The following is a 72,089-nucleotide window of genomic DNA, read 5'->3' as shown; positions in this document are numbered from 1 at the left end:
GGAAAGGACGACCCAAAACCAATATAAACATCATTAAACATCATTCGTATATAAACATCATTAAAAGTAAATAATGACCTCGGCCAAAGTTCAAACGACATTTAATCTCTGCATGAGAGAATTCCACATAGCTATTTGGGCGGTGAATACGCTAACAGATCGCTGTCTCCATCGATCTTGCCAAGGCCGTAACAGCTATCGGCTCAAAATCCTTTTAACTGTTAATTTGGTAGTTTTTACAATGAAGGAAACATTAACAATGTTGTTAAAAGTTTATTTTGTGATTAATTGGAGTTATGTTGTTTCGAATGAAAAAAAGAGATATTGAGTTCAAGTGAATGACGACATGCTGTGATGGTTTCTACTTTCTGAACGTGAACTTCGCGGATCGCCAAATGCAGATTCGCCACGGTCCCACGATCGATGTTTCTATACGTGAACGTACCCGTTTGTTTGCGAACGGGTACGTTTTTGATGGAAGTCCTTCACGAACTTGCTGTCCATGTCTGACGTGCGACTGAAGGTGCTGCAGGAATGTGGAATTTATTGGTTTCATGCTTTAGCATTCGCCGTATCTGCATTGCATGTTTGCTTCTGGCCTCCCATCCGTGCATAGCACGGGTATCTCCCTAGTAAGTAGAAAATTCGTTTAGACCGGATGTCGTGTACGTGCGTGTAAGTGTCCCCTTGAGAGGGGTGGGGTTATGTTAATTGGTTAGGGATTATGGGTAATTAATCCCCTGTATGTAATGGCCTCTGTTGTTTTTCCTCTGTTCCTTATGATCAGCAGCACACACACAAGCTAAGAAATTGCGCATTAAAAACACGAAATAAAAGTGACCGGAACAAGACATTGAAGAATAACAATGGCGCTGCCAGCAGTCACATCACCACATCAAGCAGGCAGGCCCGTATCACCATGCCCCGAAGAGCAGCGATTGGTCAGGACACTAAGAGCGATGAGATGGCACAAACTGATCGGAGTGGGGACGCAGACTCCGTCGAATGACGTCAGAGCCTTGACAACAAACAACAACAACAACATGCATTTTAAGGCCATTTTCCCTGCGAGAGCGGGGGTTAGCCTTGCGGTCCCCATGACAATCTTCTCCATCTTGCCCTATTTTCTGCATCTCTCCTTGTTAACCCCCTTGCCCGCATTTCTTCTTCCACCATCTTTAGCCAAGTCTTTCTCGGTCTTCCCCGTCCTCTACTTCCTTCTACATTCATTTCCATCACTATTCTCAACCAGTCACTTTCATCCTTCCTCAACACATGACCAAACCATCTCAACCTGTTCCTCTTCACAGCATCAATCACAGGCTCTATTCCCATCATTTTTCGCAATTCATCATTTGTCTTCCTCTCTCTCAACGATACTCCGCACATCCATCGAACCATTCGCATTTCCACCCTTTCCAACCTTCGTTGCTGCTCTACGTTCATTACCCATGTCTCGCTCTAGTGCAGCAGATAAACACAAAAATTGTGCATTTTATGAGAAAAGCATGAAATTTTTAACATAGTGCATACCATAAGGTATATTTTCAGATGTGGAGGGAAGTCAGATTTGACCTCTGAGAACCGTGAGAGGTCAAATCCAAAATGGCCACCAGTCCACCGAGTCTAATGTTCAAACGCGCTTAATTTTGGAACCAAATAGTGTAGAAAAACATAGGTGTCATTTCCAACTAAATTGGGGGTGCCCAGAGGTGAATGATGCTTTCAATGAACTCCTAGGCATGCCAAGTGAGGTCAGTGAAGGCTCAATGTTACTGCTAGAGCGATTTGTGGTGCTGATGTATGATAGAACCAGTGAGAGCACGGAAGTGAATGATGCCAGGAAACAGCTCTTCACACAGAAGTGTAGAACTCGAGAGAACATTCCTCCAACCCAGGCAACACTCAAGCAGCACATCAAGCACACTTGCTACCAGGCCAACTGTTGTAACCAGGCATTGGTCATGGATCCAGAGATGCCAGACCCACCTGACTGGGGCTGGACAAAGGAGACAACTGGGTGGCAGCCTCTTTGGACCACTCTTCCTGAAGCATCAAAATCGTGCCATGAATTGATCGACTGTGGCTGCAAGAAAGGGTGCACTGGACGCTGCAAGTGTGCCAAAGCTGCATTCAAGTGCACTGCACTGTGCTTCTGTTCTGGAGACTGTTAGATTTAGATCATTACCAATTTTCATCGTTGCACTTGATTTAATGTAAGCTTTGGTGGACATACTTGGTTAACTACAGTTATTTGTTCAGAGGTTATTGCATCATTCCTTGCAGTGTAAACACTTTTTTTCCATCATTTCTGGTCTTTGGGTGCTCTGTACCTATCCCTATACCTGAAAAAATAAAGTTTGAAAAGGTCAAATGAACTTTTTCCAACAGCAGTTCCAACTGCAGTATCATAAAAATAGATATTTAACGTAATTTGACCTTGACCGTGACCTAAATGCATGTCCTTGAGTTCTGGCGATCTCAAAAGTATCACCAAATGAATGGGCATCCCCAATTTAGTTGGAAATGACACCTACAAGCGCGTTTGAACATTAGACCCGGTGGACTGGTGGCCATTTTGGATTTGACCTCTCACGGTCCTCAGAGGTCAAATCTGACTTCCCTCCATATCTGAAAATAAACCTTATGGTATATACTAACTATGCTAGAAATTTCATGCTTTTCTCAAAAAATGCACAATTTGTTAAAATATGAGAGCTTATCTGCTGTACTACTCCCATAAATCATCACACTTCTCACACATGCAGCATACACCTTTCCCTTCAGCTTCAACGACACTCCCCACCTCATCAGCACGCCACTCAGTTCCCAAAACTTCTTCCATGCACATCTCACTCGAGCAACCGTTGCCAAGCCTGATCCACCTTCTCCATTCAGCATGTCTCCGAGGTAGCAAAATGTTTTCACACCTTCCAGCTTCACGCCATTTCCAAGATCCAACTCAACATTTCCTCCATCTGCAGCTCCCTCTGTGCACACCTTACATTTGAATGTAGCTGCCACACTGGTTAATGACCCTTTCAGACCACTACATTTTTGATGAACCCACTCAGCGCACATTGTATGGAGTTCACTCCGACACCCTTCCTGCACAGAGCACAGGGCCACTTCCCAGTTCTTTTCACCTCACCACATGCTTTACCACTTGCCATCACCTTCGTCTTTCCGATATTCACCTTCAGACCTTTTGTCTCCATACATTCCTTCCACTTGTTCATCTTTTCCTTCAGTCCATCCATACTTTCCGCAATCAACACCAGATCATCTGCATACAACAACTCCCACGGTAAACCCTCCTTTACGTTCTGAGCCAGCATCTCCATCACAGCTACAAATAGTAGTGGACTTAGTACCGACCCCTGATGCACTCCCACCTTCACCTCAAACTCACCACTGTTCCCGTCCTTCGTCCTTGCAGCTGTGCGCACTCTTTTGTACATTGCCATCACTACTCTGATCAACCATTCCTCCACTCCTAACTTCCTCATTGCCCCTGTCAATACTTTGCATGGAACCCTATCGAATGTTTTCTGCAGATCAACAAACCCAAGAAACAACTTCTTCCTCTTCTCCATATACTTCTCCTGCAACTGCCTCACAATAAAAAGCACGTCTGTCGTTCCTCTTCCTGGCATAAATCCAAACTGCATTTTGTCGATCTTCACTTTCTTCCTTATCCTCCTCTCCAACACCCTTTCCAATACCTTCATTCCATTCTCCAATACCTTTATCGCTCGGTACGAGCCACACTCCAGAGGGTCACCTTTCCCCTTGTATAGAGGGACGAGGGTACTCAGTTCCCAATCCACTGGAATGCGGCCTTCTTTCACCGCCAGATTACAGATCTCTGTCATTCTCTATACAACGCACATTGTACATGGCTCAGGGCCTGGACGTCAGAGCCTTGAGTAAAAAGGAATTGGAGGGCCGACATTTTCTCTCTTTTTCTGGGTTTGGTGACGAACGGTCATGTTCCCAACATTTTGTCTCTTTGGTTCGATCGCTCTCTGTGGGCTCGCCTCCATAGCGAAGTCACATATGCGGTGCGCTGTTGAGCGAGGGACATTCATTGAGAACGGTCACGATTTTATATCTCTATCTGCTTTGGGATTTCACAACGAACGGTCGAAGTTCACGAGCGCTTGTGGCTTTCTTTCAGGCTTTCTCCGGGCTTGTGGACGAGAGGTGAACGATCGCCGATAAGCTCTTGTTTTGGAAAATTGGTGCCGTGCAGCCACAGTTCATAGCGCTCTTGCACTGGGAAATGTGTGTGCTGGTGAGGTGGATGACGAGGACAAGCGCGGCTGAGTGAACGAGGGCGCGCTGAGGCCTACTTCCTGCCCGGGCCTGTGCCGCGCCCGGATTGCGCGCTCAGGGCCTGGACGATTCCCGACGGGGTTCAAGAGCCGCTCGGAGCTAAGTGCCCACACACACACACAACTTTTACTTTTGTTCTTTTATATATTTTATATTTTTTCATTTTAGAGAGGAAGACAAATGATGAATTGCGAAAGATGATGGGAATAGAGCCTGTGATAGATGCTGTGAAGAGAAACAGTTTGAGATGGTTTGGTCATGTGTTGAGGAAGGATGAAAGTGACTAGTTGAGAAGAGTGATGGAAATGAATGTCGAAGGAAGTAGACGACAGGGAAGACCGAGAAAGACTTGGCAAAAGATGGTCGAAGAAGAAATGCGGGCAAGGGGGTTAACAAGGGGAGATGCAGAAAATAGGGCAAAATGGAGAATGTCATGGGGACCGCAAGGCTAACCCCCGCTCCAGCAGGGAAAATGGCCTTAAAATGCCTGTTGTTGTTTTTGTTGTTGTTCTTTCATATTTCCCCTTGTGTTGTATACGAGTCTGTGTCATTCTTCAACAGTCTTCAAAAGTCATTTCTTCCATAAAGCCGGTATTTTTGTACATTTTAATTCCGTGTTGGTTTGAGTTAATTATCACAGGTTCGAAGACGTCCGGTGGACCCGTGCAGGTAAGCGCCAACGGCCCTTCCCCCACTCCTTGCCCTCGCGTATAAAGAAGGTCCACCATTGGATTGAACGCCTCAGAGTTAAAGCTCGTTTGGTCATCTGTTGCCCTGTTCACTACAGGGTAGACACACGACAATATTATAGGTCATGAGTTAACGGGGTAATTTGGGTCAATTGTACTAAGCTAATAGTAATGCTCTAATAGGGTGATGTGGTCATGCGGTGGTAGCAGATGGTTTAGGATTTGGAATGAAAAGGGGGGGTTGGCAGGGAGTTTGAAGGACATATGAAGCGGGGGTTAGGAGGCAAAAGGACGAGGGGAGAGCTTTGAGATGGAGGACCGAACGGGTGGATTCAGGTGAGGGAAGTTCAATCCCTCTCTCTGGGTGAGAGAAGTTTCCCTTGGGAGTTACGGGGTTTGAGATGGAGGAACCAAAGGGTGGCTTCAGATGAGGAAAGTATCCCATGGGAGTTACGGGGTTTGAAAGGCAAAACGGGCAGGATCGTGAGGAGTTACTATTTGGAAGTGAAAGGGCGAGGGACCGACGATGGATGGGTAGCTGGAATTCAAGAAGTGTCAATAGATGGATTGAAAGATGGAGGGATTAAAGACGGATTGAATGATGGATTGTTCGACTAAAAGTTGGAAAGTCGGGCTCGGGGGACATTAATCAGGTCATGAAACACGAGAAACAACGCCATTTCCCTCCCCAATCATTCCAAACAATGGGCAAAACAATATTTTTAGAAAACAGAACAATGTTTTAGCAAAGCCGAACAATATTTCAGGAAAGCCGAACAATATTTTAGCAAAGTGAAACAATATTTCAGCAAAGCTGAACAATATTTTAGCAAAGCAAAACAATATTTTAGCAAAGCCGGACAATGTTTTAGCAAAGCAGAACAATCTTTTAGCAAAGCAAAACAATATTTTAGCAAAGCAAAACAATATTTTAGCAAAGCCGAACAATATTTTAGCAAAGCAAAACAATATTTTAGCAAAGCAGAACAATATTTTAGCAAAGCAGAACAATATTTTAGCATCTCCCACCTGCTCTGTCGCTCTGTCGTATTGTGATCATCGAGTGATCTCCCACCCATAGTTCGTTATTTCGACAGTTGGAGGTTCATCCTTGTCTGCAGCCTTCCAAAGCATCATTTGCAGATGTGCTCTATGGATATAGAGGGCTAGGTTTGTCTGTTGGCGGAAGGGACTTCAGAGCAGGAGGATTTTTTCGTTTTCGATAAGTCTCATAACGGGCAGCATTCATTGACTTGCTCTTCTTCTGCCCATATAGATGTAGGAAGAAGGTTTTCCCAGTTGCTATCAGGTCATTGTAGGTAGCATTGTTCTCTCCCAGAACAGTCTCGACCAGCAATATCAGTCTGGTTGAGCACATTCAAGGCAGACAGTTTACCTTTTCCATTAGGGTAAGATACCGTGTCACAGCCTGAAAGTGCATGCATTTCCAAGATTACCTTGCATTTCTCTCCGAGTTTGGCAACAGTGGAATTAATGTCAAGGCCTGATCCCTCCCATTTCTCCATCTGATCACGACAAGATACACTACTTTTCCAGCACCAATATACAGTCACGTGAAAAAGTAAGGACACCCCATGTAAAGTTTTGACTTTTTCAACATATTTCAACATACAGCTATTTGATCTTCATTTCAATAATATTGATAGATAAAGGTGATATAATATAACAAATATCATGAAACATTTACATTTTGTCGTACATTGTATAATTTAAATAAACATAAATGCAAATTTCGCATGTGGAAAAAGTAAGTACACCCTTGGCTCTAATAGGTGGTATTGTGGGGGATAAGGCTTTAAACGCCTCATACACCATGTGACTCAGGTCACCTGCTTGCTACGTATATGTGTATGTGGGGATCATGCATTTAATTGTGCTTTTCTTGACTCGTCCAATTAATGTTTGCTTTAACAGCTAAATTCATTTATGCTTTATGCTTCAGAAAATACTGATGATTACATTTGCAAAGTTCATGCTTTGGTCAAGCTGCCCTTGGAGATAACTTTCACAATCGCTGTCCTTGTAAGAGCCAGGGCCTGGTAAACATCTGCGAAGGGGAGATAAGAACTTAAAGAATGTTGCAATAACAGTATGTGTGTCTTCTCCTACACTTTTCCCTGGCACAGCACTCCAAAAGGATAGGACAAGGGTCGGGGCCACTGGTCAACTTTCCCCCTCTATTCCTTTGAAAATTGCTTGGTTTGCAGAATTAGCGGAGATTGCTATCTTGCTTTGGCAGTATATAAGACACACCTTTGCTGAGTTTCTTTAGTGTGGCACGGACTTGCACTGCTTTACGTGATAAAGCTCTGCATTTCGGTCACGCTCCACAATTGTTTGATTCTTATTAAACTACTGTTGCTTCAACTTGCCTCTTCTTTCCTATAAAGTGAAGACCGACAACTGGTGTCAGAAGTGGGATACATCCAGCCACAGGTTCGAGGAGGGCTCCTCGGGACGGGAAGGGGAGGCTGGCGCCAGCAACAATTGGCTGAAGTAAGAATATTTGCACACCTAAATTGAAAAGCCTCTTCCCCTCCCTTGGATGTGGCGGACCTCCGTCGACTGTGCCTGAGCGTGTATCCCGAACCAAATTTAAGCGAAGCACCAGTGGATTAACGAACCAAGCAAGAGAGGGCGCCCAGGGGGACAGGGGTAATAAGTTTCCGGAAGAAAGGGGTAGTGAGGATCGGGTGGCACCCTGATCCAAGAACTACCCAGGAGGGATCAGCCTAAGAAAGGAAGATGGGAAATAAACTAGGAAAAGAGGGAGAACCCCTAAAGAATACCCCGGCATATTATATGAAAAGGGAGCATGGATATGCTGCCGTGCAACCGGGGAAAGCATGGGCTGAGTTGACCAAGGATGTGAGTAATCCTTGGCCGGAAGAAGGGTCATTTGCATTCGAGAAGTTAGAAGCGCTATATGGGGCGTTAGACACCTTGGAAAAGAAAAAGAAAAGGCTTCCACCTGACTCATGGAAGGTATATGGGTGGTGGAAGGAAGAAGCCTTGAAACGACAGGCAGCCTCTAAGCAAGCGAGTTTGCGAGGGGAGTTGGGAAAATACCAGGATGAACGAAAGCAGGACAGACAAATGAAGGCGCTTATGGCGCAATCAAGTCAGAAGCTGATGGTAGCTCAGATGAACTCCGATGAGGAAGAGCAGGATGAGGGAGGTGAAGATCCAGATCCCCACCCCTCCCAAGGCCTTTGTCCAGTCCCAGGATCAAAGGCACGAGCATCCCGACACCAGGGCGCCACAGGGGGAACAAATAGGCAACACCCGAGGACCCGGGAACCCCGAACACCATCGGCTCCCCAGGTAGAGGACGAAGGAGATAGCGGCACAGACACCCTGGGCTTTCCGCCCCCGCTAGACCCAGGTTGGAAATTAGGATTATACCCCTCACTAGCGGAACATCAGGCAGTAAGCAAGGCAGAAACAAAAGGAGCGTTTCCCATGCGATGCGTAGGAATCGATGCGCAAGGCCCAGTGATGGCCCAGGTGCCATGGAAAGAAACGGATTTAACGGCAATGCAACATAGGGTTAAGGACTTGTTACTTGACCAACCCTCTGGGATAGTCCCGCTGATATCTCAGTGGATTATCCAAGGGAGAGCAGATTGGAGAGATATATGCCATTTGGGAGTGTCAGTGCTGCCACCTAAAATATCGGAACGGGCCAAAATTCGAGTGGCTTGGCCGGTCAACGATCCCCAGGGAGGGCCAAACCCAATCACTCCGGCTGCATGAACCCTCGCAAAGGCCATGTTATTGACAAGCATTGACCACGAGCTAGCGCCCTCGGGAGGACCAGACTGGGGAAAGATCGGCGCGGTAAAACAAAAGGCAGGAGAAACGGTTGGCGACTTTCGGGAGAGAATAGAGAAAGCTATAGCTCGATGGGGAGGACTAGGGCAAATCCAAATCACAGATCTACCCCCTCCCCTGGTGAACAATTACCTAGTGGAGGGGCTTCGGCCAGCACAAAGGAAACAAGTGCAGACCGTCCTTTTCGGCTGGAAGGGGATGGGAACCAATGAATTATGTGCAAAACTCGAACAATGCCCAGGTTCCTCTTCGGAGGAGAAAAAGGAAATTAAGGAGGAAATGCTGCAAATGTTGGTGCGAGATAAAATAGCGCAGCAACAGCTCGCGAGGTGGGACGACGGAGTGCGTGTATTCAATGCCGTGCACGGCATTGAACGCATTCGGGTGGCCGAGGCAGGCGAAAAGAGGATTATAATGAGCCAGGTACAATGATTAAAACGAGTGAGATATGGAAAGGAATGATGCAACTAGCCGCGTCGGGTGGTTGCACCTTTGTGAACAACTGAAGTTAAGGGCTCAGAATGAGGAAAAAATAACGCGCGGAGCTGCCGCGTAAGGATGCAGGCCGGCTGGCATGGAGACCGGCGTGATAGGCAGAAGATTGGGAGAGACCCAAATCCTGCGGACAGGTGCAGTCGAGATTGAAACGAACGAGTGTGGGAGAGCCGTCTGGAGAGAAAGGCGCATTATGGAACAGAAAGATGCGTGAGTACGGGGGAGAACCCTGCTATGAGGTTGCTTGGAGGATGTGTGCCCAAATGCATTGTGGGCCACTTCAACTTTCCTACACGTGAGTCGTTCGTGCCTTGCCAGCAAGGTGGTTCATGCAATGTGATTCCTGCCATGCAATGTCATGAGAAATACGTTGTTTATGATGGGATTATGACGAAAAGTTGAATAAACTGCGTAGTATATAAAATGATTAAGTGATAGGCAATTGTTGTGGCAAATGGAGTATTTCAAGAAAGTAATGAATTTCCGGTACCAACCGGAAACCCTATCTTACAGTAAATGATGTACAGTGTGAACGAGGTCTCTCGCTGTGCCGGGAATACGATTGAGCGCTGGTTTAGTGCTCAGGAGCGGATGAAATGATAATAACAATTGCAACCTCAAGGTACGAAAGTGATGCGGTGGCAGCTGGGAGACGCAAGATGCGTCGGTGCGCCTGTGTTGATTGATGCGCCTGACAACGGCCTTGCGGGCGAGCAATGGTGGTATGGTATAGTTATGAAAATGCATGTGGTTCTGAAGGCAGATAATGCAGGTCAAGTTGCCCCACAGGCGGAGAAGGGGAGAGTATTGGAAATTTGATAATTTGAGAAGAAATGTGGGGTGAACGCTCATCCGAGGGATAAAAATGGTCGGGTTTTCAACTGTCGGTATGTGATGTGGCTCACACCATGGGAATGATGAGTGGATGGGGTGCGTGATGCATCTCGGAGATGCGTCGGAGCGGAGACACGGGCGAACTCGAAGCATCTGGCTTGATGATATGCCTGCGTTGTGGACAATGTCGGAGGTTGAGGGTTTTGGTCGTGTGACATGTGGGGGGCCGAGTTGGAGTGACGTGTTGAGTGAGCACATGTACGTTGTGCGCTGAGTGGTGGCTGAGTGCCGCAGTGTGAAGTATGCCTCCAAGAAGGGTTGTGGGATGCCAGAGTTGGACAGCGTGTCATTCAGCATTCCGACGGAGATATAGGTCATTAGGTGATGGTGACTTATTTGGAAGTATGAACCTTGGTTTTCCGGTATCTCTGAAATGACGTTTTGATTGCTCATAGTGTGGGTGATCTGCCAAGAATGACATGTGGTGCTGGGAGTCATGACCTCACCACTGAGGAGGAATAGGGGTTATGGGTTCACCCCTGTGTCCGTCTGGGTGTGTCTGACTGCGTGTGCAGGTATGGATCAAGGAGGAGGAGCGGTGTCTGCGGTGTATGTTATGGTGTCGAATGTCATCCACTGTGTCTGCAGACGTGACCGAGTGTGACTATGATGGAGTGGTGTGTCCCTGCGGGCAGAATCGTGGCAGCCTACAGGTTGGATTGAATGGACCTCTGTGAGACCTTCCTGTTCGTACGTTGGGGGGTTCGTTTATCTGTCTGTCTGTGTGTTTATCGGGTCACCTGTTGGTCGAGCAGGTACCAGGTGGATGAGTTGTTGTGGTCCCCTGTTGTGGGACGCATTGGCTTGTAGTGCTGGCAAGGTCTGGATTTGGATCCGGCCTATTGGTGAGCGTGTGCCCTGTCATACTGCCCAACCCCCCGCCCCCCTCCAATTACTCCCGCCCCCCTTTTCCCTGGATGTGTTGACTGGAGTTGAATCAGTCGCGATAGTTCTGGCCGTTGGGTCATGGTGACCCTGTAGATGGGGCCGCGTGAAGGGGGATGAGAGAGTGATATGCGAGGAATGTTGACAATATATTAATTGATTGCCTTTATGGGAGGCAGTGGGTTTAATCCCCACCAAATGTGAAGTAGGGGTATGGTTTCACCTGTTAGTCTGTCTGCAAACAAGATGTCTCATAGGGTATGAAAATAATCGTTTCCTTAATATCGGTTGAGTAAGATGTGATCGGATGAGGTGGGACTGCTTTGCGGTCCGAGTGTTGGGTTTCATGTGATTATGGTTGGGGGGTGTACAGACAAAAGTGTGCTTCGGTTTGTATGACTGGAAAAGAAGAGACAAAATGGTTTGCTTTGGAAATGCTGGCCTGTTGAAGAGGGGCAAAGGTCACCTCTCTTTGATTGTGGTGGCTGGCTTACACTGGTTTGGGTGGGAGAAAAAAAGAAAGTACTGATGGCGCTTTGATCTCGCAGCCTGGTGCGGTTGGGGCTGTGGCTGGGTTGAAGGGGTAGAACCCAGTAGTTTACAATCCTGAGCAGAGTGGATTGCCATTGGGCATGTGAATGATTTTAACAGAATGGTGGCTCCTGAGCAGGGGAATGAGTTCTGGGGAAATGAATTCACTGTTTGAATGTTGTTGAATCTGTTTGTTTGAGAGCATTGCGATGCCGCCCAATGCCAAAAGGTAACGGGGGAAGTGAGATACTGATGTCTGCATGAGGATGGCAGAATTGGCCTTCGAGGGACAAATGATTTTGTTGACAAGCTAGTTGTTTGCATGTAGTTCGTGAAAGCGAGCGGACCAAGAGACTACACCACTCTAATAAAGTAATGTCCGTCGGATGGAAATTGAAGCCTTGTGTATGGCCTCGATTGTCTGTCTGTCTGTCTGTCTGTGACTGGAAACTCAGAGAATTGAACTGGACTTGGACAGAAGGCAGGTAGAGTGATACTGCTCTTGCCTCTTGCTTGGCAGAAGGTAGCGGTGGTTGTGGTTGAGGCCACCCAACCCCCTGTCTGCCTGTCGGATGTGTGTTCAAGAGGTCCATGGAGCGAGCTCATGGGCCAAAATTGAGCTCTCGGGGGCTGAAGTGTGAAAGATGGGGACGTCGTCTTGGGGACAATCCGTGAATGGCTAGACAGATGCGCCTGTAACGGGAAATGGTATCTACAACTCGTGTGGGCTGTGTTTGACGACATGGTTTTGGAGGAAGTGTGAATAATGTTTTGGGAAAGTGCGGAGATGACAAAGGAAAGTCGAATCAGATGGATTATTTGTCAATGACAGGTGACTTTGCAGGATTTGCTGAGAAAGTAGGGGAAAGGGTTGTAAAAAGTTGATGGTAAAGGCAGGGAATAAGGGAAAGTGGTTATGGAATGTTTGTTTTTGTGATAAAGTGATAAAAGTGGTTAGCTTGCACTGGGGGAGAGTGCGCCAACGAATGGAAAGTTGTGAATTTTATTTAACAAAATTGTGCTAGATTGCTACACGCAGGTGGACCCCAATTGAAGAGGTGGTTGGGTGCTGGTGCAGATCGGATCACGGCTCTGCAGACCAGGTGAACAGAACTCCACCAGGTACGTTGGGATCACATCAATTAAATTATTGCTCATAAGGGGAGGTGATAGGGCACTTCCCCTGGGAAAATGTGTAAGGAAATGTGTTACTTTGCATGGTTGACTCTGGGTTTATATTTATAGATACATCGAAAATGTAGTGGTTAGAGACGGTCATTAACCAGTATGGCAGCCACATTCAAGGGTAAGGTGTGCACAGAGGAAGCTTCAGATGGGGAAATGTGGTGAGTTTCTCCATTGACCGATTATGGTTGGGAGGATAATGCTTGGTAAATCATGTATTATTAGATGTAGGGAAGATGATTACAGGGAGGTATTTTTGGAAATTGGTGAAAGTAAATATGGCATTTGAATTTCCAGACACGACGCAGGGAATGCGGCTATAAATAGCCAACCATCTGAGAGATGAGGTAATGCCAATTGGCAACGATTGGGGGGAGGGGGGGCTAGGATTTTGATCAGTGAGTATCAGTAAAACTTGCAATGCAGGTACAGGTGAGCAGGTCATGGTGGGCCGAGAGCGGGAGGAAGATGAACGAGACATCCCCATGTGCAAAGAGCGACAAAAGGGAGGAACCCTTAGATTAACGGTGAATGACCAGGCCCAGCATAATGTAACGAGCTTAACGGTGTCCTGGGGAACACCAAACTCCACCCTTCCCAAAATTAGTAAATGTATGGCCTCGGCCCTTATAGCACCCCATGGAGTAATGTTTATCTGCGGTAACAAGGCATACCCATACCTGCCTGAAAATTGGGGAGGGACTTGTTATCTAGGGTCCATCTTTCCCAAGGTAAACTTGGGAGACCATTTTAACGAAACAGGGTATATCCACAGGAGGGGAAAACGGGCCCTCTCCCTTTGGAACCCAGATGGGACAGTAAGTGTGTTTCTTGCATGAGGGGTTTCTTGCATGCACAGCTCGTTTCAAATCCCCCCACAACATCTCGATGGGATTTAGATCCGGGCTTTGACTTGGCCATTCCAGAACCCTCCATTTCTTTCTTTTCAGCCATTCCTTGGTGGATTTACTGGTATGTTTAGGGTCATTGTCATGTTGCAAGGTCCACCTTCAGTTGAGCTTGAACTTTCCAACAGATGGCCTCACATTATCCTCAAGCAACCTCTGGTACAATGAATAATTCATAGTGGATTCTATGATGGTGAGCTGCCCAGGCCCTGATGCAGCAAAGCTGCCCCAAACCATAATATTTCCACCACCATGCTTTACAGTTGGTATCAGGTTCTTGTGGTCAAATGCTGTCTTTGGTTTTTGCCAAACATGTCTTCTGGTGCTGTGGCCAAATAGCTCTCCCTTTGACTCATCTGTCCAGAGCACATTGTTCCAGAAGTGCTGGTCTTTGCCTCGGTGTTCATTGGCAAACTTTAGTCTTGCCCTGATGTTCTTTCTGGACAGCAAAGGTTTCCTCCTGGCACACCTCCCATGTAGATCAAATTTGTGCAGCCTCTTTCCAATGGTAGACTCATGCACTTTGACATCAACAGTGGCAGGAGCTACCTGTAGGTCCCGTGATGACATTCTGGGGTTCTTAGAGACTTCTTTCAGCATCTTGCGATCTGCTCTCGGCTGAACTTGCTGGGGCGGCCTGGCCTGAACAAGTTGGCAGTTGTTTGCAATCTTCTCCACTTGTACATGATCTTCCGGACAGTCGAATGATTGATTTCAAATTGTTTGGAGATCTTTTTAAATCCCTTCCCAGACTCGTAGGCATCCATAACCTTCTTTCTGAAGGCCTCAGAGAGCTCTTTTGATCTCAGCATGGTGACGCCGCACACTTCAACAACAAAGAGCAAACCAAACTAAATGTCTGAGGTTTAAATAAGACAGGTTCCTCCAAGATCCTCTCTAACGATGTTCTAATCATTTGCACCTGAGCTGGTGCACCTGAGCTGGTGCACCTGATTCTAATTTTAGGTATTTGAAGTAGTGATAAATATAGGGGTGTACTTACTTTTTCCACATGCGAAATTTGCATTAATGTTTATTTAAATTATACAATGGACTACAAAATGTAAATGTTTCATGATATTTGTTATATTATTTCATCTTTATCTATCAATATTGTTGAAATGATCAAATAGCTGTATGCTGAAATATGTTGAAAAAGTCAAAACTTTACATGGGGTGTACTTACATTTTCACGTGACAGTACGAGTAGCAAGAATACATCAGTGTCACCACAAAGGATTTGCACAGTTGGAGCTCCTGCCGATAGTTTTCCAGTCTTTGCCTTTTCCAAAACAAGGTTCAAACAAGCAGTGCTTGGCCATTATTCAGGATCTGAAAAAGAGGAAATGGCACAATTAGTACAAATATAGGAGTTAGTTTAATACATGAGGTTAAAAATAAATGAAACACATGGGGTATCAATAAATGATATATATATATTATATATATGAATGATCGTTTTAAGGCCATTTTCCCCGCTGGAGCGGGGGTTAGCCTTGCGGGCCACATGACAATCATGGTTCCCTGTTTGAGGCAATGTTTTTATGGCCGCATGCCCTTCCTGACGCCAACCCTTAGTCGCCTCTTACGATGCGCAGGGATACGGTGTACCTATTCTAAATCGGGGTACACACCGGGATCATTCATCCCAGCAAGCTGGTACTCAATTTTCCGACCTCGGAAGGATGACAGGCTGAGTCAACCCCCCTGGCGTTAATTCAGCGATCGATCGGGATTCGAACTCAGGATCGTAGGATCCCAAGCCGGCACCCTAACCGCTAAGCCAACAACAGGCTTAGCCTATATATCCATCTTCGCCTATATGTATATATATCCAAATATATATATAATATATATACAGTATGCATATATATATATATATATATATATATATATATATATATATATGTATATATATATATATATATATATATATATATATATATATATATATATATATATATATATATATATATATATATATATATATACACAGACTTGGCATTTAATATGGAATGTTTTTTTTGTGGGGGTGAACTTACTTTTCAAGATGACTTAGAACGAAAAGTTCATTGGAATTATGTTGAAATTATTCTAGATTTTGTTAATGTGACCATTAAAAGAAACAAAAACCACATTTGACATTTTGAAGCAAATAAATTGATCCTTGAAAGTGATGTAAACTGATATCGAACTCAATTCACGGACAGTACTGTGTTAATCTTCTGTTCGTTTTCCAGAAGTATCTCTTTATTTTGCACATTAGTCAAACATTTTTTGAACGAAAACAAAAGTTAAATTACGACTGGGATTACGGACAGTAAAATTACAGTTCAGTCCTTCGTGTAACCCCCACGAGCATTCAGGAGAGTACGTACACGTTGAGGCATGCTGTTCATGAGATTTGCCAAGGTTTGGACAGGAATCGCTTGCCATGCAGTTGCAATAGCCTGCTGCAATTCACGCACAGAGGCAGGCTGCTGGTCCAAGTTGTCGATTTGATGCGTTAATTCTGCCCACAAGTTCTCTTTCGGATTCATATCCGGGGACATGGCAGGCCACTCCATATGCTCTACACCACGGTCAGCAAGAAAGTGTTGGATCATGCGAGCACGATGAGGCAGTGCATTGTCATCTTGGAAGACAAAGTTTCCTCGAAAGGCTGCACGAACAAATGTAAGCAATGTTTCTTCCAGAATGGCCCTGTGCTTGAACTGGTTCAGGTTTCCATTCAGAACAACCAGGTCAGTTTTGCCCCCTGCATGAAAAGCAGCCCAAACGGTCACCCCACCACCTCCAGCTTGGACTCTTGGCACTATACAATCTTCGTTGTAGGCTTCATGCACTTGTCTGCACACTCGGACGCGACCATCTTGACAATAGACCAGAAATCTAGACTCGTCACTGAAGATCACGTGATTCCAGTGTCCTGGCTGCCATTGACGGTGCTCTCTGGCCCACTGCAATCGGCGCTGGCGGTGTTGTCTGGTCAGACGTGGCTTTCTCAGGGGACGCCTGGCACGATAGCCTGCTTGAACCAGTCGTTGGTTGACTAGCCTTCTGGATACAGGCACATTTGTCAGTTGCTGCCACTCAGCCCTAAGCCGATTAGCTGACTTGGTACGGCCATTGCGAACTATCCGGTGCAGCTGGCGATCCTTGTGGTTCTGCGGGGACGTCCTGGCCTAGGTATTGGAGTCGGGACACCCCTCTGAGCATTTCGTTTCAGGATCTTTGACACCTGACCTTGAGTGATGCCATACTGCGAAGCAATAGCATGCTGTTTCATGCCAGAATTTCGTAAAGCCACCACTCCATGACAAATAGCATTGTCGAGTTGACGGACCATCTCCAGAGGAAGCGGGAATAACATTTGTAGACGTGCAGCAGTTGTTTTCCACTAATACAGAACGCAACAACCCTTATATACCCGATTGTGAAGCCAATCGTCAAATGTACCTGTCCGTACATTTTGTCACGCCACCTGTGATATAATCCTGTTATTGACTTCTTGCTGCGACAGACAATCAGTGACATGGTTCTTTTAACAAAGAAATCACCGAAGCATAAAAGAAACTCACCAGATTGATATACCGAGTTCAGAAAGTAAACCCAAGTCAAGAAAAAAAAATTCCATATTAAATGCCAAGTCTGTATGTCGACATATAGATATACAAATAGATATGTGAAATTTATGTTCTTTCAGGTAAACAGATGGGAGATAGGGGTTTTTAAATAGTGTTATATGAGTTCCTTGAGGTAAAAAACATGGGTGTGCTCATCAAAATGAAATCCGTATCTTTAACAATTTCTGAGTTTAGGTGATTTTAAGATTTATATTGTTATGCATGATGGCTATATTGCATTTTGGATAGTTGGAGGGATTTTAGGAGATTAAAACCGTGTTATTTGGATTCCTTGGGGTCGAAAACATAGGTCCAAAGTCTCCATGATGCTTATTTATCAAGATATTCCGTATTTAGTGATTTGACCTAATTAATATGCTAATTAGGGCAATTATGCAAAATGCTACACAGATGCAAAATAGCATCCGGACGTTTCTGAGTCCTCAAGACCCATAGATTACATTTCTACCATAAAACCTCATGGTACTCAACATTTCTAGGTTTACCAGGGTGGCTTGCAGACTATTAGGTATTCTGTCTCGCCAGATGATGCCAAGCACCTCATGAAGGCATCGCATATGGAATTGATGAATTGATCAAGGCGTTTGATATGGCGACAGTAGAGTATCCAAGAGGTTGCCATGAATTTTGCTCAAATCTGTTAACCTTATTATGGCAAGTAATTTCATGAAAGTCAGAAAGCATGGAAAGAAAATTTTTCCATTACTCAAAGAAGCATAAATTCAAATTTCCTTTGACATATCATACACCTCAAAGACATATATCATATCATACATACAAAGACATATCAAATTAAAAAAAGTTAAAATTTAAAATTGCCTGGACAGCCTACTGCTTCTCCTGAGGCGATGCCTCTATCTCTGCTGAACGTATAGCCGAAGTTATTGTTGCAGGAATGGAGGCTTGAATCCCCTTCTCTTTCGAGTCAATTTCTCCGACCAATTGATGGTTCAATAATTCCTGCTCTGCAGCCATTTTTGCAAAGGATGCGGCATATCGGAGATGGAAAAACTCTTCTTCCTCCGACTCACATTCAGCTTTCATATCTGCCAGAAATCATTGCAAACATGTAACTTGTGAGGCGAAACATTCCTTTATCCAAAAGAAATGTGACAACCTCTCATCTTTTTCCACTAGTAGATCTTTCTGGTCATAAGCTGAAAGTATCTCCAACAACTTCGGTTGCTCTGCCTTTCCTTTGGTTTTCCGTTCCGATGGTACTATCGCTGTCTATCCGACTGATAAAGCAACTCTTTTTGGTTCTCTTTTCTCATCTAATTTCGCAATGGATGACTTTTTAACATTCCATCTCCCTTTGAAGCACCCCTTGCCAATCCAATGCCACTCCCTGTAATCTCTTTTCATGCAGTCATAAAAGTATCCCTCTTTCTGGACACATGCAAGGCATACAAACAAGATGGCACTCCTCGTGTCTCGAAGGTGTGTGCCTCAGAACTTGCTCTTGTGCTTTCTCATTTTCCGTTTTAGTTGAAAAACCCAAACTTTTCCTCTTTCCTGGAAACATGCCTCAGTAAAATCTATCTTAAAGAAGGGTGATCGTTCAAACCCTCCCAACTACCATCCTACTGCTCTGACTTCTACTATTTCCAAAGTCTTTGAATGTCTTCTAAATTCCCATTTCCTCAACCATCTTGAATCTCAGTGTTCCATCTGACCATCAATTAGGGTTTCGCAAGGCAAGATCTACCGGTGATACCTTTCTTACATAACGAATGACTGGGCCTCTTTTCTGAGAGACTTTGGGGAATCCTTTATTGTCGGCCTTGATATCTCAAAAGTGTTTGACAGAGTTTGCAATTGAGGTCTGATATCCAAGCTTCCTTGTTTCGGGTTTCCTCCTTCACTCTGCTCTGTCGTATTGAGCTTTGTCTCCGACTGCTCGATCTCTGTAATGGTTGATGGTTCAACATCTCCCTCCTTCCTTATCAACAGCGGTGTCCCTCAGGGTTCCATCCTTTCTCCCACACTCTTCCTTATTTTTAGCAATGACTTTTTTCTTCTAGAAATAACCAAATGCACTTGTGTGCTGATGACTCGACATGACATTCCTCCATGTTTTTCCCCATCTGCCCCATCTTCCCTCACTCGATCTACATCTCGTTTCATCACAGCCACCTGTTTAAATTCGGATGTGGGCAAGATTTCCCAGTGGGGCACATGTAATCGAGTAAAGTTTAATGCTTCTAAAACTCAATTTCTTCCGATCCCCCTCTCTCTCTCAAACTCTTCTCAATTCTTCAATCTCCTTTGAAAGTTCTACAATTACACCATGTGATACAATAAACCTCTTCGATATTTACCCAAATATCAAATTTATCCTGGCCAACGACCCCATTTTCATAGCAACATTCATGAAGGTTTTTTTTAATGAATAAGTTGCACTTCATCATCACAACAACAAACCAGAATTGTCTACTCACCACAGACAGCCGGACACTTTGACTGTCATCGTCAATTTTTATTTCCTCCTGTTTTTCCAACTTTTGTTCACCATTTCCCTTCATTCTCTTTCTCTCTAGTTCTTCAGGTGAAGAACTCAAAGAAACATCCTCCTTATCTTCTTGAATCTCATCATCTAAACATCAAAATATGTCAGACGAGGACCCCTCAGAAATTAGGTTATCAACAGATTCCTTGAAAAAAAATAAAGGCAATGTCCCTGGGCTCACCTGGTAGAACCAGGAAACCATTGGCAAGTGTGAATGGCAGAACAATATTTTAGCAAAGCCGAATGATATTTTAGCAAAGCAGAACGATATTTAAGCAAATGAAAACAATATTTTAGCAAAGCAGAACAATATTTTAGCAAAGCCGGATGATATTTTAGCAAAGCAAAACAATATTTTAGCAAAGCAAAACAATATTTTAGCAAAGCCGAACAATATTTAAGCAAAGCTGAACAATATTTTAGCAAAGCAAAACAATATTTTAGCAAAGCCGAACAATATTTAAGCAAAGCTGAACAATATTTTAGCAAAGCAAAACAATATTTTGGCAAAGCCGAACAATATTTTAGCAAAGCAGAACAATATTTTAGCAAAGCCGAACAATGTTTTAGCAAAACAGAACAATATTTTAGCAAAGCCGAACAATATTTTAGCAAAGCAGAACAATATTTTAGCAAAGCCGAACAATATTGCAGGAAAGCCGAACAATATTTTAGCAAAGCCGAACAATATTTCAGGAAAGCCGAACAATATTTTTACAAAGCAAAACAATCTTTTTGCAAAGCAAAACAATATTTTAGCAAAGCCGAACAATATTTCAGGTAAGCCGGATGATATTTTATCAAAGCAAAACAATATTTTAGCAAATCAAAACAATATTTTAGCAAAGCAAAACAATATTTTGGCAAAGCAGAACAATATTTTAGCAAAGCCGAACAATATTTTAGCAAAGCAGAACAATAATTTAGCAACGCCAAACAATATTTTAGCAAAGCAGAACAATATTTTAGCAAAGCCGAACAATGTTTTCGCAAAGCAGAACAATATTTAAGCTAAGCTGAACAATATTTCAGGAAAGCAGAACAATATTTTAGCAATGCCGAACAATATTTCAGGAAAGCCGAACAATATCTTTGCAAAGCTGAAAAATACATTTGCAAAGCCTAACAATAATTTTAGCAAAGCCTAAATAATTTTAGCAAAGCCAAACAATAATTTAGCAAAGCTGAATAATATTTTAGGAAAGCCAAACATTTAACAAAGCAGTTGCTCAACTGTCCAATGAAAATTTATTGATGACAAGCATGTACCAAATGGGTTTTTGCTCTTCTTAATGCTGATCTTCCTACCTTGACGTTTGAGACAACTTGGTTTGCAACATCTTTGTAGAAAATGGCGAATACATGTAAATGAATTCTTCTTCTTTCCTTCTGCCTGCAGGAAAGGATCACAGAATCACTGTATCGTATGAATGTGAGTAGCTCTGGTCGGCACATCGCTTGGTATACACTAAGCACGGAATCTGTTAATCATGCTGTCATGAATAATAATATCTAAATTCCATTCAACAATGTACAAACTTAAACATCAAACACACAGCACACAAAGAACAATAAACCTCCAGGTTTAAACAATTAAAAAGCGAAAACACCAAAATATGTACACGAATTATCAGCACAAATTAATCCAGTACTCTGACTTTTTTTATTTACAGGAGCGTGGCTCATGTGAGAGCAAAGTAGAACTGACAGTGGTACAAACAACAGGGAATGAACGAACAGGGGAAGAGGAGAGGGGGCATTCCACATCATTATGGAGTGACAATTGAGTCAAAAAATTCCCCTTTTTTCATTTCAAAAATTTTTTTTTTACTTTCTATTGATTATGGTGTACACTTCACCCGTGGCTCTGATCAGCAGTTAAGGAAATTCATACACATTGTCATGTATTCCAACAGTCATGAAATGAAATACGTGCTATGGAGTGACACTGACTATTTGACCAAGTCTGACAGTGGTAAAATAATCTTAAAATCCTGCTCTCATCGAAAGTTTGAAAAAAAGGCTATTTCACCAAAGAATAGATAATATATCTACTTTCTTTGGAAGGGGTTTCAACCTTCAGCAATGATGCCCCTTGGAATAATAAAAGTGAATGTTACTGTCAAGGAGTGACAAGTCGCATCACAATAATGTGTTCACACGACATCAAAAAAAAAATAACCACCTTTAGAGGCCATTTTTCCCCGCAAAGCGGGGGTTGGCCTTTTTCGGGAACCGTGGTTGTTGTTGTTTTTCGGTCCCCTTTTTGAAGCAATGTTTTACGGCCGGATGCCCTTCCTGACGCCAACCCTTTTTGCCGCCTTTAACGACAAACAGGGAATTACCAGTGAACTGGTACTCAATTAGCCGACCTCGGAAGGATGACAGGCTGAGTCAACCCCCCTGGCGTTAATTCGGCAATCGACCGGGATTCGAACCCAGGATCCTAGGATCCTAAGCCGGCACCCTAGCCGCTAGCCCAACACTAGACACGACATAATGAACTGTTAATGCAGTAAAACTTGAAGAATAGTCAAACTTTTATATGCTAACATCTAACAACACCTGAAGGAAAGTCTCACAAAGTAATACAAAATAAAAATCAACATCTGATAGATAAGTAATACAAAAACAACTAAGTATTTATTTAAACGAAGTATTTAAACACATCATTAACTTCAGAGATTATACCTTCACAAAGACCCGTAACATCACCTTAACCTTAGCTTGTTTTGAAAACAATGATGGTGTGAGTCATCGTTTTGGAGGAATGTCTTCCCTTCGTTCGTGTGATCCAAAGCATTGTGTGTCGTGCAATGGCTGTATTTATAGTCCAATGCGGGGCCCACAGAGGGTACCGCAAACATCGCAAGTATAGACTGGTCCTTGCAGAGATGGACGTTGGCAGGTTTTCCTTTCTTGCCTCTGCTGTTTCTCGATAGCAAGTCTCTCACATTCAAAGTGGTCCAGCCCTTTGTGGCAGATGTTACGCCAAGCTGACTTGTTTGTGGCCTGATGTTACCAGGTGATAACTGCAATGGCGCAAGACTTGAGTGTCAACTTAAGGACACCCTAACTTCCTTTGTCCACCAAGTGACCATTTACCAAATATAAGTTGTCCATAGAAAAGCGCTCGGGATTCTATGGTCTTACATGCGTGTGTGGTGTCCTGACCAGCAGCACTGGGCTTGCATCAGGAAATACTCAATCCCTTGGATTCGACAGTGGTCTAGGATTGAGGTGTTCGGTATTCTGTCTCGCCAGATGATGCCAAGCACCTTATGAAGGCATTGCATATGGAATTGATAAATTGATCAAGGCGTTTGATATGGTGACAGTAGAGTATCCAAGAGGTTGCTATGAATTTTGCTCAAATCTGATAACCTCTGCAATGGCGCATTCCTCCAATTATGGCAAGTAATTTCATGAAAGTCAGAAAGCATGGAAAGAAAATTTTTCCATTACTCAAAGAAGCATAAATTCAAATTTCCTTTGACATATCATACACCCCAAAGACATATATCATATCATACATACAAAGACATATCAAATTAAAAAAATTAAAATTTAAAATTCCCTGGAAAGACTACTGCTTTTCCTGAGGCGATGCCTCTATCTCTGCTGAACGTATAGCTGAAGTTATTGTTGCAGGAATGGAGGCTTGAATCCCCTTCTCTTTCTAGTCAATTTCTCCTACCAATTGATGGTTCAACAATTCCTGCTATGCAGCCATTCGTGCAAAGGATGTGGCATGTCGGAGATGGAAAAACTCTTCTTCCTCTGACTCACATTCAGCTTTCATATCTGCCAGAAATTATTGCAAACATGTTACTAGTGAGGCGAAACATGCCTTTTTCCAAAAGAATTGTGACAACCTCTCATCTTTTTCCACAAATAGATCTTTCTGGTCTTAAGCAAAAGTATCTCCAACAACTTCTGTTGCTCTGCCTTTCCTTTGCTTTTCCGTTCCGATGGTACTATCGCTGTCTCTCCGACTGATAAAGCATCTATTTTTGGTTCTCTTTTCTCATCTAATTTCACAATGGATGACTTTTTAACATTCCATCTCCCTTTGAAGCACCCCTTACCAATCCAATGCCACTCCCTGTAATCTCTTTTCATGGAGTCATAAAAGTATCCCTCTTTCTGGACACATGCAAGGCATACAAACAAGATGGCACTCCACTTCGTGTCTCGAAGGTGTGTGCTTCAGAACTTGCTCTTGTGCTTGCTCATTTTCCGTTTTTGTTGAAAAACCCAAACTTTTCCTCTTTCCTGGAAACATGCCTTAGTACAGTTTATCTTAAAGAAGGGTGATCATTCAAACCCTCCCAACTACCATCCCACTGCTCTGACTGCTACTATTTCCAAAGTCTTTGAATGTCTTCTCAATAACCATTTTCTCAACCATCTTGGATCTCAGTCTTCCATCTGACCATCAATTAGGCTTTCGCAAGGCAAGATCTACCGGTGATACCTTTCTTACATAACGAATGTCTGGGCCTCTTTTCTGAGACTTTGGGGAATCCTTTATTGTAGGCCTTGATATCTCAAAAGCGTTTGACAGAGTTTGGCATTTAGGTCTGATATCCAAGCTTCCTTGTTTCGGGTTTCCTCCTTCACTCTGCTCTGTCGTATTGAGCTTTGTCTCCGACCGCTCTATCTCTGTAATGGTTGATGGTTCAACATCTCCCTCCCTCCTTATCAACAGCGGTGTCCCTCAGGGTTCCGTCCTTTCTCCCACACTCTTTTGTCTTTTTATCATTGACCTTTTTCTTCTAGAAATAACCAAATGCACTTGTGTGCTGATGACTCGACATGACATTCCTCCATGTTTTTCCCCATCTGCCCCATCTTCCCTCACTCGATCTACATCTCGTTTCATCACAGCCACCTGTTTAAATTCGGATGTGGGCAAGATTTCCCAGTGGGGCACATGTAATAGAGTAAAGTTTAATGCTTCTAAAACTCAATTTCTTCCGATCCCCCTCTCTCTCTCAAACTCTTCTCAATTCTTCAATCTCCTTTGAAAGTTCTACAATTACACCATGTGATACAATAAACCTCTTAGATATTTACCCAAACATCAAATTTATCCTGGCCAACGACCCCATTTTCATAGCAACATTCATGAAGGTTGTTTTTAATGAATAAGTTGCACTTCATCATCACAACAACAAACCAGAATTGTCTACTCACCACAGACAGCCGGACACTTTGACTGTCATCGTCAATTTTTATTTCCTCCTGTTTTTCCAACTTTTGTTCACCATTTCCCTTCATTCTCTTTCTCTCTAGTTCTTCAGGTGAAGAACTCAAAGAAACATCCTCCTTATCTTCTTGAATCTCATCATCTAAACATCAAAATATGTCAGACGAATACCCCTCAGAAATTAGGTTATCAACAGATGCCTTGAAAAAAAATAAAGGCAATGTCCCTGGGCTCACCTGGTAGAACCAGGAAACCATTGGCAAGTGTGAATGGCAGAACAATATTTTAGCAAAGCCGAATGATATTTTAGCAAATCAGAACAATATTTAAGCAAATGAAAACAATATTTTAGCAAAGCAGAACAATATTTTAGCAAAGCCGGATGATATTTTAGCAAAGCAAAACAATATTTTAGCAAATCAAAACAATATTTTAGCAAAGCCGAACAATATTTTAGCAAAGCCGAACAATATTTTAGCAAAGCAGAACAATATTTTAGCAAAGCAAAACAATATTTTAGCAAAGCAAAACAATATTTTAGCAAAGCCGAACAATATTTAAGCAAAGCTGAACAATATTTTAACAAAGCAAAACAATATTTTAGCAAAGCAAAACAATATTTTGGCAAAGCCGGACAATATTTTAGCAAAGCAGAAAATTTTAGCAAAGCCGAACAATATTTTAGCAAAGCAGAACAATATTTTAGCAACGCTGAACAATATTTTAGCAAAGCCGAACAATGTTTTAGCAAAACAGAACAATATTTTAGCAAAGCCGAACAATATTGCAGGAAAGCCGAACAATATTTTAGCAAAGCCGAACAATATTTCAGGAAAGCCGAACAATATTTTTACAAAGCAAAACAATCTTTTTGCAAAGCAAAACAATATTTTAGCAAAGCCGAACAATATTTCAGGTAAGCCGGATGATATTTTATCAAAGCAAAACAATATTTTAGCAAATCAAAACAATATTTTAGCAAAGCAAAACAATATTTTGGCAAAGCAGAACAATATTTTAGCAAAGCCGAACAATATTTTAGCAAAGCAGAACAATAATTTAGCAACGCCAAACAATATTTTAGCAAAGCAGAACAATATTTTAGCAAAGCCGAACAATGTTTTCGCAAAGCAGAACAATATTTAAGCTAAGCTGAACAATATTTCAGGAAAGCAGAACAATATTTTAGCAATGCCGAACAATATTTCAGGAAAGCCGAACAATATTTTTGCAAAGCTGAAAAATACATTTGCAAAGCCTAACAATAATTTTAGCAAAGCCTAAATAATTTTAGCAAAGCCAAACAATAATTTAGCAAAGCTGAATAATATTTTAGGAAAGCCAAACATTTAACAAAGCAGTTGCTCAACTGTCCAATGAAAATTTATTGATGACAAGCATGTACCAAATGGGTTTTTGCTCTTCTTAATGCTTATCTTCCTACCTTGACGTTTGAGACAACTTGGTTTGCAACATCTTTGTAGAAAATGGCGAATACATGTAAATAAATTCTTCTTCTTTCCTTCTGCCTGCAGGAAAGGATCACAGAATCACTGTATTGTATGAATGTGAGTAGCTCTGGTCGGCACATCGCTTGGTATACACTAAGCACGGAATCTGTTAATCATGCTGTCATGAATAATAATATCTAAATTCCATTCAACAATGTACAAACTTAAACATCAAACACACAGCACACAAAGAACAATAAACCTCCAGGTTTAAACAATTAAAAAGCGAAAACACCAAAATATGTACACGAATTATCAGCACAAATTAATCCAGTACTCTGACTTTTTTTATTTACAGGAGCGTGGCTCATGTGAGAGCAAAGTAGAACTGACAGTGGTACAAACAACAGGGAATGAACGAACAGGGGAAGAGGAGAGGGGGCATTCCACATCATTATGGAGTGACAATTGAGTCAAAAAATTCCCCTTTTTTCATTTCAAAAATTTTTTTTTTACTTTCTATTGATTATGGTGTACACTTCACCCGTGGCTCTGATCAGCAGTTAAGGAAATTCATACACATTGTCATGTATTCCAACAGTCATGAAATGAAATACGTGCTATGGAGTGACACTGACTATTTGACCAAGTCTGACAGTGGTAAAATAATCTTAAAATCCTGCTCTCATCGAAAGTTTGAAAAAAAGGCTATTTCACCAAAGAATAGATAATATATCTACTTTCTTTGGAAGGGGTTTCAACCTTCAGCAATGATGCCCCTTGGAATAATAAAAGTGAATGTTACTGTCAAGGAGTGACAAGTCGCATCACAATAATGTGTTCACACGACATAATGAACTGTTAATGCAGTAAAACTTGAAGAATAGTCAAACTTTTATATGCTAACATCTAACAACACCTGAAGGAAAGTCTCACAAAGTAATACAAAATAAAAATCAACATCTGATAGATAAGTAATACAAAAACAACTAAGTATTTATTTAAACGAAGTATTTAAACACATCATTAACTTCAGAGATTATACCTTCACAAAGACCCGTAACATCACCTTAACCTTAGCTTGTTATGAAAACAATGATGGTGTGAGTCATCGTTTTGGAGGAATGTCTTCCCTTCGTTCGTGTGATCCGAAGCATTGTGTGTCGTGCAATGGCTGTATTTATAGTCCAATGCGGGGCCCACAGAGGGTACCGCAAACATCGCAAGTATAGACTGGTCCTTGCAGAGATGGACGTTGGCAGGTTTTCCTTTCTTGCCTCCGCTGTTTCTCGATAGCAAGTCTCTCACATTCAAAGTGGTCCAGCCCTTTGTGGCAGATGTTACGCCAAGCTGACTTGTTTGTGGCCTGATGTTACCAGGTGATAACTGCAATGGCGCAAGACTTGACTGTCAACTTAAGGACACCCTAACTTCCTTTGTCCACCAAGTGACCATTTACCAAATATAAGTTGTCCATAGAAAAGCGCTCGGGATTCTATGGTCTTCCATGCGTGTCTGGTGTCCTGACCAGCAGAACTGGGCTTGCATCAGGAAATACTCAATCCCTTGGATTCGACAGTGGTCTAGGATTGAGGTGTCCGGTATTCTGTCTCGCCAGATGATGCCAAGCACCTTATGAAGGCATTGCATATGGAATTGATAAATTGATCAAGGCGTTTGATATGGTGACAGTAGAGTATCCAAGAGGTTGCTATGAATTTTGCTCAAATCTGATAACCTCTGCAATGGCGCATTCCTCCAATTATGGCAAGTAATTTCATGAAAGTCAGAAAGCATGGAAAGAAAATTTTTCCATTACTCAAAGAAGCATAAATTCAAATTTCCTTTGACATATCATACACCCCAAAGACATATATCATATCATACATACAAAGACATATCAAATTTTAAAAAATTAAAATTTAAAATTCCCTGGAAAGACTACTGCTTTTCCTGAGGCGATGCCTCTATCTCTGCTGAACGTATAGCTGAAGTTATTGTTGCAGGAATGGAGGCTTGAATCCCCTTCTCTTTCTAGTCAATTTCTCCTACCAATTGATGGTTCAACAATTCCTGCTCTGCAGCCATTCGTGCAAAGGATGCGGCATGTCGGAGATGGAAAAACTCTTCTTCCTCTGACTCACATTCAGCTTTCATATCTGCCAGAAATTATTGCAAACATGTTACTAGTGAGGCGAAACATGCCTTTTTCCAAAAGAATTGTGACAACCTCTCATCTTTTTCCACAAATAGATCTTTCTGGTCTTAAGCAAAAGTATCTCCAACAACTTCTGTTGCTCTGCCTTTCCTTTGCTTTTCCGTTCCGATGGTACTATCGCTGTCTCTCAGACTGATAAAGCATCTATTTTTGGTTCTCTTTTCTCATCTAATTTCACAATGGATGACTTTTTAACATTCCATCTCCCTTTGAAGCACCCCTTACCAATCCAATGCCACTCCCTGTAATCTCTTTTCCTGGAGTCATAAAAGTATCCCTCTTTCTGGACACATGCAAGGCATACAAACAAGACGGCACTCCACTTCGTGTCTCAAAGGTGTGTGCTTCAGAACTTGCTCTTGTGCTTGCTCATTTTCCGTTTTTGTTGAAAAACCCAAACTTTTCCTCTTTCCTGGAAACATGCCTTAGTACAGTTTATCTTAAAGAAGGGTGATCATTCAAACCCTCCCAACTACCATCCCACTGCTCTGACTGCTACTATTTCCAAAGTCTTTGAATGTCTTCTCAATAACCATTTTCTCAACCATCTTGGATCTCAGTCTTCCATCTGACCATCAATTAGGCTTTCGCAAGGCAAGATCTACCGGTGATACCTTTCTTACATAACGAATGTCTGGGCCTCTTTTCTGAGACTTTGGGGAATCCTTCATTGTAGGCCTTGATATCTCAAAAGCGTTTGACAGAGTTTGGCATTGAGGTCTGATATCCAAGCTTCCTTGTTTCGGGTTTCCTCCTTCACTCTGCTCTGTCGTATTGAGCTTTGTCTCCGACCGCTCTATCTCTGTAATGGTTGATGGTTCAACATCTCCCTCCCTCCTTATCAACAGCGGCGTCCCTCAGGGTTCCGTCCTTTCTCCCACACTCTTTTGTCTTTTTATCATTGACCTTTTTCTTCTAGAAATAACCAAATGCACTTGTGTGCTGATGACTCGACATGACATTCCTCCATGTTTTTCCCCATCTGCCCCATCTTCCCTCACTCGATCTACATCTCGTTTCATCACAGCCACCTGTTTAAATTCGGATGTGGGCAAGATTTCCCAGTGGGGCACATGTAATCGAGTAAAGTTTAATGCTTCTAAAACTCAATTTCTTCCGATCCCCCTCTCTCTCTCAAACTCTTCTCGATTCTTCAATCTCCTTTGAAAGTTCTACAATTACACCATGTGATACAATAAACCTCTTAGATATTTACCCAAACATCAAATTTATCCTGGCCAACGACCCCATTTTCATAGCAACATTCATGAAGGTTGTTTTTAATGAATAAGTTGCACTTCATCATCACAACAACAAACCAGAATTGTCTACTCACCACAGACAGCCGGACACTTTGACTGTCATCGTCAATTTTTATTTCCTCCTGTTTTTCCAACTTTTGTTCACCATTTCCCTTCATTCTCTTTCTCTCTAGTTCTTCAGGTGAAGAACTCAAAGAAACATCCTCCTTATCTTCTTGAATCTCATCATCTAAACATCCAAATATGTTGGAAGAGGACACCTCAGAAATTAAGCTATCAACAGATTCCTTGAAAAAAAAATAAAGGCAATGACCCTGGGCTCACCTGGTAGAACCAGGAAACCACTGGTAAGTGTGAATGGCGTACAAAATATGTAATGGAAAGGAAAGGAAATACCTATTTTGGGAGGCAAACGCCTGATTTTTTTAAATGTCGTGAACAAACTTCAGTACATCGTGGGAGATGAAGGTTGTGGTCAAGTTTCATCCCAGAAAATAATGCACATACCTTATCTTGTGGGGTTAAGACCACCCTCAAACCACCTTGAAAATGAATGAATGAATGATCGTTTTAAGGCCATTTTTCCCCGCTAGAGCGGGGGTTAGCCTTGCGGCCCCCATGACAATCATGATTCCCTGTTTGAGGCAATGTTTTTTATGGCCGGATGCCCTTCCTGACGCCAACCTTTGGTCGCCTCTTACAATGCCCAGGGATACGGTGTACCTATTCTAAACCAGGGTACACACCGTGAAAACACCTTAGACCTTCATTTTTGTTATGCTGTGAACAAACGTTGCTACATCATGGATGATGAAGGTTGTGGTCAAGTTTCATCTAAATCGTGTGTCGTTTCAGAGAGGAGAGCAAATACCTATTTTGGGGGTCAAACCTCACCTCTCCTCAGAAATTAAGCTATTAACAGATTCCTTGAAAAAAATGTTTAAAATCGCACAAAAGTGTACATTGTGAGTTTTAAACATGAACAAATCAATACTGGGAATTTGATTTGCCAATAGGTTGAAGAAATGTTGTGACCTGTTGGGATAGTTTTCATATATGTTTGAACAAGTAGAGTGAGCGTTTGTAGGGTTATCCAATCGGTGAGATTTCCTTGTCTCAAGAGATTGAAGGAATGTATTTCAGGCTTGCCTACTGGGTGAACAGTCCAGCATCCAAACTACAATGTAGTCTCTGGAACAATCCTAACCAGACAATGAAGGTTCAGTGGAATGATTCTGCTTAATAACTGGATAGATGGTTTTACTGCTGCTCTAATTTTACTGAATCGAAATATTCCATACTATGGATTTTATAACTTGTCCCAACACCTGAAATGACAGAATTTTCTGAAATACATAAAATTGTTATATATTGGTAAAGTGAGAAAGATGAGATATTTTTTATAACCTTTATCTGTGAGTTCCTGCACTGTTGTTTCAGAATGCCCAGTCGTCCACGGATGGTGAAGAATATCCTGGAAAACAAAATTCTGTACATGTACCAGCTGAAATTAAACGAGTTAAACACCCCCCTGTTAGTCCCTGTGCAAAACCATCAAAGTACACCACACCAGGATTTGGTGAATTTGAAGAAGTGTTTTAATACAAACCAAATCATCAATAACTTTGTTGAGAAACAGCCACCCACCTCCATTGAGAACCGCAAGGATGGGTCGTCACTAAACATGCATTTCAAAAGAGAAGTGCAGGATTGTTCAATTCTTGGTGGGGGCTTGTAGTTCAGATGTCCAGTGTTCTGGAGTTCCTGGGGAGGGCATAAACAGGGGTGGGAGGGGAAGAAAACTATTCAGAAAAAAAAAAAATCAGTCACCATTTCTAAAGTTGCGTGAAATTATCTCAACAATAAGCCATCAAAATTGTAACTTGGACTATTACGGCCACAACCATGTGGTCTATGCCCTGTGGAAGAATACATTAATTGTCCTCCATTTGTCGTGGTTTAATATGAAGCATTTATTTCTTTCAGAAGAGGGAGAAAGCATGGTATGACTTTAATTACAGCAGAAATACACGGATACTCAGAAACAATGAACAAATACAGGACCACGAGTCATCAGCATATATTTCTCCACGAGTCCTTGTACAAAAACCATTTATATAGCGTTCAGCTTGTGTGAGTTTGAAATTGCCGAGGCAGGAGGCTGGGGGGAGGAGAAGGAGGTGCAAGGGGGGGGGGGGGGGGGGGGGAGACCTTGAGGAGATATCAACATTGACATCACAAAGTTGGGCCCCTGTGATCCAGCCAATAAGGAGACCCCAGTTGGTTACTGAGACAACAACATTCCTCAATGGCTGAATTTCCCAGATATTAGCTGTAAACATGCAGTTCTCCCTCTGTAAGCCTCCCCCACGCTGCCTGACATCAAAGAAAGACAGCCTTGAGATGCCAGACTCATTGCCGCCTGGCATGAGTATTTTTCAATAGTTGATCTATTCCCAATATATTTTAAAAGGTTTATTTGAAGGGAAAGCACCTTCAGTTGTTGTTTATGACCCCCCCCCCTCCCCCCTAAAAACTTCCTGCAGCATGTTGGCTTCTATTAAACTAGCTGCAAACTACTTTTAGCTCGGTTTTTATATACAACCGAGCTGGACACAAGTTTTGATCAATATATATTATACAAGATTAAATTTACCTACAGCACCCAATTATCAGATGAGTTAAAAAATACTATTTACTGCATGGGTTTTCCTGAATTTTTCCTCCTTTGTTCAAGTTACGCCAATATTGGGAAAATAACGTCTCTCCACACAAACTGATTTAAGAAAACAATTTTAATACAGTACAACCTCTTTTATCTGGAGTCGTCGGGAACAAGCACAGTTGGCAATTTGAGTCGATAACTCAGACTGGAGTCGCACTTGAGACTGGAGTCGAAATTGACTTGCGACTCAGACATAGGACTTGGTGCCAGGGTAGCATTCACACCCCTCGATTTTTTTTTCACATTATGTTGTGTTAAACCTTGAATTTAAAATGGACGAAATTATTTTTTTTGTCGCTGATCGACACATAATACCCCATGATGTCAAAGTGGAATTATTTTTTTTAGAAATTCATACAAAGTAATTAAAAATGAAATACAGAAATATATAATTTACCCCCCTGAGTCAATACTTCATAGAAGCGCCTTTGGCAGCGATTACGGCTTTGAATCTTCTTGGGCATGTCTGTATCAGCTTTGCACATCTGGATTTGAGGAGTTTCTCCCATTCTTCCTTGCACATTTGCTCAAGCTCGGTTAAGTTGGATGGGGAGTGTTGGTGAACAGCAATCTTCAAGTCTTTCCACAGATTCTCAATGGGATTCAATTCTGGCCTTTGGCTGGGCCACTCAAGAACTTTCATGTTCCATTGTAGCCTTGGCTGTATGCTTGGGGTCATTGTGTTGTTGGAACGTAAATCTCTTTTGCAGTCTAAGGTCTTTTGCACTCTGAAGTACGTTCTCCTTAAGGATTTTCCTGTATTTGGCACCATTCATTGTTCCTTCTATCCTGACGAGTCTCCTTGCCCCTCCCGCTGAAAAGCATCCCCATAGCATGATGTTGCCACCACCATGCTTTGCGGTCGGGATGGTGTTAGATGGGTGATGAACCGTGCTCGGTTTCCGCCAGATATAGCGCTTTGCATTCAGGCCAAAGAGTCCAATTTTCACCTCATCAGACCACTGAATCTTTGCCTCATGCTCTCAGTCTTTCTCGTGCCTTTTCACAAACTCCATGCATGCTGTCATGTGCCTTTTTCATAGGAGTGGCTTCCGTCTGGCCACTCTCCCATAAAGCCTAGATTTTTGAAGTGCTGCAGAGACTGTTGTGCTTCCGGCAGGTTGTCCCATCTCAGCCAATGAACTCTGTAGTTCTGTCAGAGTGGTCATTGGGTTCTTGGTCACCTTCCTGACCAACGTCCTTCTTGCCCAGTTGCTCAGTTTGGTCAGACAGCCAGCTCCAGGAAAAGTCTTTGTAGTTCCATATTCTTTCCATTTCCTAATGATGGAGCTCACTGTGCTCTTAGGAACTTTCAACACTAGAAATTGTTTTATACTCTTCCCCAGATCTATGCCTCCTCACAATTATATCTCAGAGTTCTACGGACAGTTACCTGGACGTAATGGTGTAGTTTCTGCTCTGACATGCACTGTCTGCAGTGGGACCTGGAATAGAAAAGTGTGTTTCTTTCTAAATCAGGTCCAAGCAATGGAATTGGCCACAGGTGGAATCCAATCAAGTTGTAGAGACATCTCAAGGATGATCAAAGGAAATTGGATGCACCTGAGCTCAGTTTGGAGCGACATAGCAAAGGGGTTGAATACTTATTGACAAGACATTTCAGCTTTGCAATTTTAATTATTTTGTAAAAATTTCTCAAACAAAAATTCCACTTCAACATTATGGTATCATGTGTAGATCAGTCACAAAAACTTAAAATTTGATCCATTTTAAATTCAGACTGTAACACAACAAAATGTGAAAACAGTCAAGGTGTGTGAATACTTTCTGAAGGCACTGTATTTGAAAAGTAAATTTAACATAAATTTATTTTTGCTGGACCAAAGCAGCAAAACATTGCCACTGTATGAAGTTGACAAACAAAACTTGAGGAAATTTTTTAGTCATTAATCGAATAATTCAATAATTAATCATTTAATTGATGAATCAATAAATCAAAAATAGCCTTTGCAGCCAAATCACCTGGTCATTGGCATGTCCAAATATCAGCTTCTTAACTCAAAAGGTGCCTGAGATAATGGTCAGAAGAGAAAGGAAATTTAATTACTTAAATAAGTACTTAATTAATCGCTAATAATTAAATAACTCCTCAAGTAATTGATTAATCAAAAAACAAAAAATACCGTTTTTGACAAAGGACTTGCTCACTATTGTGCCGAAATTTCAGCTTCCTAGCTCAAAGGATGGCTGAGATATAGCCCGGGCAAACAAGAAAGAAAGAAAGAAAGAAAACAAACTGGGCTGAAAATTGGGCAAACTGGGCAAACAAACTGAAAACCGAGTACTCCCTTTCAGCGTGCGTCATTGCTGAGCCCCCTTCGGTGCCCGGCAATGACGTTATGCAGCGCCTGGAGATGGCATCGGAAAGGTGCAGTGTACAACAAGAAAGCAAGAAAACAAACAACCAGAGTGAAAACCGAGTACTCCCTTTCAGCGTGCGTCATTGCCGAGCCCCCTTCGGTGCCCGGCAATGACGTAATGCAGCGCCTGGAGATGGCAGAGGAAAGGTGCGGTGTGCAACATGGCTCATTGTAAAGGACTCCATGTGGGGAATCGGTGTTGTTAACGATGATGTCATAATTCGACAGGGACAACGCTTAGTCTGATCAGTTTGAAATGTATTGAGCATGACCGATGCAGCAATTATATTAGAGAATATAAATTTATGATGTCATCGCTCACGTGGTCTGGAAGCCATATTGGATCAAAGCAAAAAATGTTCAAAAACAGAGTTGGCTCGCAATATGTTGACTGCGCAGGGTAAGTATTCTATGAATACCATCTAGTTTATGATTTTGTCAGTGACATTATTGTTAAGATAATAACGAATTGTTAACACGGGTCCTAAAATCCTGTTCTTCTGCTCTTTCACTCCCTCTCTCTGTTCTCTTCACCCTCTCTTTTGCTCAAGGTCATCTTCCATCTGCTTGGAAATCAGCCAACCTCACCACTTTGCACAAAAAGGTGCAAAAACAAATCCTAGCAACTACAGACCAATCAGCCTTCTCCCAATGATCAGCAAAGTCATGGAATCCATCATTGCTTCAGATATGAAATCTTTCCTCTTCTCCAATGGCTTGATCTCTGATCATCAATTTGGTTTCAGACCTGGTCACTCTACTCTGGACATGCTGCTTCTGCTTTCTCAACAATGGATGGAGGTCCTCAATGCCAAACAGGAAATTAGAGCTGTCTCCCTTGACATATCACGTGCCTTCGATACGGTCTGGCATCCTGCTCTGCTTACCAAACTCTCCTCCTTTGGTATCCATGGAAATCTCCATGCATGGCTGGCTGACTTCCTCTCTAGTTGTAGTCAACGTGTGGCCCTGAATGGGTTTCTCTCATCTCCTCTTCCTGTTCAGGCTGGAGTTCCCCAAGGCAGTGTTCTGGGCCCTGTGCTTTTTCTGGTCTTCATCAATGATCTCTCTGACTCTCTCGAAAATCCTCTCTATCTCTTTGCTGATGACTCTACTCTCTGTCGCTCCATTCCTCATCCCTCAGATCGGCAGTCTGCAGCCTCCTCACTCTCTGCAGACCTGGATAAAATCACAGACAGGGCAAACAAGTGGAACATGTCCTTCAATTCTGACAAATCTCACACTCTTACGATGTCTCTCCGAAAAGACTGACTGGACAACCCTCCCATCCACTTTCTGAATAATCCTCTCCAAGAAGTTCTGTCACTCAAGCTTTTGGGTCTCACTATCTGCCATGATCTTTCCTGGGAAAACCACATTTCAAATCTGGCCTCCAAAGCCAGTCGCTGACTGGGCATCCTCCGTCGTGCAAAGTCTTTCCTTGGCACACCTGAGCTCCTCACCACATACAAGGCTTTCATCCGCAGCTCAATGGAATACTGCTCTCCCCTCTGGGCTGGTGCTCCTGCCTCACACCTAGCTCGTCTTCACGCTGTTGAAACCAAAGCGTTCAGAATCATTGGAATCTCCCGCGATGAAGCTAACTCCAAGGGCCTTTCACTCACTCACCGCAGGCAGTTTGGTGGTCTTTCCGTCTTCTACCGACTCCTCTCTGGCCTTGCCCCCCCAGCTCTCTCGGGGCTCTGTCCCCCAAATATTCCTACAGGTCGCACAAGATCTGCCTGCAACCCTCTTCTGGTTAAACTGCCAAAATCAAGACTCTCTGCTCACCTTCACTCCTTCATTCCTCTTTTCTCCCACCTCTGGAACAAACTCCCTCACTCTCTTCAATCCCACTCCACCCTCCAGGTCTTTAAAACAGCTGTTCACCACCATCTCTTATCTTCCCCCAGGAAGGGCATCCGGCCATAAAAACATTGCCTCAAACAGGGAACCATGATTGTCATGGGGCCCGCAAGGCTAACCCCCGCTCTAGCGGGGAAAATGGCCTTAAAACGATCATTCATTCATTCATATTCATCCAAAACCTTGATCTTTTCTACCCCCGCTAATTTCACCCCAAATCCACTTTTTTGAAATACCAACTTCTGTCCTGGAAGTCCTTGGGGTCCTTGTGTTTTATACTTCTCCCACCTCCCCCCCCCCCCCCCCCTTTCCCACGCTTCCTCCCTCCAAGCCCTCTCCCTCCCACACATCTCCCTGCTCTCAAATGTTATGTTTGTGTGCTTCCCCTTCTCTCCCCATCTTGTCTTCCGCTCCCTCTTTTTATATATCTTGTTTGTCTGGTTGATTTGTTTGTGAAATAAATGTTAGCTCTTTCACGAGCCTCGATTCAGTATACAAAAAAACAAAAAACGAAGCACACTTACACAAAAATAAGGATATATAATGATCATTATGAAGGCATCGATTTTATTGCTCACCTTAAGTTCATCTTTTTTGAAAGGGTACTCTCTATTTAACAAGGTGTGCAACGTTACACCCAGGGCCCACACGTCAGCTGCTGGACCATAATAATTCTTTCGCTGGACCATTTCAGGAGACATATAGGATATTGTTCCACCTCGATATCGTATCAACTTTCCACGTTCAAATGTAGTGGCCGTTCCAAAATCGACGACCTTCAGCACCGCTGCTTCACTATAGAGGAGGTTTGCAAGCTACAAAATAGATGCAGAAAAATGTATTAGTCAAGGGATGGACACAGGCTGAAAGTTCAAACATGAGATAACTCAACAGGACGGACACATTCAACGAAGCCATTGTTAGTCTGAAATTGTGTTTCACACCTGCAGTATTTGATCCCAACTATTTTTTATTATAACATGTACATCCTATGAGATTTAAGTTATTTTTTGCACTCGCATCAAATTTCAAGTGATGTATATGAATACAAATGGTCTGACAGGATGGTGCAGAGGTAGCGTGTACTTCACTGTGAGTGTTCTTGTCTGGGTTTGATTTGCAACATATCAATTGCTGGACTAGTGGTTTCACACAGAGCATAACAGCAATAATTGAGTCATATATGGGATTTTAAAAAATTGTACACATAGTTTGTTCCTCTCCCCAATGATAACTGCCTATGAATCACCCTGCCTGTGAAACACCACAATGACAGTTTAGAGCTGGGTCGGGATTCGAACTTCGGCTGGACAGCTTAGAAAGGTGTGTGCGTACATCTAGGTCGAGGCCATCAATGTCGGCCTTGGATTCGAAGTGATGTACTGTTTCACTCCCAAAAGTACTTGTCAGCATTTATCGGATCATGGGGTGGTGTTGATGATATTCAGCTTCAATGTTACCCAGTATGTTACCCGTCAGTGATCACCTCTTATCTTTAAAATGGTCTCATCCCACCTTCAGATTCATAAACCCAAGTCCAACGGATTTTAAGGAATAATTCGATTCTTCCACGATACATAAGCAAAATCGAGTCTTGCCACAATTTATGACGATTACTTATAATTGTAATCTTAACTTATAATTATAATTATAACTTATAATTCAATCCAATTTCAATATTTCCAATTTCATCCAATTTCAAATCCAATTTCAAAATCCAAACACACACATAACATAAACATCTATACAAACATTTTATTTATTTCATAAATGCTGTTGTGCTGGCAAATGAGATTCTTCAAATTGTTTGAAATACAGTTCCTTGTGACAAAAAAGAAACTCTTTCTTTGTTACTAAATACATCCTTCTAGGTTTCCATGGTAATTAGCACAGTTTTTTTTTTACCTTTATATCTCCATGTGCAACATTCATGTTGTGCATGTAATCAAACGCGGATGCAGCCTGGAAGAAAAGCAAATACAAAAGGTTATGGGATGGATTTATAAATCAAGCGTTTGATAGTTTTCAAAATCATGTTGGTCAATCTGCTAGACCCAATTTCAAAGCAATCTATAACGGCACTCAGTAGAGAGCAAACCTCCACATGGTTGGCCATATCACTCAATGGTGAAGAATCACTTTAAAAATTCTACTAGCTGAATCCGGATCCGGATCTTTACCAAAATCGAATCGAATCGTCCATGTCACGCACACAACCTGCACCAAGTTTCATCCAATCCGTCCACAACTTTTTGAGATATCCTGCTATGTATAGTTTTTGGCCATATCTCCCAATGGTGAAGAATCATTTTAAAATTAAATAATATTCATGTCCGAATTTATTTTCAGATCTTCACCAAAATTGAATATATTTGTCCTTGTCAGACACCCAACCGGTCTTTCAAGTTTCGTCCAAATCCGTCCACAACTTTTTGAGATATCCTGCTATGTATAGTTTTTGGCCATATCTCCCAATGGTGAAGAATCATTTTAAAATTAAATAATATTCAGGTCCGAATTTATCATCAGATCTTCACCAAAATTGAATATATTTGTCCTTGTCAGACACCCAACCGGTCTTTCAAGTTTCGTCCAAATCCGTCCACAACTTTTTGAGATATCCTACTAGGTATCGTTTTTGGCCATATCTCCCAATGGTGAAGAATCATTTTAAAATTAAATAATATTCATGTCCGAATTTATCATCAGATCTTCACCAAAATTAAATATATATTTGTCCTTGTCAGACACCCAACCGGTCTACCAAGTTTCGTCCAAATCCGTCCACAACTTTTTGAAATATCCTGCTTGGTATCGTTTCTGGCCCTATCTCCCAATGGTGAGGAATCACTTAACAAATTATACTAACTGGATCCGGATCCGGATCTTCACCCAAATTGAATTGTTTCTTAATTGTCACACACACAACCTGTTCACCAACTTTCGTCCAAATCCATCTATAACTTTTTGAGATATCCCGCGATGTATCGTTTTTGGCCCTATCTCTCAATGGTGAAGAATCGCTTAAAAATTAAATAATTCTCATATACGAATCCATATTCAGATCTCCACCAAAATCGAATCGTCCTTGTCAGACACCCAACCGGTCCACCATATTTCGTCCGAATCCGTCCACAACCGTTTGAGATATCCTGCTATGTATCGTTTTTGGCCCGATCTCCCAATGGTGAAGAATCACTTAAAAAATTCTTATAGCCGGATCTGAATCCGGATCTTCCCCAAAATCTAATCATTTCGTCCTTGTCGCATACACTCTGCCAAATTTCGTCTGAATCCGTCCACAACTTTTTGAGATATTTTGTTCACAAACGGACAGACAGACAGGGGTGAAACCATAACCTCCATCCACCTTTGGTGGCGGAGGTAATTATTTGGAAAGTAAGTAAATCATCATGTGATTATGCTCACCTGACGAATGATGGGCTTGAGGAGCTCTTCTGAAAATTTTACTTGAGCCCTGAGCATGCTGCTGAGTGTATCTGTAAACAATAATAGAATCATGGAAGGAAGCCATCATCATCACATCACAACAGGGAAGACGAGCCCTTTAAAAGTGGAAATGTATGTGCAAATATGACGTGTCTAAGAGCCTCTGACGAAGGAATGACTAATGCTCAAAATGGCAGTTGCCCCTCATGTCCCACGGTGGTAGATAAACGCGAATCTAACATTTTTTAGTTGATAAAAGCCGTTGTGCATTTTGTCCATCGGCACAGCCAGACATGAACCTTCAGAGACAAAAATTCAGTTTTACCCACAACATTTGGCCAGCGTTGAGGTCACTTCCTGTATAACTTGCTTGAGGGAGACAATAATGTGACAAAAATGACCTGGATTGATTATTAACTGGAATTCATCACGTATTTCATGAACAATGTTCGCAAAAGTGTTTTGTAATTTCTATTCCAGCTGCTCTTTTGTTCACTTACTGTGCCCCATTCCCATTTTGGTATTTATTAAACACCCCCACCCCCATAGGATAGGGGGAGGCCTATACCTGTTGTAGGGTTTCTTTCCACAGTTAGTGCTTCTAATTGTAATGGTACCCCAGAGTTTCTTTCATCCTGAGTAGTACCAAACCACCATTTAGGTTTTTCTCCCTTTTTCTGCCAATTCCGGAACTGTAGCTCAGAGCAGGGACTTGTGGAATGAAATTTTGCATTGATGATGGCAATACAAAGTGTGTGGGTTTTCGATAATTGTTTTTGACCTTGCCCTAATTTTAAGGTCGTGACCTAATTATAGTCATTTTAACATTTTCACCATAACTCGACAGAGGCTTGTCCAATCAGAATGAAATTTCCCTCTCTAGATGTCCTATAGCAAGACGCATTTACACTTTATTTACATCATACCCCTCCGAAGTAAAGGTCAACGTCAAATGGCGGTCTGAAAAAAACAAACATGTTTTTCGTCATCGTGCAATTTTGCCAATGCGGATTCTCAAAGACCACTTGGCCTTCCAAAATGTCCTTGCATCATAATAGTGCACCTGCATTGAAGTTGTGCACCTGATATTTCATTAGTGTCCACAACCTACTTTTTAAGATTGTGACCTAATTAACAAAACAAATCTTTTTGATCATAGCTTGGAATAAGTTTCCTCCGATTTTCATGATGTTGGACTTTATGGAAAGCCAAGCAGTGATGCGTGCAGGATGCCTCCACTCAGTGTTTTGGGAGTTCATCTCAGGCGGCCTCATGTCACCGATTAGGCCGCAACACAGAACCCTGGGGGCCACCTGCATTAATGTTATTGGCTACAGAAGGTTGAACCTCATGCCACACAAAAATAAAATGGTGCACAACACAAGACAGTGGTCACAGACAATTGTTTACAACATGCAGGCTGTAACCTACGTATTGTCGCGTTCCTGGCGATTAAAATCTTTACCAGGAAACAGATTAGCGGGGCAAGCTTTAACTCTGGGGCGACGATCAAATGTGGACTTTATATATGCGGGGGAATAAAGGGGAGGGGAAGATGAAGGGTTGTCCGCCGGACCTGTTGTTCGCCGACAGTTCCCGAACCTGCGAAAAATAAACTCAAACAAAACGGGTTTAAAATGTACAAGGAAATTAACAAAAGGATTTTTTTGAAAGAAAATACCGATAACAAGAGAAACGCGATGGTCAAACTAAATTCCTATGGGATCCTTCACACCAGACATAACGGACAAATCTATATATATATATATAAACGCGAGTCGTCTGTGTGTGTGTGTGTGTGTGTGTTCAGTTTTTGTGTGTCTGCGTTTTATTCAGAGATGGCTGAACGGATCTTCATCAAACTTTCAGAGGTTCATCAGTGAGTGCCTGGGGGTGTTTACGGCCAAAAATTTTAAAAATATATATAAAAAAATAATAATAATAATAATAATAATAATAATCGCTCGACAGTACCTAAGCCTTTTTAAATTAATGACAGTTATATACAAGTACACATTCGCATAAATAAATACAAAACAATCACCAGACATCTGAATACAAATAAATCAAACTATTCCGGAAGTGTGCGAATTTGGTAGTGCGGCTTCTTCTTCTTCCTGATCCGCAACACTTAACTCAAACGCAGAAATGTGATGAACGCCACATTCACCCACCAGCATATACATGAACCCCCTTCCTCTCTTGCCTCCTTTCCCCTCCCTCCCCTCTCCCCCCCTTCCCTCCTTCCCCCCTCCCCCCCTTCCCTCCCCTTTCCCCACCTCCCTGCCCCTTCCCCCCCTCCCTCCCCCTGCCCCCTATCCCTCCCCCTTCCCCACCTCCAACCGCTTTTCCCCCCTCCAACCCCTTCCGCCCTCCCCTCCGCTGTGAAGGGTAAAAGGCAAGAGAGAAAATGTCGGTCCGAGAGTTATTTTAACGTTGGGTCATGACATCATCGGTGCTTCTCTTCCAATGACCACAGGCCACCACTATTGTCCAGCTCTCCACCAATCAGCGCATCGCTTCTTGCTCGCCCTTCTCTCTACCAATCAGCGAGTGCCTTCTTACTCTGCCCTGGCCAATCACGGCTCCTCGGGGCGTGTCTTCGGCCTGCTCGACCTCGATGTGTGCTTCCCAATGGTGTAATTCGCGGCAGTGCTCAATGTCCTGGCTTCCTGGTGGTTTTTATTGTTATTTAGTGTGGTTTAATGTCCATTCTAACTGGTGTCTATGGTGCGGTGCCAAAAAGGATAAAGGATAGATCACTGAGGTTTGATGAACAGGGGAATTAACATAATCCCTACAACGAGTTAACACAAGGGCCATCCTCGTATGGCCACAATTATTCACTCTTACGTGACAACCGGCTAAACAAAACTTACTACATGATGATGGTTCCTACCCGACATCCGGAGCATGTTAATTTATCCGGACATAACACAATTCACTGAAAAGAAAATTCACATTTTTTTCTGTTGCTTCATGTGAAAGGTTCTAAAGCCCAGGATTTAATCAGCACATACATTAAAAGTAGCCTGATGTAAGAAAAGATAATAATCCAAACCTCACAGCAGTTGTACAAACTCATACAAAGCATATCTTCACCAGGCTAAACAGTTTACGTTTTGTAACCCACTGATAGGCCGGATCTGGATCCAGACCTGAACCAAAATCTAATCACCTTTTTCTTGTCATCTACCCAATCCTTCCACCTTGTTTTGTTATAATCCGTCCATAACTTATTGAAATATTGTGCAATATATAGTGCCTGTAGAAAATCTACACCCCTTTCAAATTTTTCACCTTTTGTTGCCTTGTCGCCTGGAATGCAAATGCATTAAATCAGACTTTTTCCACCTTTATTTAGAAATCCTACATCGTACCCCACAACTTCCAAATAAAAAACAAATTCGGCAAATTTCAGAAAATTTATTTAAAATACAAAACGAGAATATCTTGTTTGAATAAATGTTCACCCCCCTCATAACAGCAATTGTAAATTAGCTCAGGTGAAACCAATCACGTTCAAAATCATACACCAAGTTAAATGGCCTCCACCTGTGTTCAATTGTAGTGATTCTGATTATTTTAGAATAAAATCAGCTCTTCCTGTTGGTAGTTTTTTTGCTGGGTCGTGCATTTCACAGCAAAGACTCAACTATGAGTACCAAGGAGCTTTCAAAAGATCTCCGGGATAAAGTTGTGGTCCGGATCTTCACCAAAATTGAATCAATTCGTCTTTGTCAGACACCCAAACCTGTCAACCAAATTTCGTCCGAATCCATCTACAACTGTTTGAAATATCCTGCTCACAAACAAATAGACAATCGGGCAGGGGTGAAAACATAACCGCCTTGTATTAATGGTAATAATGTTTTCCATATCATCTTAATAATGTTTTCCATTAAGTTATATCAGCTGATGTGTGGTGGATTCAATATTATATTTATTGTGCATTGAGCAGATTGGTGTACAAATGAAGCCACGAAACAAAGAAAGTCAAAATGATTTAAGATTACACATGCAGTATTACATGGGTTCAAACAACAGCAGAACAATGTCAACAAAGAACAATGAAAAAGGGAAACTCACCTGCTAATACAAACTCAGTGACCATGAAACAGTGATCTTCATACTGCTTCACACCCAACACTTTAACTACGTGGGAATAGCAGAGTGGAAATAAGATAAACATTAGAAAGCTCATTCCGAAGTTCTCTTTCCCCGTTTTGCCTTTAACTGTGTTTCAGAAATGTTGTTTCTCAATTAAAGTTTTCATATTTCCTAACACAATCATAAACTGATGCGTTCATTTTAGAATGAATGAATGATCGTTTTAAGGCCATCTTCCCCGCTAGAGCGGGGGTTGGCCTTGCGGGCCCCATGACAATCATGGTTCCCTGTTTGAGGCAATGTTTTTATGGCCGGATGCCCTTCCTGACGCCAACCCTTGGTCGCCTCTTACGATGCGCAGGGATACGGTGTACCTATTCTAAATCGGGGTACACACCGTGATCATTCATCCCAGCAAGCTGGTACTCAATTTGCCGACCTCGGAAGGATGACAGGCTGAGTCAACCCCCCTGGCGTTAATTCAGCGATCGACCGGGATTCGAACCCAGGATCGTAGGATCCCAAGCCGGCACCCTAACCACTGAGCCAACACCAGGCTTTTTAGAATTTTTCTCTTGAATTTTTAGAATCTTGAATCTTTTCATTTTAGAGTAGGCACGAAAAGGACACTAAATGAAATTCTCTCATCTCTTCCTGTCCAGGGTGGAGTTCCTCAAGGCAGTGTTCTGGGCCCTGTGCTTTTTCTTATCTTCATCCAAGATCTCTCCGACTCTCTGGAAAATCCTCTCTACATCTTTGCTGATGACTCCACCCTCTGCTGCTCCATACCTCATCCCTCAGATCGGCAGTCTGCAGCCTTTTCACTCTCTGCAGACCTGGATAAAATTACAAGGTGGTTTCTGTCTTCCACCGACTCCTCTCAAGCCTTTTTCCCCCTGCTGTCTGTGCTCTGTCCCCCAAATATCCCTGCAGGATACACAAGGTCTGCTAGTAACATCTGGTGAAACTGCAAAATCAAGAATCACTGCTCACCTTCACCCTTTCATTCCTCTTTTTTCCTGCCTCTCGAACAAACTCTCACGCTCTCTTCAATCCCTCTCCTCCCTCCAGGTCTTCAAAACAGCTGTTCACCACCATCTCATATCTTCCCCTATCCAAAACCTTGATATTTTCTACCCCCGCCCCCCCCCCCCCCCCCTTAATCTATCTCAAATCCACCTCCTTCAAATTCCCTGTTTTCTTTCCTGAAATCCCCTGCAGGTTCCAACTTGTTTATCCTGTGTACCCCACTCCTGCCATCTCTCTTCCACAGATCTCCTGATGTCCCTTTTCCCAATTGTTGTTGTGCTTCCTTCCCTACCCCTCTTGTCTCCCGCTCCCTTTATTATACGTTATATGTGTTAGGTCTTATACAAGCCTCGAGTAAGCATACAAAAATAGGCCCTTAAATGAACTCGAATATTCTGGAGAGTATGGTGATGACAGAAAACGACAAACTTCAAAATGGATTAAAAAACCAAGCAGAGAACAGAAAAACCACGCGTCTGCTTGCACGTTCAATGAACCAAAAGGGAAGATCTCAAGATGAGGGCTGGCAGGATGGATTAGAGGGATGCGCAGTTGCCGTTGAGATGTGTCGCTCGGGTTCAAATCTTGGCCCAGCTATAAACTGCAACTTGGTATTTGGACATGCATGGTGTTCTATCCATCGGAAGCACATCAGGCCAGAGGACCCATCTGCCATCATTGGCCGTTGGTGGACGTTAAAGACCCCACAGCATCAAGCTGGAGGACTCCCACAACATGAGTGTGTCAGTAATCATCACCACCATGAACGGAATGGAAATTCCTGCCACCTCCGTTGATCAACTACGTAGTCTGGGCAGCTGTCTTTTCAGACTTGGGCAACAAACTTTCCCGAGCTGACCCCACAGGATGGTGAGAATAATAGCAACTGTAAAAGCGCTGTAGTAGTAATAGTAGTAGTAATAGTAATTGTAGGAGTAGTAGTAGTAGTAATAAGAGTAGTAGTAATAGTAGTAGTAGTAGTAGTAATAGTAGTAGTAATAGTAGTAGTCATAATAGTAGTAGTAGTAATAATAGTAGTAGTAGTTGTAGTAATAGTAGTAGTAATAGTAGTTGTAGTAATAGTAGTAGTAGCCGGCGTTGGTGGACGTTAAAGACCCCACAGCATCAAGCTGGAGGACTCCCACAACATGAGTGTGTCAGTAATCATCACCACCATGAACGGAATGGAAATTCCTGCCACCTCCGTTGATCAACTACGTAGTCTGGGCAGCTGTCTTTTCAGACTTGGGCAACAAACTTTCCCGAGCTGACCCCACAGGATGGTGAGAATAATAGCAACTGTAAAAGCGCTGTAGTAGTAATAGTAGTAGTAATAGTAATTGTAGGAGTAGTAGTAGTAGTAATAAGAGTAGTAGTAATAGTAGTAGTAGTATTAGTAATAGTAGTAGTAATAGTAGTAGTCATAATAGTAGTAGTAGTAATAATAGTAGTAGTAGTTGTAGTAATAGTAGTAGTAATAGTAGTTGTAGTAATAGTAGTAGTAGCCGGCGAAGCCGGTGTTGTCAATGAACGCGTACGTATTATGCTGAAAAAACAGATTATGCTGGATCTCTTGGCTTGAGAATTTCGAAGATTTGACACACCAAATTGCTCAATGGAGGCCGCCATCTTGCGGATGCGGAAGTATGCATAACAAATTTGAAAAAAAGTTCCATAGGAGTTTGTTTCACCCGTCTTTGTTTGATTCACAATCTTATGCACCTCTAATTTGTAATTAAAATACTTTAAGACCAACCTCGGCCCGCACGGGCCTGGTTGTCTTCAACGAAAATCGTCACCAAACACCGGAACCAATGAGATTCGAGCATTTGAAAAAATACTTCAAAGAAGCGTATTACGCGTTTTGGAGGCTGAAAACGGCGTCAAATATTCTAAAATTGACGAAGAATTATTTTTTAGAAATATCGCGGCAGTAGGGGATAGTTTTTCACGGCCGGAAATATCCGAAGTCGAGACGGAATTCACCGAATTAATCAAGAAGGAAATTTTATAAATTTTAATCTCATCCAGAATGCAAATGGTGTCATTTTAGGTCTGAATTTGCGAAATTTTGTGAGCTGACCAATCAGCGATCAGCTTAGGTCAGCCAATCAGCGCCAGCGACACGGTTTGATTAACGACAGCCACACATTGCCATTGAAACGGCGCTATCGTCTGATCTGTCGGCACTGATCTTACTGCAAGCTAACTTCTTCTGGTGGAGGAAGCCGCAGTGCCCGGAGAGAACCAGTCCTGACAGCGACTGAAGTTAGAAGACTACACACATGCTGTGAAAACGTATATTAAGCCCAGTTAAAATTTCTTAAAATAGGCCCTAAGCTAGCACATCGTATAGTTACTTCCTTAAGCTTCTTGTGACATTTATTGTATGTAGGTATTGGGGAGGACTGTCTGCTCTTCTCTTTTGCCAAGTCTTACCAGGTACGGTACCTACTACACCTACCAACTACCTAACCCACTGATGCCATCGTGATGGGTAAAATAGTGGCAAGAGGCTTTGGCTTCGCCGGCTCATTGCGGCTTTGCAGTCGGGTACTAGTAGTAATAGTAGTAGTAGTAGTAGTCGTAGTAGTAGTAGTAGTCGTCGTAGTATGACATGATGGATAACAAATCAATGAATGGTATATAATTAATTATCTACAGAAGTCCTCATGCTCATGTTCATTACGTTGTACACTGATACAGGTGAGTAAACTTTTGTCCCATCTGCAAGCATTAGTTGGTGGACATTATAGCTCCCCTGATATATGTTGTGTTGTAGCGACCCATGGGTCCCCCAAGCGAGACCAGCAGCAGAATCTCCTTGCTCCAGCCGGTGACGTCACCGGCGGACAACCTCGGCGCCGGGGTGGCTGGTCACGTGACCACCAAAGCGTGCCGTGCGTGCGGTTACCATCCTTTGCACCTGTCGGTCACGTGACCACCGAAACACGCCTCGCCTAAGAGGCGTGGCTTTCGGTTTCGGTTGTGCTTTCTGGTTGTGATATATATGCAGCCCGATAAATGGGCTTTGACGGAGTTCCTGAGTTGGGTTTTACAATAAACATCTTCTCGGACGAGTTTGTGTCTTGCCCGTCACTTCGTCCGTCTCAAGCAAGAGCTCGGCTCTTCAGTGTCATGTCATAGGCTAGGCTTTGGCTCCACATCATGTCATACTACTACGACTACTACTACTACTACTACTACTACTACTACTAGTACCCGACTGCAAAGCCGCAATGAGCCGGCGAAGCCAAAGCCTCTTGCCACTATTTTACCCATCACGATGGCATCAGTGGGTTAGGTAGTTGGTAGGTGTAGTAGGTACCGTACCTGGTAAGACTTGGTAAAAGGAGGAATTTGTTCCTTTGAGATGGCATTTGCTTTAGTCTTTTATAAACCGGATACAGAAGGTGGTTATCGCAGGCATTTGCAATTTGTTCAGGGTGCCGGTGAAAGCTCACTTCACAACATATATCAGGGGATCTATAATGTCCACCAACTAATGCTTGCAGATGGGACACTCAGCTGAACATCAATCCAAGGGACGACACACTTTGTAATGTAACGTTCAACCTGCGAAGCACTAATCTGACAGTTTACAGTTGGGTCCTGTCAGAGGAATGATTTTATAGGAATATTACAAGGAAATGTAGAGGTTGATGGGCGATATGGGATTTGAATGTGGGATTTCAGCACTGTGAATGGTGTGTCACATGCGAATGTCAAAAAAGGCAAATCCAAATGGATTATTTGTATTGTAATCCATGAAATGCACACTTACCGATATTCGGATGGCTTAGGGAACTGAGCAAATGAGCTTCTTTCAAAAACTGAAATCAAACAGCACAGAAATGTGTCAACAACAGAGCAACCATCTTCCCGACTTTCATAGTGAGGATATTTCATGCATTTGTTATACCAGCAACGGGACCCGCCCTATGGGCGGGGCTTCAATTGGGAGGCCCAAATGAAAAGGTAAAATATCAGAAATTGAAGGCTTTTTTATTTTAAACGATTTATATAAACATCCGTTAAATCATATCACACGCAAATCATCAAAATCTAAACAGTATCTTACTATAATTCACCAAATGTCCCACATTCCACACATCCACACAATCACGTGTACGGATGTTACATGTGTGTGCCGTGTGTGTGGATACGACGCACGGGTGGGAGGCCGGAAGCAAACAGGCAATGCAGATACGGCGAACGCTAAAGCATGAAACCAATAAATTCCACATTCCTGTGGCACCTTCAGTCGCACGTCAGACATGGACAGCAAGTTCGTGAAGGACTTCCATGAAAAACGTACCCGTTCGCAAACAAACGGGTGCGTTCACGTATCGAAACATCGATGATCGATGGAAAGACTCGGACAAGCACAATATTTCCAGTAATAATTCAGTATTTTGACTGACAGAACGGTGGATGGCAGTCAAAATAAATCGAGGTCTGGGCGACACTTAATCTTATTGAGACTTCGGATACGATTGCTCAATATGTAAAGGAAACTCTTTTCAACCCCTCAAAACTCAAAATAAACGGTTTCCAGAGTGTCGCACTCCAGCGTGTCCTCGTTTTTTGAAAGTTCAAATATGATAACCCCATCCCTACCGAAGCGGCTAGGGGGTGGGGGAGGGGTTATGTTATTAACTTTATGATTATTACTACCATAGCAGAGTGCCTGTCCGACAAGTGATCTTGTCCCAAGCATGCTGCACGTTCTTCTGACACATCCCCTTATTTGGGCGGTGTATAGTATAGGCAACACACCGCTGTCTTTATCGCTCCCAATAAATAGAAAAAAACAACCAAGGTTACGTACACGAAGCAAAAACATAATATGTATTACTTATGTGCATGTATAATAAATACATCACGCTTATATACTTCGGGTAATTCAAATTTCAACCCCACTCCCGTCTCGGTCTCCCTCCTGCCTCCTCCCAAAGAAAGAAATTTCCGACACTCGTGCACCGGCACCCGCACCCGCAGACGCCGGGAGTGGCAGGAAGGGTCATTCCTCTCTGGGGTATATAGATTACAGTCGATCTATGGGTGGGTCTCAAGAACATTGAGTGTGTGTTCATTTACCAAATTTTTTGTGGAGAGATCGCCAATGGTTTAAGCATTTGAGCAAGCACTCCATTCAAAACCGTTAAGGAACAGCTGGCTTGGCAAGCGCAAGCTAGCTGCTTGGTAAAGGAGCACAACCCGCCTTCTACCTTTCGGTTTCGTATGAAACAGCAGGAGCGAGTTTCAAAAGTTCGGTACGAAAAATGCCACTGGCAGAAAGGGCCATGTTATTAATCCAATATTTGTGGGTTATATAGAGTACAGTAGATCTTCGCTCAGTTCTGTAAGTAAACCTTACTTCACGGATATCGGGATTCCTCCAAATTTCTTCATTTAGTGTTTATAAAGAGCATTAGCGACTGTTTAAAAAGCTAAGCATACGTGTTTGTGGTTTATAATATTTTTCCTTCCTGCAGAAGCTGTTGCTCCCAAACGCCATTATAACTCGAAGCTATTTATACCGGTATACGTTATCACTTATCACTGCAGGAATTTGGGGAAGTGGGACATTATTATATTAATATTGTTTTTGTAATAACCATAACAATATGCAATTATCATTAATGTTGTTATTAAAAGCGTCTTTGGAAAAACGCCATGATAAAATTATCTTCTTGTTTGGAAAAACACCACGATAAAGCTAATTTAACATTGATATACACCTCAACATGCAAACCCATTGGCGGCAATGGCGGGGAAAACCCCCCTTGCGGAGGGGGGCAAATGAATGCGCTACAACCTTCATTATGTAACCCTTGGTCATCCTGTCAAGTTTGGTTGAGATTGGATAAGTAACGACGGAATGTATTGGCGTCAAAAATTCATCAGACAGACAGACAGACACGAAATGGCGTATTTTAGTATGATGATGGGCGAAAAATATTCTTCCCAACCCGATGGAATCAAAGAAACTTCCACAGGCACAACTTCGTTGATCCCTGAACGTATCAGCTTCCTCGGGCAATTCCTCTCGGAGTAGTAATTGATACATACATACACACATACGCCATAGCTCTGTTAAAATCTAGATTACTATTCTCATTTGTGGGGTCAACCAGGGAACCATTTTGGTTGAAGTCTTTCACGAACTGACTCACCAGACATTGAGACACCAGTTTAAAGTCCATCCTAAAGATGGCGCACTTTCTAATGAAACACCCTGCCTGAGAATCACCGATATCGTCGGGTTCAGTAATCAAACCAAGACGAGACATGTACAATTAGGTCTGTTCATCATGCTCATTCACACAAACTCACCTTGTTCCAATGACGTTTCTCTTTGGGAATCTTCACAGCAACCTGAAAGAAACAAAAATAATCTTTTCAAAGAAATCCACATGGAAGCGTGAAAGCATGTATATTTGGTTACAGTTTCAAACAAAAGCAAAGGTGAGGCCACCGTCACAAACCATTTACTCAACATAGGTCGTGGCAATAATACGGTAGAGTTCGTGAGGGTGAGTTTCGTCACATTAGCTTCTGTCGATATTTCGTTGTCATGGATACAGTTGGTCGACGTTACGTTTTAACGGTGTTAATCTCAATTGAAAATGTTCACTTTGGTTGAGATCATGAAGAGTGCAAGCAGATAGAAGACGAGTGAAACTGCCCATTCCTCTTTCCTCTCCACCTTTTGACAAATAAATCAAAGTATTTCACTGTGCAACATCCAAACCTCTCCAACACCACGCTCAGCCGTACCTTAATTCCAGAAGAGACTTCCTTTGCAAGGAAAACTTGTCCAAAGGCTCCTTCACCCAACAACTCGCTCATCTTCGTTTCAGGAATGGGACCAGAAAGAAAATGCATAAACACGCCGAGTCAATCACAATGCCGATTACAAAATACGATGACAACAACAAAATATAGAAATGAGAAATTGTTTAAAGAAATAATTAATAAAACGCGAAGTTGTGCCAAAGATGAAACAAAAATCTCGAATTATCAGGTAAACAAACCAGGTATACGAACCTGAAGATCCTCCCATTCAAATGACAACGCCATTGCTATCAATGTATATCACAAAGACAGACGAAAGATAATCTATCACAAAACAATCAGCACGGAAAGTGCAGAGCGACAAGTAACCTGTGCTTCGAGAACAGGACAAGAAACTACTTTGTGATGTCACAGGACAATGACGTCACTGGTGACGTCACAAAGCCACACGCTGAATATCATATTTTATCACCATTTATTTTTACCGTCAATAATTACTTGGACATTTAGCAACATCAATTTACTGCAGAATGATGCACGTTTATTTTTATTTTATTTTTTTGAATACAAGATCGAGGCTCGTGTAAGCGCTGACATTGATCACATTGATCACAAAAAGACAAACTGACACATAAAACATAAAACATGATAAAGGGAGCGGGAGACAAGATGGAGAGCAGGGACATCGGGAGATCTGTGGGAGGGAGACAGCTTGGGGTGGGGGGGAGGAGGCATGGGAACGGGGTGAGGGGTGGGAGAGGTAAAAAAAAAACACATGGACACTGCTAGGACTTCCAGGAAAGAAGTCAGTATTTCAAAAAAGTGGATCTAGAGTGAATTAGAGAAGATCAAGGTTTTGGATGAGGGAAGATAAGAGATGGTGGTGAACAGCTGTTTTAAAGACCTGGAGAGTGGAGTCATCAGCAAAGAGATAGAGGGGATTTTCCAGAGAGTCGGAGAGATCATTGATGAAGACTAGAAAAAGCACAGGGCCCAGAACATTGCCTTGGGTAACTCCAGCCTGAACAGGAAGGGGGAGATGAGAGAAATCAATTCAGGGCCACACGTTGACTACGATCAGAGAGGAAGTCCGCAAGCCATTCGTGGAGATTTCCATGGGTATCAGAAGAGGAGAGTTTGGTGAGCAGAGCGGGGTGCCAGAACGTATCGAAGGCACGTGATATGTTGAGGGAGACAGCTCTGATTTCTTGTTTGGCATTGAGGATCTCCATCCATTGTGAGACAGTCGAAGCAGCATGTCCAGAGTAGAATGACCTGGTCTGAATCCAAATTGATAATCCGAGATCAAGCCATTGGAGAAGAGGAATGATTTGATGTCAGAAGCGATCAAATACTGCACGTTATACTACAGAATCAAACGTTATATCAAATACTGCAGAACAGTGCACTTTTTATCAAATACTTCAGAATAGTGCACGTTATATCAAATACTGCATAATCGTGCACATGAAATCAAATACTGCAGAATAGTGCACGTGATATCAAATACTGCAGAATAGTGCACGTGATATCAAATACTGCAGATTAATGCACGTGATATCAAATCCTGAAGAATAATGCACGTGATTTCAAACACTGCAGAATAGTGCACGTTGTATCAAATACTGCAGTTAATCAAATACTGTTTGGCATATGTGTTGGTTTTTGCAGTTGTATTGGTTTGGCGCACGTGTTGGTTTGGCATATGTGTTGGTTTTTGCAGTTGTATTGGTTGGCACCTGTGTTGGTTTGGCAGATGTGTTGGTTTGACGGATGTGTTGGTTTGGCAGATGTGTTGGTTTGACGAATGTGTTGGTTTGGCGCATTTGTTGAAATGGTGGATGTGTTGGTTTGGCGGATGTGTTGGTTTAGCGGATGTGTTGGCTTGGCGGATGTGTTGGTTTGGCGGATGTGTTGGTTTGGCGGTTGTGTTGGTTTGGCAAAAGCATTGGTTTGGCGGATGTGTTAGTTTAGCGGATGTGTTGGTTTGGCGGTTGTGTTGATTTGGCGAAAGCGTAGGATTGGTGGTTGTGTTGGTTTGGCGGTTGTTTTAGTTTGGCGGATGTGCTGGTTTGGCGGTTATGTTGGTTTGGCGAAAGCGTTGGTGTGGCGGATGTGTTGGTTGGGCGGATGTGTTGATTTGGTGGATATTTCGGTTTGGAGGAGGTGATGGTTTGGTGGATGTGTTAGTTTGGCGGATGTCTTAATTTGGCGGATGTCTTAGTTTGGCGCATGTGTTTGTTTCGCGGATGTGTTAGTTTGGTGGATGTCTTAGTTTGGCGCATGTGTTGGTTTGGCGAATGTGTTAGTTTGGTGGATGTCTTAGTTTGGCGCATGTGTTTGTTTGGCGGATGTGTTAGTTTGGCGGATGTCTTAGTTTGGCGGTGGTCTTAGTTTGGCGCATGTGTTTGTTTCGCGGATGTGTTAGTTTGGCGGATATCTTAGTTTGGCGCATGTGTTTGTTTGGCAGATGTGTTAGTTTGGCGGATGTCTTAGTTTGGCGCATGTGTTCGTTTGGCGGATGTGTTAGTTTGGCGGACGTCTTAGATTGGCGCATGTGTTTGTTTGGCGGATGTGTTAGTTTGGCGGATGTCTTAGTTTGGAGCATGTGTTTGTTTGGCGGATGTATTAGTTTGACGGATGTCTTAGTTTGGCGCATGTGTTTGTTTGGCGGATGTGTTAGTTTGGCGGATGTCTTAGTTTGGCGCATGTGTTGGTTTGGCGGAGTTGTTGATTGGGTGGATGTATTGATTTGGCGGATGTATTCGTTTGGAGGATGTATTGGTTTGGTGCATGTCTTAGTTTGGCGCATGTGTTTGTTTGGCGGATGTCTTAGTTTGGCGCATGTGTTTGTTTGGCGGATGTGTTTGTTTGGCGGATGTGTTAGTTTGGCGGATGTCTTAGTTTGGCGCATTTGTTTGTTTGGCGGATGTGTTCGTTTGGCGGATGTCTTAGTTTGGCGCATGTGTTTGTTTGGCCGATGTGTTAGTTTGGTGGATGTCTTAGTTTTGCGCATGTTTATGTTTTGCAGATGTGTTAGTTTGGCGGATGTCTTAGTTTGGTGCATGTGTTTGTTTGGCGGATGTGTTGATTTGGCGGATGTGTTGGTTTGGCGGATGTGTTGGTTTTACGCATGTGTTGGTTTGGTGGATGTGTTAGTTTGGAGGATGTGATGGTTTGGTGGTTGTGTTGGTTTGGCGGATGTGTTGGTTGGCGGAGTTGTTGATTGGGCGGATGTGTTGTTTTGGCGGATGTGTTGGTTTGCCACATTTGTTGATTTGGTGGATGTGTTGCCTTGGCGGATGTGTTCATTTAGCGGATGTGTTGGTTTATCGGATGTGTTGGTTTGGCGGATGTCTTAGTTTGGCGCATGTGTTTGTTTGGTGGATGTGTTAGTTTGGCGGATGTCTTAGTTTGGCGCATGTGTTTGTTTGGCGGATGTGTTAGTTTGGCGGATGTCTTAATTTGGTGGATGTCTTAGTTTGGCACATGTGTTTGTTTCACGGATGTGTTAGTTTGGCGGATGTCTTAGTTTGGCGCATGTGTTGGTTTGGTGGATGTGTTAGTTTGGAGGATGTGATGGTTTGGTGGTTGTGTTGGTTTGGCGGATGTGTTGGTTTGGCGGAGTTGTTGATTGGGCGGATGTGTTGTTTTGGCGGATGTGTTGGTTTGCCACATTTGTTGATTTGGTGGATGTGTTGCCTTGGCGGATGTGTTCATTTAGCGGATGTGTTGGTTTAGCGGATGTGTTGGTTTGGCGGATGTCTTAGTTTGGCGCATGTGTTTGTTTCGCGGATGTGTTAGTTTGGTGGATATCTTAGTTTGGCGCATGTGTTTGTTTGGCGGATGTGTTAGTTTGGCGGATGTCTTAGTTTGGCGCATGTGTTTGTTTGGCGGATGTGTTAGTTTGGCGGATGTCTTAGATTGGCGCATGTGTTTGTTTGGCGGATATGTTAGTTTGGCGGATGTCTTAGTTTGGAGCATGTGTTTGTTTGGCGGATATATTAGTTTGACGGATGGCTTAGTTTGGCGCATGTGCTTGTTTGGCGGATGTGTTAGTTTGGCGGATGTCTTAATTTGGCGCATGTGTTTGTTTGGCGGATGTGTTAGTTTGGCGGATGTCTTAGTTTGGCGCATGTGTTTGTTTGGCGGATGTGTTAGTTTGGCGGATGTCTTAGTTTGGCGCATGTGTTTGTTTGGCGGATATCTTAGTTTGGCGCATGTGTTTGTTTGGCGGATGTGTTAGTTTAGCGGATGTGTTAGTTTGGCGGATGTCTTAGTTTGGCGCATGTGTTTGTTTGGCCGATGTGTTAGTTTGGTGGATGTCTTAGTTTTGCGCATGTGTTTGTTTGGCGGATGTGTTAGTTTGGTGGATGTCTTAGTTTGGCGCCTGTGTTTGATTGGCGGATTTGTTAGTTTGGCGGATGTCTTAGTTTGGCGCATGTGTTTGTTTGGCGGATGTATTAGTTTGACGGATGTCTTTGTTTGGCGCATGTGTTTGTTTGGCGGATGTGTTAGTTTGGCGGATGTCTTAGTTTGGCGCATGTGTTTGTTTGGTGGACGTCTTAGTTTGGCGCATGTGTTTGTTTGGCGGATGTGTTAGTTTAGCGGATGTGTTAGTTTGGCGCTTGTGTTTGTTTGGCGGATGTGTTTGTTTGGCGGATGTGTTAGTTTGGCGCATGTGTTTGTTTATCGGATGTGTTAGTTTGGCGGATGTCTTAGTTTGGCGCATTTGTTTGTTTGGCGGATGTGTTAGTTTGGCGGATGTCTTAGTTTGGCGCAAGTGTTTGTTTGGCGGATGTGTTAGTTTGGCAGATGTCTTAGTTTGACCACGTGTTTGTTTGGCCGATGTGTTAGTTTGGCGGATGTCTTAGTTTGGCGCATGTGTTTGTTTGGCAGATGTGTTATGTTTGGTGGATGTCTTAGTTTGGCGCATGTGTTTGTTTTGCGGATGTGTTAGTTTGGCGGATGCCTTAGTTTGGCGCATGTGTTTGTTTGGCGGATGTGTTTGTTTTGCGTATGTCTTAGTTTGGCGCTTGTGTTTGTTTGGAGGATGTGTTAGTTTGGCGGATGTCGTAGTTTGGCGCATGTGTTTGTTTGACGGATGTGTTAGTTTGGCGGATGTCTTAGTTTGGCGGATGTCTTAGTTTGGGGCTAATATATGTTTGGCGCATGTCTTAGTTTGGCGCATGTGTTTGTTTGGCGGATGTGTTAGTTTGGCTGATGTCTTAGTTTGGCGCATGTGTTTGTTTGGCGGATGTTTTAGTTTAGCTGATGTGTTAGTTTGGCGCATGTGTTTGTTTGGCAGATGTGTTACTTTAGGGGATGTGTTAGTTTGGCGCTTGTGTTTGTTTGGCGGATGTGTTAGTTTGGCGGATGTCTTAGTTTGGCGCATTTGTTTGTTTGGCGGATGTGTTCGTTTGGCGGATGTCTTAGATTGGTGCATGTGTTTGTTTGGCGGATGTCTTAGTTTGGCGCATGTGTTTGTTTGGCGGATGTGTTTGTTTGGCGGCTGTCTTAGTTTGGCGCATGTGTTTGTTTTGCGGATTTGTTAGTTTGGCAGATGTGTTAGTTTTGCGCATGTGTTTGTTTTGCGGATGTGTTAGTTTGGTGGATGTCTTAGTTTGGCGCATGTGTTTGTTTGGCGGATGTGTTCGTTTGGCGGATGTCTTACTTTGGCGCATGTGTTTGTTTGGCGGATGTGTTAGTTTGGCGGATGTCTTAGTTTGGCGCATGTGTTAGTTTGGCAGATGTCTTAGTTTGGCGCATGTGTTTGGCGGATGTGTTCGTTTGGCGGATGTCTTACTTTGGCGCATGTGTTTGTTTGGCGGATGTGTTAGTTTGGCGGATGTCTTAGTTTGGCGCATGTGTTAGTTTGGCAGATGTCTTAGTTTGGCGCATGTGTTTGGCGGATGTGTTAGTTTGGCGGATGTCTTCGTTTGGCGGATGTCTTAGTTTCGCGCATGTGTTTGTTTGGCGGATGTCTTAGATTGGCGCATGTGTTTGTTTGGCGGATGTGTTAGTTTGGTGGATGTCTTAGTTTGGCACCTGTGTTTGTTTGGCGGATGTGTTAGTTTAGCGGATGTGTTAGTTTGGCGCTTGTGTTTCTTTGGCGGATGTGTTTGTTTGGTGGATGTGTTTGTTTGGCGCATGTGTTTGTTTGGTGGACGTCTTAGTTTGGCGCATGTGTTTGTTTGGCGGATGTGTTAGTTTAGCTGATGTGTTAGTTTGGCGCATGTGTTTGTTTGGCGGATGTGTTAGTTTAGCGGATGTGTTAGTTTGGCGCTTGTGTTTGTTTGGCGGATGTGTTTGTTTGGTGGATGTGTTAGTTTGGCGCATGTGTTTGTTTATCGGATGTGTTGGTTTGGCGCATGTGTTAGTTTGGCGCATGTGTTAGTTTGGCGAATATGTTGGTTTGTCGCATGTGTTAGTTTGGTGAATGTGTTGGTTTGGCGCATGCGTTAGTTTGGCGCATGTGTTAGTTTGGCGAATGTGTTAGTTTGGCGAATGTGTTGGTTTGGCGCACGAGTTAGTTTTGCGGATGTGTTGGTTTGGCACATGCGTTAGTTTGGCGAATGTGTTGGCTTGGCGCACGTGTTAGTTTTGCGGATGTGTTGGTTTGGCACATGCGTTAGTTTGGCGAATGTGTTACTTTGGCGAATGTGTTGGTTTGGCACATGTTGGTTTGGTGAATGTGTTGGTTTGGCGCATGTGTTAGTTTGGCGCATGTGTTAGTTTGGCGAATGTGTTGGTTTGTCGCATGTGTTAGTTTGGCGCATGTGTTAGTTTCGCAAATGTATTGGTTTGGCGCATGTGTTACTTTGGCAGATGTGTTGGTTTGGCACATGCGTTAGTTTGGTGAATGTGTTGGTTTTGCGAATGTGTTGGTTTGGCGCATGTGTTAGTTTGGTGAATGTATTGGTTTGGCAAATGTGTTGGTTTGGTGCACGTGTTGGTTTGGCGCATGTGTTAGTTTGGCGCATCTGTTCGTTTGGCGAATGTGTTAGTTTGGCGCATGTGTTAGTTTGGCGCATGTGTTATTTTGGCGAATGTGTTGGCTTGGCGTATGTGTTAGTCCGGCGGATGTGTTGGTTTGGCACATGTGTTAGTTTGGTGAATGTGTTGGTTTGGCAAATGTGTTGGTTTGGCGGATGTTTTGGTTTGGCACATGTGTTAGTTTCGCGGATGTGTTAGCTTTGCGCATGTGTTATTTTGGCGAATGTGTTGGCTTGGCGCATGTGTTAGGTTGGCGCCTGTGTTAGTTTGGCGAATGTGTTGGTTTGGCACATGTGTTGGTTTGGCGAATGTGTTGGTTTGGCGAATGTGTTGGTTTGGCGCATATGTTAGTTTGGCGGTTATGTTGGTTTGGCACATGCGTTAGTTTGGCGAATGTGTTGGTTTGGCGAATGTGTTGCCTTGGCGAATGTGTTGGTTTGGCGAATGTGTTGGTTTGGCGCATGTGTTAGTTTGGCGCATGTGTTCGTTTGGCACACGCATTAGTTTGGCGAATGTGTTGGTTCAGCGGATGTGTTGGTTTGGCGGATGTATTGGTTTGCCGGAAATGTTGGTTTGGCAAAGGGGTTGGTTTGGCGCATGTGTTGGTTTGGCACATGCGTTAATTTGGTGAATGCGTTGGTTTGGCGAATGTGTTGGTTTGGCGCATGTGTTAGTTTGGCAGATGTGTTGGTTTGGCCAATGTGTTGGCCTGGCGAATGTGTTAGTTTTGCGAATGTGTTGGTTTGGCACATGTGTTAGTTTGGCGCATGTGTTAGCTTGATGAGTAGGGTAATAATGTTGTTCCTGGACCACCCTCATTTTCCCATTGACTTACATGTTAATTTTTCTCTCACCCTCATTTCCCCTTAACACCTCTATTTCTCCCACCCTGTTCTTTACGAACCTTTTAGCCTTTTGACATACTCTTATTCTCAATGTTGTTCATTAGACCACTCAAACAATGATTCTACGAATATTTGCTCCCTCTCACCCTCTTAATATCAATGATCCCGAGTAGACCACTCAAACAATGATCCTACAAATATTTGTTTATGTGTGGGAAATAATTTAATTATCTTACTACTACCATCACCATCTAATACATTAACAAAAAAGATGTTTGAGTTTGGTTCTTTATTAAGATATTTTAACTGAGTTAAGATAAAATGATAAACCTCCCTCAATGTTCTTGTTTGAGCGCCTCCAGTGCCACACACCATTTTTAAATTAAAGTATATATTTTCCTGACAACCATCAAAGTTTTCCGTCCACTCAAAAATATTTCCATCTTTTTTACCCAACTCTCCGGTATTTAAATTAATTCTCTTATTTGTTTTGTGAACTTTTCTACCAGTGCCTTTTCAATTATACCTATTTGATATTTTTCACATTCGTTATGTTTACCATTTATATACCAAGGTTGATTACACCTCCACTCTTTAGTCTGGTTGATACTTGGTTCTATCATTTATTTATTTATAAAAAAGGTGGCGGTAGCCCTGAAAATCCCTAACCCCATTATCTTATCACTTATATATATCTTATCACTTATATATCTTATCACTTATATATCTTATCACTTATATACTTATATAACCATAAGGGAGACTCTCAATTCCATTTTTTAAAATAAACCTCTTATCATCAAAAGCTCCTAATGCTTTCTAATTTATCTCTTCTGTATATAATTGATGTTTATAACTTCTTATTCCATTAATCTTTCTAAACTCTTCTTTCTTCGTTGTTAAACAGTTATAATAATCCTTAAAGTTTATTGTTTCTTTAATAACATTTTTCTTTACACCTTTTAACTTCTTATCAGTCTTTTCAATGTTATTCACAATGTATTTATAAGCATAAGCCTTTGACCTCAATCCCACAAATTCACTCATAACATATCCTCCTAATTCATCCTTGAACTTTCCAATCACCTTTTTATTTTTAGAAGAGAATAACTCACTCTCTGGACTGTAATTACTTGTATCATAGATATTAATGTCCTTTTTCATGTCAAAATAAACATCATCAGTATTAATTTTTAAAATAAAACTATCTGTATCCATATAAAGTAGATTAACATCATTTTGATATTTCTTCCTCAAGTTATTGTAAAAGTAATCATACATCAAGGACTTTGATAAATCAAGTATTGAGGTACCAATGTAAATAGATTTGTCCATCTCAACGCTTTCTCTCATCAAATGTATCGCACAAAAGTTTTCCGTAAAAACTTCTACTCTCGAGAAGCTTGGTCTGTTGATTAATTTTGATGCTTGTTTCCATGATGTTGATAGACGAATGTTTTGTCTCTTTCTAACATTCTCCATCGTTTTTCCAAATACAGCATTATTCATCAATTTATAAAAGTCTTTCTCAAAATCTGTTTTTGAATCTGTTCTTCTTTGTGTATTAAAATCAATGTACTCTTTCAACCAATGACTCTGATTAAACTTGAGAATCCTATGTATCTTTTCAACACAGAGACCCTTTGAAAGACATTGTCTCAAATTTCTTTGATGGAGCACATAATTTTTCTTGTTGTATAGTGTTGTTAGAAGCTTCTCTGACGCTTTACCCTTTACATGAAATGATTGTTGATAATCACTTAACCACTCCTTCTTTGGACTTTACTTTTCACAAGCAAATGGGAGATCTTTGTGTCGGTTATGGAGTTCCTCTGGATATTTCAAATCAACTTCAAAATAATAACCAACTTTTTCTTCATCTAATTCAGCTTGTGTAGAGATACATACATCTTGTAAAACCTTTTTGTAGTCTTTTTCCTTTACCCATCTACGTTTTCCATAAGGAAGAGCCTGAGACATTGCCCAGCCATAGAGGTTGTTCGCATCATAGTACATCAAGTAAGAACTCTCTTTCGTTGAATCATAATTCGGAAGATATTTGTTATTTGCTTTTGCGTAGCTGCTCGAGCATACTTGTGAAATTCCACCTCTTTTTGCCTTTTCAATCATTAAAAGCATATCGACATCGGTTATCAAATCCAAACCTTGTTTTGTCATTTTTAACATTGCACTCCAAGCCAATCCAGGAGCAGTGTAATAGTGAGCAGGATCCAATCCATATCCAGAATGACAGATTGTTCTGAAAGCCTCAAACACATCAGCCAACAAAAGCACATCAGTTTTGAGATACAAATCGTGATACTCACCAAGATTCTTGATGTTATATTTTTTCCAAACATTTTGTGTGTGTACATAATCTTTATCAGATATATGACTATTATTTAATTTATTATAGAAATTTTCTTTTGAAAGAAGTTGTGTTTCATTGAATCTCTCAAATGAGTTCATATAGTCATAGGGATAAATTCCCTTTTGTGTTAGTAAATCTTTGTCTGAAAAATACTCTGAAAGACATGGGAACTCTTTTAGATTTTTAACCAAGTTGGCCAATGGACTTGTCATCTATCTATAATTCCAGTAATCTCTGTGTGTCTGTGTGTCTGTGTGTCTGTGTGTCTGTGTGTCTGTGTGTCTGTGTGTCTGTGTGTCTGTGTGTCTGTGTGTCTGTGACCGCTGTTTCTCGACAACCACGGGTCCGATATACTTGAAACTTGCCAGGTATATTGCTGGGGACCCGAGGATGTGCCTTTTCAAGGTTTCATATTAATCGGACAATTACTTACCGAGCTATGTCCAAAAAACGATTCAACCAATCAGAGAGCAGCGAGCTATCACGTGTGCCGAACGTGGCGATCAGACTCTGCCTCGGACGGCACATTTGACAGCGTATTCATTTATTTCACGTTGGAAAACTATGTTGCCGTTAAACTATGTTTTAAAACGAATTCAAACTGCGATTAAATTAAAACGATTCATCCTAACTGCGATTTGCGAACTTCCGGACAGTGAAGACTGTCCGGCAGCACGCTTTCCGGCAGCCAATCACAGAACGCTTTGTTGCGTAGGCGTGGCCGATGTGAGACGAGCGGAGCTGAGCGCGTTACGAGCTGACCGCCATTACGGTACGTAATTCGATTTCTTATGCGCATTATTTCTCCCAATTCAGTCAGAGCGAAGGGCGGAAGCGAAGAGCGTTGTTTTTTTTGTTTACGGGCGTACGGGCGGGGTAGAGCGTACGGGTAGCGTTTTTTTTTTTTTTTGCCAAGGAACGGGCACCCACGTACGGGCAATGCCCTAGTCTATCTATAATTCCAGTAATCTCTGTACGTCTGTACGTTTGTTTGTTTGTCTGTGACCGCTGTTTCTCGACAACTACCGGTCCGATATACTTGAAACTTGCCAGGTATATTGCTGGGGACCCGAGGATGTGCCTTTTCAAGGTTTCATATTAATCGGACAATTACTTACCGAGCTATGTCCAAAAAACGATTCAACCAATCAGAGAGCAGCGAACGATCGCGTGTGCCGAACGTGGAGGACACACTCTGCCTCGGATGGCACATTTGAGAGCGTATTCATTTATTTCACGTTTGCAAACTATGTTGGCGTTAAACTATGTTTTAAAACTAATAAAACCGAATTTGCGATTCATTCGCTTTCCTGCGCGTTTGTGCACGCGATGGCGATTTCTTTACCAAACTCCGGAAGCCGTTCGCTTTGGACCAAACCATTGCATGTAAATAGAGGGGGGGGGGGTTGTCACCGTACTCGCAAGCCGTTCGCTTTGGACCAAACCATTTCATGTAAATAGAGGGGGGGGGATATAATTTTAGATATAGATATAGTACGGGCAATGCCCTAGTGAATTTAAATGTATCAAGAAATCTGATCTGAGTTATAGGAGATGTATGAATTGTTTTTGTGAATGAAATGTATTTCTGATCCGTGTTAGGAATTGCTGAAATGTGTCCAGATGTCTTTGAGAGTTCCTTGATAAATAGATGCGTATCATAATTAGCGTTGTTATGAAGAAAGACAGGAATGAAAGAGGGGAGTTTATAATTAATATTACAACTTTGATGAGCCGGACCTCTATATTTACCAGTGAGATGGCAATGATCTCTAACCTTTAGACCTTCACCAATGTTCTCCTCACAAATATGACAGACATTGTTTTTTATAAATTCCCTTTTCTCTTTACTCGTCAAGGACATTGGTTTATTGGTTTCTCTCATTATCTTTCTTAATCGAACACAGTCTTTTTCTAGTCGTTTCACAAACTCCTCTGGGGTATTTGAGCCTCTATACACCTCTAACTTGTTATATTCATCACCAACGGATGATTTGATATAATAACAAAAACCACAAGGAGTATGTTTTTGATATTTATTTGTGTATGATTCTTCTGGATCTGGAGAAGCAGTATCAATTTTTTCTAAAATACTTTCAAAATCAGCATATATAACAAATGGATGTTTTATTGTTTTCTTTTCATCTTTGAATGAGATCTTTGAGCCTTCTTTAGGCATATTTATTACCGTTGATTTTTGTTCACCACAATAATTTGAATGTTTATCTAATCTTTCTTGTGTATGGAAGAAGTTAAGACAACGCAAACAAATATATATTTTATTTGTTCTTTTACATACTTGTGGTTTTATTAATTTTGTAATATCTTTGATGTATGTATAATGTGAATTTTCCTCTGAATTAAAATAAAGAAGATTAATATGAGTTTGATTATCATTTTCAGAAAGCTTTAAAATCTGAATGTTGTTTGTTTCCGTCAGACCATAAACATTAACTGATAAATTATTCATCTTTTCAAATTTAGGAATATCATTAAAAGCCATTGGAAAATTTAAATCTTTTGTTTTCAATGTATTCTCATATTTTTTTATAATGAGATACTCTTTCAACATGGCTATCTTGAGGATGTAGATGTGCAAGAATAGACCAGAGAAAACATTTATTGTCTTTATTTTTGATATTGATAACTGCTTTTCTATTTTTGATAACACTTGGTAAATCAATGTAAGAAGAAGCGTTTAGAGGATCTGATTTAAGAATATGAATGTCAATAAATAGTATCTCATCTATATTCCAACCACTTCCAGTAATAGTATGCTCAAGTTCTTGTTCTTGCTGGATAAGTTCAACATAAGTGGGATTAATCTGATTGTATGTTGTTATAAAGTGTGTGCCTGTTCTCATGTAAGCTAAATCAGTGATGTTTTCACCAGTGAATGGACAATCTTTTGAGATTTTTATTTTAATACCCATATAGAACTTGATTGAATTCAATTCGAGAAGAGTCTTTTCAACGAAGGCTTTCATTGATGGTTCAATAATCTCTACAGCTTCAAGTATTGACTTTGGACCAGGAGGATTCAAGTTAAAGATTCGAATCCTGATATGTCTTTTGAAAGCAGCATCAGTATTTTTAATAGTAAACAATTTTGACAAGTGTTTGTTTGTTTTAAGATGGGCTTTGAAACCCTTCTTTAGGATATCTCTATTACAGAGACTACAATGTTTTTTGTTCTTAGGAAGTGGTGATAATTGATTTAGAATGTTGTTAGTGTGTTTTGCCGTGAGAATATGTCGTTTATAATATTTTACTTCCTTCTCGCAAGTATCACAATAAACCATATTTATAGCGTGAGAAAACGTGCTGTTTTATATATGAAACTATACTTAAAGTAAAACACTTTTTGAGCTTTTCAACTCTGTTTTATATATGAAACTATACTTAAAGTAAAACACTTATAAAATAAAGTGCCTTTTTACAGGCTTTTTATATATGAAACTGTGCTTAAAGTAAAACACTTTTTAATCACAAAATACAACACTAAAATCATCATCATCACAATCATCAAAGTTCAATGAGAACACAGTATCATCTGTGTACACTGAATTATCATCACTAAAATTACTATCACTATCACTCATTGATTCACTATCATCATCAATAAAGCTACTCTCATAACTATCATTTGAGCACAAACTATTAGTATCATAATTATCATTAGATCCTTGACTATCAGTATCACATTCAGATCCTGGACTCTCAGAGTATTGACTGTTAATATCACTCATTTACATACCATTAAACTTCCATCAATATCTATATATTTTCTTTCATTAGAACTAATAACCACAATATTTTTTACATTAAATGTTATTTTCAAATAATCTCTAATAATCAGGGTACGGAATGATAGTTCACCACTAATATTCATATTATTAATTTCACCCACATCTTTGGGTCTATTAAAGAATATACAAATGTTTCCTCTAGAATCGTTGATGGTCTTATCATTCATTTTCAAAGATTCTTTATCAATGATCTTTTCAAGCTTTGAGTAAATTGCCAGTAGTAGTGGAGAAACTTTTGTCAAATATACTTTAATAGAGTTATTAATTAACATAGCTTGTCCCGTAAATTTAATAAAAGGACACATGTTATTCTCCATTATGGGTTTAATCCAAAAATTTCCATATTTATCTTTGTTCAATTTAACATCTTTGACATATTTTTCTATATCTTCCACCGAAGTAGAGATTGATTGAAATTTGTCTTTTGTGTTTTGAAACATTGTATTTATTAGCTAATAAACTTGCGTTTAGTTTAAGTAAAAATTTACTATATAAATATGATAGAAGGATATTTAGAATTTCCAGACTCTCCATATGATAAATTAGAGAATTGTCCGGCTTGTGATAGAGTGGGGCTTAATGATGAGGATTCATACAAACAATGTTTATTCTGTGATTATCTTCTAATTAATGATAATAAAAAATATATAAATATATATAACTCTTTTAAATTAGAACCAAAAATGAATTACTTTACAACATTAATAAGAGAGAAGAATGTTAAGTATTATGATGATAATACACCATTTCAGATGATAATACAGATAATACACCACAAGGGAAGAGACTATTTGTATTGAGGAAATGTATAAGGGTTTAATGATATTTATTATTCAAAATAATTTTAATTATTAAGAATATCCCGAACTCAGGATAAAATATAGAGTTTCTAAAATAGCTCAAAAAAAGTTAGATGACTTGTTTTCCAAATATATAAATGAATGATTTTTTACCCGTTTGGGAAAATAAGATAAAATTTAATAACCATAAAAATATTCCAAATTCATTGAGATGTCTAATAGTTGGTTCAAGTGGATGTGGAAAAACCTGTTTGCTTTTAAAGATGCTCCTTCGTCCTAATTTTTTAGATTATGATAATTTAATAATTTGTACAAAGTCAAGTTTTCAACCCGAGTATCAACTACTCTCACAGGGTTTTAATGCGGGTCTTAAAAAGGAAGACATTATCGGTTTATTTAAACTTCAAAACAAACTAAATGATTTCAACATTGAGGATATAATACAATTATTTTGTGATACACAGAAACCGAAACCAAAACCCATAACTTGTATTCTCAGTGATAATACGGATGATATACCTTCACCTCAAGGTTTAGATAAATCAAAAAAGAACCTCGTTATCTTTGATGATTGTGTTAATGAGAGAAACCAAACAGTAATGGATAGCTACTATACAAGAGGGAGACATTCTTCTTGTAATTGTATTTATATTAGTCAATCATATTTTCAACTCCCTCGACGCTCAATAAGAAACAATGCCAATACTTTTATTTTATTTAAGTTAAATTCAATAGATGTAAATAATTTTTGGAGAGATAATTGCTCTACGTTATGTAGTAAAAAAGAATTTGAAAATTATATGAAACACACGATTGGAAAATATAAATATATTGTTGTGAAACAAGATGAGATACTAACTGATATTTTACACACATAAATGATAACTATTATTATTAATCTTGTGGGTAAATCTGCTTTAGGAAAGAACTTTCATAAATCTAAACTCTTGAATAGTAAAAATGAAAAGATTGTAAGTTTTTTTTTAAAACACCCTATGATTCGTTTTGTGAGTACTACAACCAGAGCAAAGCGACCAGGAGAAGTAGAAGGGAAAGATTATTACTACATTTCAATGGAGGAACATATGCGATTGAGGAACGAAGGTCAAATATTTGAGGAGGTCTCTCTTGTAAGTTCTACAAAATATTCACATTGTAAGAGTGAGTTAAATAAAGTAAAATCTAATGGTCTTGGGATTTTAGAAACTAATCCTGAAGGAATGAGACAAATTATTAAACAATTGTGTGGTGATGGAGTTAAGATTTTATCATTCGGTTTTGATATCGATGAGGAGACTCAACGCAAACGTATGAAAAGCAGAGATACAAGTATTAGTGAAGAAGAAATAACAACTCGTATTAATACCAATAAAGAATTTGATGAAATATTTAAAGAAAAGGATTTATTTCAACACATTTACTATAATGATGAAGAAAAGGAAAATTTTCACATTGACCTTTACAATTCATTAAATGATATTTTTCAATAAATAAATACAGAAAATGAATACCGAAGAAAGAGCAAGAAAGTTTAAAGAACATCAAGAGTTGGTTTCAAAAGTTGTAAAACAACAGGAAGAGATAAAGAAGAAACGGAGACAAAAACTAACTGGTGAAGAAGCCTTTGAAAGAAAACAAGTGAAATTTTTTAAACCACTTTTAAAAACTCAACAAACGATTTCACCTCCAGTTCCCACGTTAGAATTTACTCCGAAAAAACTTCAAATGCTCAAAGATTTTAGTCAAATGACAGAGCAAGAACTTGGAGAATTAAAATATGATGATGAAGGATTATTTCGGAAACTTGAGGAGGTAAATCAACCCCCTAATTATGTTGTGGAAGCTCTTCAAAACAATGAATATTCGCCAGGTTCAAAAACCAGAGCAGGTCTCATTCCAACAGAAGAACCAGCACAGTTCCATCTGTGAAAGAAAAGTTATTGATATTTAATGATAAATTGGTGTTCTTAAGTTCTGCTCAACTAAATGTTGAATTAACTCCAAGATTAATGTTTCTTCTAACAAACTCCGGATTCAGCGGTTCAAAATATTTTGAGGAACCACTTGATATGGAAAGAGAGGAAGATAGGGTATATATTGATTTACTAAACTCACTTGATTATGGAGTTTCTGTTGCTGGTAAAAGTAAGAAGAATGAGAAGGAGAAACATATTATTGATGCTTTAAGTAAGCTTGGTTCGGGTGTTAGCTTTCTTCCAAATGACCCATCACAATTAGTTAATAGACTATGATTGTTGTTGTTTTTTTTTTTTTTTTGTTTTTTTTTGTATACAAGATCGAGGCTCGTGAAAGAGCGAACATTAATCACACAGAAAGACAAACAGACACATAAAACAAATAACATCGGGAGCGGTAGACAAGATGGGGAGAGAGGGGGAAGGACACAAACACAACATTTGAGAGCAGGGACCGAGAGACATGGAGACATCGAGAGATCTGTGGGAGGGAGAGGGCTTTGGGGGGGAGGCATGTGAAGGGGGGGAGGCATGTGAAGGGGGGGAGGCATGTGAAGGGGGGGGGGGTGGGAGAGGTATAAACATATGGACACTGCCAGGATTTCCAGGAAATAAGTTGGAATTTCAAACAAGGTGGATCTGGGGTGAATTAGTGGGGGTAGAAAAGAGCAAGGTTATGGATGGGGGAAGATAAGAGATGGTGGCGAACAGCTGTTTTAAAGACCTGGAGGGAGGAGAGGGATTGAAGGGAGTGTGGGAGTTTGTTCCACAGGCGGGAGAAAAGAGGAATGAAAGAGTGAAGGTGAGCAGAGAGCCGAGATTAACTTGTTAGGTAGTAAGAAGGCTGGAAACAACAATTGTTTTAATGAAACATCCGCCATTTTAGACCAGTTGATGAATATGAAAATAATTAATAAATATCAATACAAAGATATTTTATTAGATATTAAATAAGATGAGAACCACAATTCTTAGTTTTAATTTCACAACTAGTGATTACACAGCTTCATTCCCTTACCCACTACAACCTGACCCCACAAAAGAATATGAGGCTTCTTTATTGTCAATGGAAACTTATAATACACTTTTTAATATCACAGAGAAAAACAACAAGTTTAGTTATAATCCAGGAAGTGGATATAAAACTATAACCGTTTCACCCGGAGCTTACGAGATTTCTCAAATATCTTCTGATGTCTCTCGACTTATGAAAGAACAAGGTGATGAACCAAAAAATATTGTAATAGATATTCAAAAACACACTTCAAAATCAACTATTAAACTTAAAAATAATTATAAAGTTGATTTCACGATTGAAAAATCGTTTAGAGAGCTATTGGGTTGCTCTTCAAAAAAGATTGAAACTAACGGGACGTTTTACAGTGATAATGTCATTCAAATATCCTCCGGTATAAATTCAGTATTAATTCATTGTGATTTGATTGATGGTGCTTATAACGATGGAATAAGAACAAATACAATATTTTCATTCAGCGCATACTCAACCTCGATTGGTTATAAATTTAATATGGAACCAAAAAATCTTGTCTATTTACCTGTGTCAGGAAAAACCATATACAGAGTAAATTTTAGGATAACCGACCAAGATAATCGTATGATATCCTTTAATGATGAAATTATATCCATCAGAATTCACCTACGTGAAGTTTTTCAATAAATAAATAATGGTTATTGTGAGAAAACACGAGTTGGGAAAATATAAAATAATTACAGTGGATGGGATGTTCCTTTCACCATACTATAAAGGTGAAGGTATGTTTCTTGGTAGAGGATACTATAAACCAAAGAGACAACGGGGTGTGGGACATCAATTTAGAAATAAAGGAGATGGGATAATTGATACTCTAATGGGTATTGGTTCAACCATCCTTAAACATAAAGACCTAATTGGTTCAACTGCTTCTGCCGTGGGCTCAGTTGCGGGTGCTATAAAGACTATAAAAGATGCTCAAAAGGAGTCTCATAAATTACAAGCAATCAAAGAAATTAAAAAAGGTAAAACTCAACTATCTTCACAAGAACGACCAAAAATCATTAAAATACTTGGGTCAGGGTTTCAACAATTTTAATGCTATATAAATACAAGTATGGAAGCGATTGATAGTATCTATGATTTGGATGATACGATTATCATTTCAAACTCCACTAAAAAGGAAGGCTATTTTAAGGTAAATGCTATAACAGGAACAGACTGGAATTCAAACAGAACAAAAAGTTTTGAAATAAATAATCAACAAACTTACTTGAATATAGCTGATAGTTTCTTGCTGTGTAAATTTAAATTCACTAAGGCTGCGAATAATACTAATGCTACACTCGTAAATGATTTCTTCTGGAAAATGTTTGATAGTGTCCGCCTGTATATTGGAACACAAGAGGTTGAAGCGGTTGATTATGTCTCTGCTACATCTGAAATGATGAAATTTACACTATATTCGTTTAGTGATAGAATGGGTAAGGGAGCTGTTGAAGGTTTTATTCCTGATATGTCAACGGGAACAAATGCTGACCCTGGTTATAGTCAAAGGAAGTCAATGTATAATGATGATACAAAAGCAGAGAATAGTTTTACCGTAGCAGTACCTCTGAAAGGTATATTTGGATTTTGTGATTATGATAAAGTTTTGTATGGTCTTAAAATTAGATTTCAACTACAAAGGAATGATAATGTAAATAGGTTGCTTTTTGGGGCTCAAAATGCTTTTGGAGACAATAATAAATTTGTTATTAATGATTTGTGTTGGTATATCAGTGAATATACTCCTAATCTTAAAACGGAAGAGATGTTAAATAGAAGACTTAACTCAAAGAAACCACTAAATGTATCATA

The 72,089-nt window shown here is 41.2% G+C and overlaps 2 protein-coding genes across 2 annotated transcripts in view; both read right to left on the bottom strand.

Annotated features, from left to right (window-relative positions):
* Positions 1-10,709, bottom strand: part of LOC144891656 (uncharacterized) — a 17,962-nt gene extending 7,253 nt beyond the window's left edge. The window contains exon 1 of the mRNA XM_078775323.1: positions 6,057-10,709. Coding sequence (XP_078631449.1) covers positions 9,885-10,709 — 825 coding nt within the window. The 3' untranslated portion in view covers positions 6,057-9,884. The remainder of the gene's footprint in view (positions 1-6,056) is intronic.
* An 8,968-nt stretch (positions 10,710-19,677) lies between these two features.
* LOC137426264 (putative serine/threonine-protein kinase MARK-C) lies at positions 19,678-50,401 on the bottom strand. The gene is made up of 14 exons (XM_078775322.1): positions 50,318-50,401; positions 49,425-49,473; positions 44,591-44,656; positions 40,481-40,551; positions 38,957-39,013; positions 37,630-37,866; positions 31,727-31,843; positions 31,487-31,553; positions 30,154-30,308; positions 26,593-26,677; positions 25,136-25,290; positions 21,245-21,329; positions 19,869-20,023; positions 19,678-19,704 (listed from the first exon to the last, which is right to left on the bottom strand). The coding sequence occupies exons 1-14, from the start codon at positions 50,318-50,320 to the stop codon at positions 19,678-19,680; spliced, it is 1,329 nt and encodes a 442-aa protein (XP_078631448.1). The 5' UTR covers positions 50,321-50,401.
* Positions 50,402-72,089: the final 21,688 nt, after the last annotated feature.

Source organism: Myxine glutinosa, chromosome 4 (assembly GCF_964187855.1).
Source record: "Myxine glutinosa chromosome 4, kmMyxGlut1.1, whole genome shotgun sequence".
In the NCBI taxonomy this organism is placed as follows: domain Eukaryota; kingdom Metazoa; phylum Chordata; class Myxini; order Myxiniformes; family Myxinidae; genus Myxine; species Myxine glutinosa.
The sequence above is the reverse complement of the archived record's forward strand: the minus strand, read 5'-3'. Positions and strand labels throughout refer to the sequence as shown.

Coding starts and splice junctions, on each gene's coding strand:
- LOC137426264 (XM_078775322.1), bottom strand. Junction 26,678..30,153: donor AAAGTGTCCGGCTGTCTGTG/GTGAGTAGACAA, acceptor CCTTTCCTGCAG/GCAGAAGGAAAGAAGAAGAA. Junction 21,330..25,135: donor AAAGTGTCCGGCTGTCTGTG/GTGAGTAGACAA, acceptor CCTTTCCTGCAG/GCAGAAGGAAAGAAGAAGAA.